The 57,552-nt window shown below is 47.7% G+C and overlaps 1 protein-coding gene across 1 annotated transcript; it reads right to left on the bottom strand.

The window, feature by feature from the left end:
* Positions 1-18,523: 18,523 nt before the first annotated feature.
* On the bottom strand, positions 18,524-44,561 carry GPA33 (glycoprotein A33). The gene is made up of 6 exons (XM_045795715.2): positions 44,346-44,561; positions 37,875-38,091; positions 30,288-30,440; positions 21,191-21,310; positions 20,400-20,523; positions 18,524-19,946 (listed from the first exon to the last, which is right to left on the bottom strand). The coding sequence occupies exons 1-6, from the start codon at positions 44,559-44,561 to the stop codon at positions 19,814-19,816; spliced, it is 963 nt and encodes a 320-aa protein (XP_045651671.1). The 3' UTR covers positions 18,524-19,813.
* Between the last annotated feature and the right edge of the window lie 12,991 nt (positions 44,562-57,552).

Below are 57,552 nucleotides of genomic sequence, written 5' to 3'. Positions count from 1 at the left end.
ATTTGCCCTATAAATATGGCCCTTATGGGGATGGTCAGTTGGAAGTCTCACCTGAGGGGAGGACACTCTGCCCAGGCCTCTCAATCAGGACTCCAGCTTGGCTGTTCCCACTGGGCTTTCCCGGCTGATGAGGTTGGATGTTGTAAGTACTGGGTCCGATGTAACTTTGCCTTATTCTCATGTATTGCCTGCTCTTACCTTCATCTATGTGTAGATTCCTTTCGTCTTCGGTCTCTATTAGGTTTCTATAATAGTAATAATAAAGTTTTCTTTCTTTTTGAAACCAAAACATGGCTATTGTGAATCTTTTGTGCAGAACATGAATATAGATGCAAAAATCCTCAAGAAAATACTAGCAAACTGAATCCAACAATACATTTAAAAAATTATTTATCATGATCAAGTGGGATTTATTCCTGGGTTGCAAGGGTGGTTCCATATTCACAAATCAATCTACATGATACATCACATCAGTAAGAGAAAGGATAAGAACCATATGATCATTTCAGGAGACATAGAAAAAGCATTTGATGAAGTACAACATCCTTCCGTGACGAGAACTCTCAACAGCCACACACAAAAATAAATTCAAAATGGATTAAAGGCCTAAATGTGAGACCTGAAACCATAAAAATCCTAGAAAAGAACACAAGCAGTAACCTCTTTGACATCAGCCTTAGCAAGTTTTTTCTATTTTTTTTTAAAGATTTTATTTATTTGACAAAGAGAGAGGGAGTGCGGCAGAAGCAAGCTCCCTGCTGAGCAGGGAGCCCGACGCAGGACTCGATCCCAGGACCCTGGGATCATGACCTGAGCTGAAGGCAGATGCTTAACTGACATCCAGGCACCCTGCAACTTTTTTCTAGATATTTCTCCTGAGGCAAGGGAAACAAACACAAAAATAAACTATTGGGACTTCATCAAAATAAAAATCTTCTGCACAGCAAAGAAAACAACCAACAAAACTACAAGGCAGCCTACTGAGTGGGAGAAGATATTTGCAAATGACATATCCAATAAAGGGTTAGTATCCAAAATATATAAAAAACAGTTACAACTCAACACCAAAAAACCCCAAATTATCTGATTAAAATTGGCAGAAGACATGAACAGACATTTCTCCAGAGACGACATCCAGATGGCCAACAGACACAAGAAAAGATGCTCAACGTCACTCATCTTCAGGGAAATGCAAATCAAAACCACAATGAGATATCACCTCACACCTGTCAGAACAGCTAAAATCAACAAACAAGAAACAACAGGTGTTGGCGAGGATGTGGAGAAAAAGGAACACTCATGTACTGTTGGTGGCAATGCAAGCTGGTGCAGTCACTGTGGTAGACAGTATGGAGGTTCCTCAAGTTAAAAATAGAGCTACCCTTCAATCCAGGAGATGCACTACTGGTATGGGATATTTACCCAAAGAATACAAAAACACGAATTCAAAGGGATACATGCCCCCTGATGTTTATAGCAGCATTATCTACAGTAGCCAAGATATGGAAACAGCCAAGTGTCCATCAATTGATGAATGGACAAAGCAGTGGTATATAAGTAAATGGAATATTATTCAGCTGTGAAAAAGAATGAAATCTTGCCATTTGCAATGACGTGAGTAGAGCTAGGGAGTATAATGCTAAGCAAAATAAGTCAGAGAAAGACAATACCATATGATTTCACTCATATGTGAAATTTAAGAAGCAAAACAAATGAGCAAAGGGGAAAAAAGAGAGACAAATCAAGAAGCAGACTCATAGAGAACAAATAGAGGGTTACCGGAGGAGAGGTGTGTAGGGGGATGGGTTACATAGGTGATGGGGATTAAGGAGTGCACTTGTGATGAGCAGTGGTGATGTGTAGAATTGTTAAATCACTATACTGTACACCTGAAACTAATTTTAACACTGTAGTTAACTGGAATTAAAATTAGAACTTAAAAACAAGAAAGAAAACGCATCTTCATGGAGTCAACTTCTTCAAAATAGCTGTTTCCCCACATTCTCTGCTCCCTAGCCCGATTTATAGTTCACCATTGCAGTTAGAAGCATCTGATATACTTTGTTTCACTCACTCATTTTATTGACAATGGCCTTTTCCCATCATTAGAATGTAAGCTCCATGGAGACAGGGAATTTTTCTCTCTCTTCTGTTCGTTGCTGTTTTTACGTTGTCTGGCAAAAGCTGATGATCAATCATTTGTTGAATGAATGAATGAATGAATGAATGAATGAGGTTGCCTGTTATTCCTCTTTTTTTCAGTCAAAATAATGGGGCCATCTTATTAATGGATACAGAGCTTTTGTTTTTTATTATAGAAATGTTCAAACATGTAAAAGTAGAATATATAATGTACCTCTCACCTGGTTGAACAATTATCAATACAAGTACGACCAATTTTGTTTCATCTGTATTTCCACCCATTCCCTGTACCTCCCAACAGATTAGTTTGAAGCAAATCCCAAACATCATATCATTTTAATTTGTAAAGATTCCATTGTGTAACTCTGAAAGATAAGGAGTCCTTTAAAAAGAACACAATTTTATCACACCTAAAATCAGTTAATTTCTTAATATCATCATATAATCAGTGTTCACATTTTCCCAACTGTGTTATAAATGTTTTTCTTTCATTTTCCACTTTTTTAGTTTGAATCAGGCTACAAATAAGGATATTCTAATTTGCTAGATATCTATTAGGATATTCTAATTCACCAGATATCTACTAGGATATTCTGATTCGCCAGGTATCTACTAGGATATTCTGATTCGCTAGGTATCTACTAGGATATTCTGATTCGCTAGGTATCTACTAGGATATTCTGATTTGTTGGTGCATCTTTTACTCTACAGGTTCTTCCTTTATATTCTGCAAATTTGGGGTTGAAAAAACCAGCTCCATAGTACTAATTTCTCACAATTGTATTGCATTTTCCCATAGTCTGGGTTTTGCTGATTGCATGGCTGCGTTCCTGAGTGTCCTTTAACGTGTTCCTTTGTCTCCTGTGTCACCTATAAACTGGTAGATGCTTGGTCACATTTTGGTTCTTCTGTTTTTCTCAAACTTGCTTTACTGAAGGTACTTGTACTTCTAATAGAAGGAACAGTCTCTAGTTTTCTTTCTGTCTTTTTTTTTTTTAGGGGTGACGATCATTGCCCAAATCCAGTAGTTTAGTAGTGTTGGAAAGACAGTGGCATTCTATCATTCCTCGCCCCATCTTTTTAGCTAAATACTTCCACAAAGAGAAGCCCTTCCATATTCACCCCACATCAGCTATCCGGTTTCCCTGATCATTTAGAAAAGAGAGAGCAAACGTTTCATTTACCTGTTTTCAAATTAATGATTTGTGCTGCTCCTAGCATCTTCCAAAAGTGATCAATGAGTTGTTATTTTAATACCATTATGAATAATAGATACACGTATTTTTATGTGTTTTAATATACTATAGTAATTATCTTTATTGTTGCTCAAATCATCCTCTTCGGCCAATGAAAAAATGATCTCTGAATCCTACTGACACAATTCCAATGGTCCTTGATAACTTCCTTACTCTCTGGTATGACAATATGTTCTAGGCTTGCCTTGTACATTATTTCCTGCCCCAGACCTGAATTAAGCTCCAAAGAGCCCTGTTTTCTTTTGTGAGAAGTAGTATTTAAAAACCACAATCTGAATACTAGCAGTGCCTCACTCCTACTAGGTCAGTGTGCCCTAAAGATTAACTCAGCAGGCCTGGATTATCTAAACCCTGCACATTTCAAAGGAAGGTTTGGCCCTTGACCAGCTCCTGGGAGATAACCTCTAAGCCTCTGGGCTATCCCACCTGATAAGAGTGTTTATCTAGGACCCTGGGCCACACCAGGTAGTCTACGCTAACAATATGATTTATGGGGGTGGGGGTCCTTGGGCCACGTAGTGTCAGTTGATCTCAGGAGGGTCATGCCTACACAACTGAAGCCCTAATGTAAATCCTAACAAGACCTGAGTAAGATTCTGTGGTTGCAATATTTGTTCATGCTGGTACACATCATTGCTGGGAAAATCAAGTGCTGTGTGTATGATTTCACCGGGAAGGGACACATGCAAGCTTGCTTCTGGTCTCTCCGGGTCTCTACCCTATGTGCCTTTTTCCGTGGCTGATTTCACTCTATAATCTTTTGTTGAATAAACTGTAACTGTGAATATAACAGCTTTACTGAGTTCTGTAAATTATTTTAGAGAATCAGTGAACCTGGAGTTGGTCTTGGGGACCGCTGAATATAGTCAGAAACTGTGTCTGGGCCTTTTCAGCCGATAACTGGAGAATCTGTATTTTTTTTTTTTAAGATTTTATTTATTCATTTGACAGAGAGAGAGACAGCCAGGGAGAGAGGGAACACAAGCAGGGAGAGTGGGAGAGGAAGAAGCAGACTCCCAGCGGAGGAGCCTGATATGGGGCTCGATCCCAGAACGCCGGGATCACGCCCTGAGCCGAAGGCAGATGCTTAACGACTGAGCCACCCAGGCGCCCCGAGAATCTGTATTTTTAAGATCAAATACATCATGATTTCATTGTATATTCCAAACAAAGTGCAGGTCCCCAGGCTTTTACTTACCTCACTAATCCTGTATCTCTATGGCCTTTCAACCACACCAGAAATACCTGCTTCTTAATGAAAACAAATAATCGCTTTTCTTTACTTTTCCAGTACAACAAACTCAAAATAGCAGCACTAAATCTACCAGCAACACTATAATTATTGAGAGCAGTTTAAGGTTTTGTTTTTTTTTTTTGCTGTTATTTTTGTCCTTTGGGTGATCCCAGTGGGAATATATGGTCAAATCACTATTTTAAAGTCATGCAAAATAGTTCATCTCTGTGCAACTATGCTATTAACTGGATATGCAGATATTATCACTTGTATTTTATTTTTGCTTCTTAGGGGTTTTTATTTAATTTTGTTTCATAATTTTGTGAAATATTAATGCTTCTAAAGACAAATCTTCATACTATTTAAAGAAGTTCCTCCCTCTACCCTTCTATATAACCATGTTTAAATTTAGTACTATTCCTTTAGTGGTTTTTATTGCATGAGCAAATCCCTACATGTGTATAGATGTATGTCCGTATCTGTATCAGCCTACAGATACATGCAAATCTTCCTTTTCTAAAATAAACGGTAGCACACTGTACTGTTCTTCTTCACGATGCCCTTTCCACCTAACGACATACCCTAGAGATCGCTGCATTGTAGGGCGTCCATACTCCTCATTCCTTTTTACACTGTATTATATTTCATCGTGCAGCTGAAGCACTTTTTATTTAACTGTTTTCCTATTGATTCAGGTTGTTAGTCTTATCATTACAGACAGTGCACTAACCGCACCTTGGGCATACATCCTGTCGTATTTCTGTTAGTGTGTCTTCAGGATAGTGTCTTGAACCTAGATCCCTAAAATACCAATTTCCAGTATGATTATGGGGCCACACTATATATATATATGTATATATGTATATCACTATATATATATAATATATATAAAATATATATTTCTTATATAATTATATATAATATATATATAACATATATATTATATATATAATGTTGCTAAATATTGCCAATTTCCCTTGCATCAGGACTGTTGGGCTCTTTTCACGCCCACCAACAATGTATCCAGGTGCAGGTTTCACCACAGACCCACCAACAGAGCGTATGGTCCAAATTTTGGATTCTTGCAGATCTTACAGGTTGGAAATATTTCCGTGAGTTTTAATTTACATTTATCTTACTGTGAGTGATGTTGAACATATTCTTGCACGGTTCAGGGTAATTTTCACTCTTTCTCTGCACTGTCTGTTCATATCTCTGATGATGGCTTCTTCAGGCTTTTCCTTATGTTTCAAATTATTATCTTTCTGCTAACACCGCCTCAAATTTTAGGAAGAATGGGATACACTAAAGAAACCTTAGGTCCTGGTAAAACTGTGGTTGAAGGGTGGTATGTACAAAATTTTAGAATACTGGTTAGGGTTCTGAATTATGAGATTAAAAATCTTGGCTTTCTTGGAAAAATTAATTTCATTTGCTCATTAATTTGGCTGATTTTATTGAGCACATGCTATATTCAAACACTGCTCTAAGCACTGGGAATCCAACAATGAGCTTATTCTCCTATCTGAGGGAGCTAATGAAGAAGGAAATGACATTATTCTTCAGATTCGGGCTGAAAGATTCTCCCTACAAGAATATACTCTTGGTTCATATGATTTTCTCCATGTTTCCATCTGTGATATCCAGAAATTTAGGGTCATCCCTACTCGTGAGTCAAAAGCAGTGGTAAAGTTTTTGCCAAAGAGATGACTATTAGTCCCCGCATTTCGTCTCATTGGCTGCTTTTATCAATGAAGGAGAAACCCCACAGATCTTATTACTGCTAAGTCACACAGCCAAAGCCCCCGGTTTTCAGGTCTTCCTGGGTTATTTCCATACCATCAACATTGTAGAGAAGTTAAGGGAGCAAATATAACACAAATGCAACCATCTGTTTGTCCCCATCTGGTCTAGAGAATAACTCCAATTAATGGGGTCTTGGGCACTTTTTGGTGGTGGCATTGTTTCTGCCTGACTCTTCCCTGGCTCCACCCTATGTGCCAAGCCACAGAGCTCTCCTGAGTCATGGAAGGGGTTCAAAGGGACTGCAAGATGTTTTTAATTTCGTAAGGGAGATAATAAAAACCAATTAGAGAAAAGTGGGAACAGCAAGATAAAAGCAACATGCTGGGAGAGGAGGAAGGCTGTTCTGAACTGGTGAACTATATAGATTGTTCCTGAAGGGAAGGACTAAGGCTCATGGCATGTAGAATGGTACTTAAGCAACTAACATATTGTTCCAGGGTTCTGGATCTCTCTCTGAGAAAAAAAGTTCTATAATAAAGCTCAGGACTTACATAGTTGGACCTCATTTTGGGCCCCAGCTCTGTCACCAACCAGCTGCCTGAATCCTGGACACTCAATTCTTCTGAGCCTCAGTTTCTTCTGAGATAGTGTGGCTATCTGGCTGATAGTGTGACTGTGAGGATCAAAATGGGTCATGTCTTTGAATATGCCTTGTAAAGTTCAATCCTTTAAAAAAATATTTTATTTATTTGACAGAGAGCGTGAGCAGGGGGAGGGGCGGGCAGAGGGAGAGGGAGAAAGACACCTAAGCCAAGTATGGAGCCTCACGTGGGCTGAATCCTATGACCCTGAGGTCACGATCCCAGCCAAAACCAAGAGTCAGGCACTCAACCAACTGTGCCGCCCAGGCACCCCCACTCATGAACATCTGATACACAGTTCCCACGCCAACAACCTCAAGTATGTGTATATATACTGCAAAACATTTAGATAGGAAGACCGACGAGTTGTGATTCACTGGGGCTGATTTCTCTAAGAAGTTGCTCAATTAATGTTTCCGCAGGTTCTTTGAAGTCTCTTCCTGGATGCTGGGGGGGATGAGACACTTTGAATCCACCTCTAAAGCTCCTACTCCAGCTGCGGTCTCTACTCTTTCCAGAGCAATATGAAATCATTGCCCATTGGCACAGTGAGCCATTCTTTTCTCCTGGCAGCACAAAAGAAAGCTCATAAGCATCTTCGGTGCTGATTGCCAAGTGGGTAGGAAATGACAGCAGCCTAAATTATGAGTCCGGGTGTCTCTGCAGAAATCCATTTCTGCCTCTCTGCGATGCTGATGTCACTTTCTACCACCATTGCTTCCTGGGCCCTGCTCTTCTGCTCCCTGGGAGATCCACCTGTGGTCGGCATGCTCTCAGCCTGAAAGTATTGGAAGGCTTCTTAACCTGGCAGTAGACCAGGCTGGCAGGTGTCTGTCAAGGCCACTGGGAACATGGGGAGTGAACTTTAGGTAGAAACAAAAAGGTTTGTCTCTCCATAGCTAGCCTTATGCTGATTAAGAAAAAAACAAATCATAGAAGGGGCACCTGGGTGGCTCAGTCTGTTAAGCATCCAGCTCTTGGTTTGGGCTCAGGTCATGATCTCAGGGTCATGAGATCGAGCCGACCTTGGGCTCCACATTCAGTGGGATTCTTGAGATTCTCTCTCCCTCTCTCTCCTCCTCTGCCCCTCTCCCTGGTTAAGCACACATGCACACACTCTAGCTCTCTCTCCCTCTGTAGTAAATAAATAAAATATTTTTTTTAAAAAAAGAAAAATCATAGAAGATTATCATGCTGGGTAAGCTATGCTCAATTAATATTTTCCACAGTGAAATAAGGGCGCCTGGGTGGCTCAGTCTGCTAAGCATCTGCCTTCAGCTCAGGTCATGATCTCCAGGTCCTGGGATTGAGCCCCGCATTGGGCTCCCTGCTCAGTGGGGAGTCTGCTTCTCCCTCTGCCCTTCCCCCTGCTCATGGTCTCTCTCTGCCCCCCTCTCTCAAATAAATAAATAAAAATCTTAAAAAAAAAACCAGTGAAATACTTCATGTTACTTTTATGAGAAGAAGGTAAAATAGAAATATGATGGGTTTATTTAATATTTTAAAAGAGAAGAACCTATATTTTTCTGCTGTGTGGACCATTGTCTCTTGGGCTTTCCCTCAGCCTTGCTTCAGGCTTCACTTTCCTCTCCTTTGCTGAGTTTTCTTCCTCCATGTGTCATCAGAGATGTCCCCAGGACTCCTTGGCTTCTTTCTCACCACTCAGCCTCGTGCAGGGCTTCTCCTCCACGACCGTGACCATACCCGCTCCTGGATGCTGGTGATCCTTGAAGTGGTGAACCAGCCAAAACTCTCTTCAGAGCTCCAGGCACTTAGACCTCAAACTCCATAGCTGTTTTTATTATTCTTATTGCTAATCAAACCCATCTTATTTTCAAAATAACTTCAGGTGGATTCCAAAAATACATAAAAGATGAAAACCAAATAAATGCAGTAAATAAAAGCAAAGTCAATGTGAAGATAAAAACAAGGGCAAAAAAAAAAAAAGATAAGGTAGTTCACAAATTTATTTAGAAAAGTTCTGTACATTTGCTTGACCTGCATTGAGAGTTTGACTTTGAGCTTTCTACTAACCATTGCAAAGAGGGAAACACGAGTTCACAATTCATACGTTAAGTTAAAACAGTGTGTTGGTAGCGAATTTGTTGTTCACAAGTAACAAGAACCTCTTGAGTGAGCAGAACCAAGAGAAAATTCTCTGGTGGATTGTCATCAATAAGAAGTTTGCAATGTGATGATCAGTGTCCTTAATAGCATCCTAAGGGTAAATACAGAAACGAGAGACCTAATGTTGTCTCTAATAATCATCTACAATAGTGTCCAGGGGAATCACACAGCTACGTAAAAGAGTATGTCTAACGCAGTTAATGTGAAAGAAGAGATGAAGATGACGCAATCCAAGTATGCAGATCTGATGGCTTGGCTTGAGTCAAGGGTAAAAAATATGATATATTCTGTAAAATAGTCTACGTTTCATTTTTTTCAGTAGAGATTTTTTATTTTATTTTTTAAAGATTTTATTTATTTATTTATGTGGCAGAAGGAGAGAGAGCACAAGCAGGGGGAGCAGCAGGCAGAGGGTGAGGGAGAAGCAGGCTCCCTGCAGAGGTGGGAGCCTGATGCAGGACTCAATCCCAGGACCCTCATGAGCCAAAGGCAAACACAACCAACTAAGCCACCCAGGTGCCCCTCAGTAGAGATTTTTAAATTTATTGACTGGTAGTGAGTCCTAGGTTATAATTGCTTGATGTTTCTGGTGTACAAATAGTCTTTCTTGGCAGTTAAGTGCAGACACATTTGCTTTAAAACCAGATATTGAAGGTGGGGATAAAAGTGACATCCTTTTATGAAGGTTGAAATGCCTCATGTAGACACCTACTAGCAGAGGCCACCCCACGTGCTTCTGCATGGAGATGGCCTGAGGGGCTACCAAGGGGAAGAAAACAACCCCAGGTTCACTCCACACTAGGGGTGTGTCCACAAATGAGGTCCGGATCTCTATGCCGTGGAACAAAATAGCCAGGAGAATGGAGAGGAGGACACATGGAGAACTGTTAAAGGGGCGGAACCTTCAGAACTGACCACAGGTTGGTTTGAAGAGAAAGAGTGGTCTAGCAGGACCCTCCGGTGGGGGAAAGACTTTCATTTTGTGCTGTCTTCTCTTCACCTCATTGCCCTGGGCACATCACTGCCGATGAGAAGAAGAGAGGCTGTAGGCAACATGACAGGAATCAGTTGCAAGCATCAAGGTGCCACACCGGAGCAAAGAGCAGGAGAGGGACCCTGGCTGGACCCTCTTCTCTCCACACTCTTGCGGCTGAAGAGGGATGATACCTGATGCTGAAGCGTAAAGAGGCTCCCTGGTAAAAATTCTCTTCTACAAATGGTGGTGGGAAAACTGGACAGCCACATGCTAAAGAAGGAAACTGGACCCCTGTCTTGCACCAGACACAAAAATAAACTCAGAATGGATTAAGGACCTAAATGTAAGACCTGAAGCCATAAAAATCCTAGAAGAGAGCACAGGCAGTAATTTCTCTGACATCGGACAGAACAACATCTTTCTAGATATGTCTCCTGAAGCAAGGGAAAGAAAAGCAAAAACAAACTATTGGAACTACATCAAAACAAAAAGCTTCTGCAAAGGAAAGAACCAACAGAACTAAAAGACAACCTACTGAATGGAAGAAGATATTTGCAAATGACATATCTGATAAAGGGTGAGTATCTAAAATATATAAAGAATTGATACAACTCAACATCCCAAAACCAAATAATCCAATTTAAAAATGGTCAGAAGACATCCAGATGGCCCACAGACACATGAAAAGATGCCCAACCTCACTCACCATCAGGGAAACGCAAATCAAAACTACAATGAGATCTCACCCTACTCCTGTCAGAAGGCTAAAATCAAAAGTTCAAGAAACAAGTGTTGAGTTCAGTAATTCATCAGTTGCATATAACAATGATGTGCTATATGGTAGCTAATTGAATTTAAATTAAAAAAAAGAAACAGGCGTTGGCAAGGATGTGGAGAAAAGGAACCTTCATGCACTCTTGGTGGGAATGCAACCTGATGCAGCCAGTCTGGAAAACAGTGTGGAGGCTCCTCAGAATATTAAAAATAGCACTACTGGGTATTACCCCCAAAATACAAAAACACTAATCTGAAGGGATTTTTGCACCCCTATGTTTATTGCAGCATTGTTTACAATATCCAAACTGTGGAGGCAGCCCAAGTGTCCATGGACAGATGAATGGATAAAGAATAACGGAATATTATTCAGCCATGAAAGAGAATGAAATCTTGCCATTTGCAACAACATGGATGGACCTAGAGTGTACAACACTAAGTGAAATGAGTCAGAGAAAGACAAATACCATATGATTTTACTCTTACGTGGAATTTAAGAAACAAAACAGTGAACAAAGGGGAAAAAACAGAAACAAACCAAAAACAGACCCTTTTTTTTTAAAGATTTTATTTATTTATTCAACAGAGAGAGAGACAGCCAGTGAGAGAGGGAACACATGCAGGGGGAGTGGGAGAGGAAGAAGCAGGCTCCCAGCAGATCAGGGAGCCCAACGTAGGGCTCGATCCCAGGACCCTGGGATCACGCCCTGAGTGGAAGGCAGATGCTAATGACTAAGTCACCCAGGCGCCCCCAAAAACAGACTCTTAACTATAGAGAACAAACTGATGGTTACCAGAGGAAAGGTGGGTGGGGGGATGGGTGAAATAGATGGAAGGGATTAGAAGTATTATCTTGATGGACACTGAGTAATATATGGAAGTTTTGAATCACTCTATTGTACACTTGAAGCTAATATAACACTTTACATTAACTACACTAGAATTCAAGGAAAAAAGAGAAGATGTGACATATACGCACTATGGATATTATTCAGCCATAGAAAAGGATGAAATCTTGTCGTTTGCAATGAAATGGATGGAGCTAGAGAGTATCATGCTAAATGAAATCAGTCAGTCACAGAGAGACAAATACCATAGGATTTCACTCATATATGGAATGTAAGAAACAAAATAAACAAACAAGTGGGGGGGGGGGGCGGGAAAGAGCCAAACCAAGACAAGAGCAACAACACCAGCAAAAAAACCCAGACTCTTAACTATGGAGAACAAACTGAAGGTTACTAGAGAGGAGGAGGGGGAGATAGGTGAACTAGGGGAAGGGGACTCAGGGTACCCTTGTCGTGACGTGCACTGAATAGTTTATGGAATTGCTGAATCATTATATTGTACACCTAAAACGAATATAACATTGTATGTTAACTACACTGCAATTAAAATAAAAAAAAAGTTTCCCTGTGGTCAGGGTCTCCTTGAGGAGAAGCAACCTTGTAGACTCGCCGACCTGGGGTTGGGCAAACACTTGCGGTCCCTCACCTCATCCTCTTGGTCACCTGAGTTCAGTGCTGCTGTGATGGACAGGTCTGTGCCTGAAGCTTCTACACCCACTTGAAGGCATGCTACAACTGCTTTCCTTTTTTTCATCAGGAGGACATCACACCCTATGCAGGAGCAGCTAGGAAGTATGGGAAAGCTGACACCCCAGAAGCAATCGCTTAACAAGCAGAATTGGTAGGGGATGGAAGCTAGTAGAGAAATGCCCCAGCTAGTCATCCCTTCAGTGGGAAAATTCTGAGGCATGTTCCACACGGTTTCTCAGACGGTCTCCAGGGTGATTGAGCCGCAGTTGCCCACAGTAGGAACCAGCTCAATTAACCCAGATTACACTGACCTTTTCCCTATCCCATTCTACTTACTGCACCACTTCACCTTCCTGGTATCACTTCATAAGACAAGCACCTTGATCTCAGGCTCTGCTTTTGGGGAAGCTGTAGGAAGCCAGCCCCAATCCCAAATTAGAGCTAGAAGACTGGATTAAAGAACATTTGCAGAAGGCATCAGGGAAAAATGAACGATGGAAAATCTAAAAAGCGTTAGGAGATCTGGATGCTGGAAGTGGATGTGTCGTTATTCAAATAATAGAAGTTCCAGGGGGAGACAAGCAGGTTATTGCAGGAGCTCAAATTAGTTGGTCTCTGTGACTTTATTGAGTAGATCTCTATCACCTTCTTACAACCCATTATCTTTAATTTCATCTCACAACATTTTATCTTCAATTTCTCTGACTTCAACAAAGGAATTAGAGAGGAAACAAGCTCAGTGGGTCAGGCATTTTGCCCTTGGGTCATTTCTCTTAGCATCTGGTGATCAAAGCCACGCAGACCTCAGTAACAGTTGGTGACCTCTCTGTGCTACAGCTAAGACACCATTGCTGCTGGCTTTCAGTTACCTCAACACGTCAGCCTCTTTGCCAAGACATTTGTGTAATGCCTGTACTTGTGCCTCACTCTACAGCAGCTTCCGGTCATAATGGGGAGTGCCTTCCGGAGACAATAAGGGTGGCAATCTGGATGGGTACTAACTTCGTGAAGGGAAGAGGAACAGACGTGGAGCTGTTTGCCCTGCTGTAAATTCCCTAGCAAGCTCAGAGAGGACAGTGTTTCTGTCTAGGATTAGAAGGAGCTCCGGGCCCTGCCATACTGCTCAGAGTCAGAATTACCAAAAGATGTCTAGAAATTAAGCATTCACTTTGTTGGCTCCTTAGACTAGCCCAATATCCACACCACTTTCCGTCCCCTCCCTTTTTCTTCTTCTCACGGATCTTATTGTTCCTTTGAAGCTCTGGGTGAATTCTCCATACCATAAAAGTGGCAAGTCACTTCAGAACTACTGCTGAAGGCCAAGTGGAGTGTTTTCTCACAATTTTCCTTTTCATTACTTTTTTTTTTTTTTTTTTTTGAGGCGGGGAGATTAGCTGATAGAGGAGATCAGGGACTAATTTACTATGGGAAATTGTCTCCAAGCTTCTCTCATATATGAAAGGAGAAAGATTCCTGACCCCATGGGTTCCCACTGTTGGAGGAGAAAACTACAAATATGGGAGGGGAGAAAACTCAAACCCTGTGGCATGTTGGATTGGAATTAAAGGTATTGGTGTGAACTAATGATCTTCAATATGTCGAGATTATTAGTATAGAAATAAATAAAGAGGATAATGTGTATGTAGAAAAAATTATATAACAATTATATATATTAAAGTTTATTAAATTTATATGATTATATAAGTTTTTGTATATGATATATACATAGTTCATTCACTAAATCTTTACACTGCTGAGAGGGCCTTGCAAACAGTAATGATGACCACACCTAATTCTCAGATCTTCATTTCTGAACACCATTTTTCACTAAAACAGACAAGGGCTCCTTGGGGAAACAACTCATTTCAGGGCTGAGAAGGAGAAAGTACAAAATGAACCTGAAATGCCTTATGCCAGAAAGTGAAGAAGTGTAAGAAGAATTATAGGATTGTCAAAGATCAAAGAGGTCAGCTAGGAAGGGGCTCCCAAGGCCAAAATCTGGGACTATTTGAGCATCAAAATAAGTAATGACAGCAACAGATTCCAACTCAGGAGATAAAATAGAAACACAAGAGCCCATGAAGATTTAATCCATTGATGAGGAGTAAGTTAAAACTCTGATGGGAAATGGGATGTTTACACAGTCTCTAAGCACCTCTCGAAAAAAGAAGTTAATTAGTGCAACAGGAAAACAAGTAACTTTAGAGTGGAGAAAACTTGCAGACTTTAGTCCAGTGATCAAAGCTAACATTATCAATAATAGGAAAATTAAAATCCTGTGCCAGCCCATGAGATGCAATGGGAAGAACACGGCTTCATTTCTGTGGTGCTCTTCTCAAAGACACATGAGTTTCATGATGAAGAAACATCAGACAAACCCAAATTGAGAGACTTCCTACAAAATACAGACAGACAGAGATATTACATATGACTAGATGCAATGAGTAATTCTGAACTAGATTCTCTTGCCCTAATGGAGATTACTGGAAAAAATTGGGAAAACTTAATGGGGTCTGAGGATACTGATGCTGATTTCCTGTATCGATGGCTGTATTGCAGATACATAGGACAGATATGCACATTAATATTATACATATATAACACATATTTAGGGTGATGGGGCGTTGTGTTGGCATTCTCGAATGGTTCAGGAAAAAAAAGTCTTTTGTGTTGTACTTAAACATTTTTTGTAGGTTTGAGATTATTTCAAGAAAAACAGTGTAAGGAGAAAAACTCCAGTGCAGGGGGACCATAGAATCCCACCACCTTCCTGCGCATGCTTGACGTCTCCATATGCGCCACGCCTACAGCCTCTCCCTGGCAACTATGACGCTGGCACTGGACCAGCCATCTGAAGAATCAATGTCATGATCTCAGGGTCCTGGGATCCAGCCCTGTGTCCAGCTCCACGCTTGGCAGGACGTCTGCTTGAGGATTCTCTCCCTCTCCCTCCTGCCCCACCCCCTGCGCTCTCTCTCTGTCTCTCAAGTAAATAAATAAACCTTAAAAAAAAAAAAGGAAAGATTGTTTTTTTCAAAACATGAGCTCATGGTAACCCCAGTCCGCGGTGTGTGCTGGCCCTTCCCACAACCGGCTAAGGCAGGATACATCCACACACGAACAAGAGAACCCAAGTACAAAGATGAGCACACAGCTGAAAATCAGTGCACTTGATAAAAGCCAAAATTTTTAAAGGGAGACCCCCCCCCCAACTCTATAGCCGGATGAATTTCCTGGGTCATTTTTTAATTTGGGTAAGTCAGTCGCTATAGAAATGAAAGCGGACGTGCCTGGAGAGGCAAAGGTGGATGACTATGAAGTCTGCTGTTAAAGCAGATGTCACGCGGCTGTATTTTTACTAGGGTTATTGTTTTAAAAGTGATCCAGTTACAAAGTTGCCCTGGTTTGCTGTGGTCTGCCTCTTATCCTCATTTTCTTGTAAGTCCTCTTATTTTTAGCATGTGACTTTGTAGAAGGCAGAGGTTTTGGGAAATGCACATATAATATTATATCCGAAATGCCTGTGTTTTAATAGGGTAACAATTCCCACATACAAATTTGAAACAAACAAAAGCCCTGTCACTCTTTCTCCGGCCCTGCCTTTTCCCCATTCAGTCGTCCTCTCCGTATGCGCGGGTCAGGAGGACAGGTGCTCAGGTGGAAAGAGCGTGGTCTTCAGAACCAGACGGAACTGAGTCTAACCCTTATTCTGATACCTACTAGCTACTAGCTGCCTCTGATGATGCCATCCCCCTGAGCCGCAGCTTCCTTGTCTGTCACGGAGAGGGTCGAAAGGCCTTTCTGGAAGTCGGCCAGAAGACAGCCGATCTCTGTGACCTAACTCAAGAGCCGATAGCAAGTGTCCGCGAGGAGGTCCTTCCCACAGGACAGCACTTTCCAGTAGGGACTAAGCCTCACCCCTACAGATGCTCAAGGCCATGAACCAGAACTTCCAGGGGTGGGGCAAGGTGGTGACTCTTTCACAGTCCCCCCGGATGACATGATACCTGGTGAGACACGCTGCCGGTAGACAGTCTGGTCTGCTTCACAGCTGCAAATAGCAGTGATATCCCGCGTTTATTCAACTTGCTAAAACTCACTGTGCCTCAGCTTCCTCAACTGTAAAATGGAAGTGATAATAGCACTTAACTCGCAGAGTTGCTGTGAGGATTTTATGAGAGCTATATGGAAAGTGTTTGGAACAGTGGCTGGCCCAGAGCAAGTGCTAGCTGAGTGTTCACTCAGTATTATACATCAGGCTCTGTGAGGTTGGTTACATGTCACTCTGCCTTTGAAAGCCAGTGCTGTGTGGGCATGCACAAAAGCAACTTCAGAACGAGCCCCTGAAGAGTGGCTGATTGACCAAGTTCATATTACTTGGAAGGGACCTCTCTGGGCAGCTAGGGCCCTTCCTTAGGTGATAATATACATGCCTCTTCTTGCCATGTGCCTTAATATTTGAAACCGTAAGTAAGGATTGTATGAAAAACTGTTTCAAATGCCTAACAAGTGTCTAGCACACAATCTTCCCTCAAACAATGGTGGCCTTTGTCTCTCTTCCCAAGCACCTTAAGTCTTTGAAGTGTCAGCTGGAAACCACGCATTGGGAAGGGAATGCCCGACATTGGAAGGGAAAGACCGCGAGAGCTAAATTTGACTATAAGCGAGCCTGCAACCATCTAATTCCCACTGTTTTTGGATTGAAATAAATTCAGCCGGAGACTGTAGCCTTACTGGCTGATAACGTGATTTGAGACTCACATAGGAGTACCCCACCTTGGAGTCCGGACCTGTCAGCACCACCCCTTTCCCGCTTGTAAACCCACTTGTATTCCTTCACAATGCAGCCCAAACATCACCTCCTCTTTGGAGCTTTCTTGAACTCCCGCAGGGTCCCCACTGTGTCCATCTCACGTAATGATGTTCCTGTCTGTCACCCCCATTAGTCTTTAGCTCCTGAGTAACAGTGTCTTGGTGACCTTTATACACCCGGCAGCCAGCACAAGGCTTGGTACATAGTAGGTGCTCACAAGAGACTTGTCATTAAATTAATGCAGTAGGTCCTGATTTAAGGTTATTGAATTAATGCAATGAGTCCTGATTTACCCTTATTTTCTTACATGAGCCTGGAGCTAAGGCATGTAATCCTTCAGGGCCTTTCCAGAACAGAGACAAGCCAGCCCCAGCTGGGGGAGGTGGCCACCTCCCCTTCCACAGCTTTGTCAAGAACGTGCTTGTAGAGCCTTGCACCGTGAGGCCTGGAAGGCACCTCGAAGTATGTAAAGGACCAGGAGATGACCTTGGGCAAGAAACGTGATGCCAAACAGTATTTATTCAACGGACATTCATTCAGTGCCCCCCCATGAATGAGATTCAGTTCCGGCCCTCCCAAATCTTGCAAGCCTCGGCAGAAACAGACCTTGGGAACGATGGCACTGTGTGACCGGTGCTGGGACAGGAGGGAGCACGAGGCCATGGGAAGGGACAGGGAGGAGAGGACTTGGAACCTGTGGCAGGAGAGACAATGTCAGAGGTGAGAACCCACTGTGGATCACGCTGCTTCGAGGAGGGAAAGCCACCTGTTCTGTCTGACAGCTGGAACAGGAGGAGTGCCTCCTCCTCTCTCAGGAGGGGCCCCATTTTGGGGTATAACTGCCAAGAGCGTCCCCACTGTCTTCCCTGAAGCCTGTCGACTGACCGCCAGGCCCACTATGGTCTTTCTGACACTTCGCCTGGAATATCCATGGGCTACCAGGAAAGGTTCTGTCCTGTCCGTAGCAACCACTAGAGACAGTGCTTGACCCTACTGTGGCCACAGGCAAGGGGACCCCCAAGATCTGACCTACTTCCCTCTCGCCCCCTCACCTTGCCTCGCCTCTCCTGGGAAGCAGAAGAGGTGTGTGGTAAGTAGACACCAACCCACGAGACACGCGCTTTACCCCGGTGTGAACAAACCCCACATTCAAAAAAGAAATAAGAATTTCCACTAACGAATTTATTATTCCTGATAGCTTTTTGAATGAAGCGAAGAATTTAACAAAATATACAAAATATATATACATATTTTTAAATCACAAGTGGATGATAGATTTACAGCATTGGTTTCCTGATTATCCAGAAAAGACAATGATGTCTATTTCATAGGACACCGCACGTGGGGGAGCCCAGCCGCAGGGTGAGCCCGAGGCTGGGACACTGGCTGTGCTCTGACAGCGGGCGACACGCCCAGCCAGCGGGGTAGCCGCGGCAGGGCCGCAGAGCAGCGCCGGCAGCAGGCGGGACCGCGCTGGCGAGGCCAGGGTCAGGTGTCAGGAAGCAGGGGTGGTCGTGCCCCTTATTCTCCGGAGGAGTCATCGTGAAGCGAGAACGTGGGACCGGCTGGAACAAGCTCCCTTGTGTGCACACATGTGCGTTCACAAATATCAGCGCACACTTCCTTCACTAAATTAGCAAAGGGGTTTGGGTGGGAGTCGGAGTCTACAAACCTATCAGAGAGACCAGGGAGGGGAAGCCTCAACCTGTCAAAACAGGTACCCGGATTCAGGGGGAGTGAGCACCTGCTGGGAGGGCTCCTGGGCTGGGGGGCGGGGAGGGGCGGTGAAGCCCACGCTCTGGCCCAAGGAGCTCAGACATTAGCCTAGGGATAGGCTAATGCTCCGATAACTGCCGTGTGGCCCCTGAGGAGTGTGGGACAAGGTGACAAGATTGTCCCCACGTGTGGGGGAGATCAGGGTCCAGTTATAGGCACCACTAGGACTTGAGATGGGCCTGTTGGGACAGGTAGAGGCGGAAACTGCATCCCAGCCAGAGAGAGAAAGTGAAGAGCCCCTGAGGAGGTGTGCGGGGGAGCGGATGGTGGCCCTTGCAGAGCGTTTCTGGAGGGTACAGGAGAGAGGTGGGAGGAGCTGGAAAGGGGGCTTGAGGCCCAAGTGGGTCCTGAAGCAGGAATTTTCACTTAGGTTGGATAAATAATAGGGAGTCCTTTGCGGACTCATTCATTCAGCAAATATGTCCTGTCTGCCAGCACCCCCAGGCGCTCCCCGCGGTGCTGTGCCCCTGCTCTCCTGCGGCTGGTGTGGCCTCCGCACAGCCCAGACCGCTCACAACCAGGAGCGCCCCCGCCAGCTACAGAGGGAGGGGAGGCCAGCCTGGGAGCTAGGCATGGCAGTAGGAAGGGGTCACTTTGCGGGTGAGGGCACTTGGCAGGGTCGGTCACCAGTAAGATGCCCTTAGCTGAGCCCTCCAGCAGATGACATAGGGAAGAAGCATTCCATCGATGCCAGGAATGGAGGGCCAGAAAAATGGGGCAAGGAGAGCGGAGGCAGGAGGCCGAGGAATGAACACCAATCTTCCCCACCTCAGCCTGCAGCACGCGCCGGTCACGGGTCAGCGGGGCCGGGGGACTCCCGCCCCGTGCTCCTCTGGTCTTCTTGCCTGTAGTCGTCCTCCTCTTCCTGCTCCGTGTGAGGCTCTCTCACCTGCTCTGGAGGCTTCTGGTAGATCATCCGATTCCTGAGAGCAGTGAGGACAAGAGGGGAAGGGTTTGCGCTCACTCAGGCTGGGGGAGCTGGGCCTCGTGCTCCTTATGGCAAAAGCAGCCATTGGCCCTGCCCCCCCTACCCGTCCGGACGCGAAGGGACTCTGGGCTGAAGGGCTGGCTCAGAGTGCACAGGTAGGTGGCACAGACTTGCTGTGCTCACGAGATCAGAAAGTTCTAGGAACAGGATGGCCCCGCTGGACCACGAGGGCCCAGCCCGTGCAGGACGCTCCGCCCCACCCTTGTCCCCTGCACAGGCCACAGGGAGCCTGGGGAGCTGAGGGCCTTACGGTCAAGCACCAGGACGGCAGTGACACCTGGGGGCAGCTATCCCCAGGGCTGGTGTGGGTGGAAAGGCCACGAGGAGCTGCGACACTTCCTCCCACTCCGCTCAGATAGCGGCCCACGGGCCGCCCGCAGACACTCACGGCTTTGTGTCCTCGGCCTCGTCCTTCCCGCGACAGCAGCAGCAGTAGACGATGACACCGATGAGGATGAGGGCTACAGCCAGGCCCCCCGCGATGCCCGCGTACAAGGCCACGTTCATGGAGGCTGCGAGAGGCAGAGCAGAGAGCTGCACCGCCCGACTGCGGCCCTGAGCCCGGGCCTCGGGGGACGACGAGCCACGGGGAGGGACGCCGCTAGGCGGGCGCAGCCTTCCTCCCGGCCCCGGGAGTGCGGCCGGCTTCTAGGGACACTCCGCAGAGGGCATGGCCTTGTAGACAGGGGACCAGGCAGGTCTAGAGACTACTGGCCAGGCCAACGGATGTGTGGCCACCACTCCCTGGGCTGCCCAGGCTCCTCAGAGGTCCTCAGCTGTCCGCCGTGCCGGCTGTGACTCCGGCGTGTCCTTGAGCTGGTGGAGGTGACCCTCCCCAAAAGATAAGGTCCAGACTCTGTGGCAGCTGCCTCTGGACACTTCCCTCCTGTGCACTGAGTGGCCCTCAAGGCAGGTAGGACTGAGCAGGTTTCCAGAAGTCCATCTGAGGCTCTACTTCCAAAGAACCGAGGAAACTGGACTGACCTCTGGGCGAGGGAGCATCTGACTGAGGGCACCCAGCCACCCTGCCAGCGGGTAACCCTAAAGGGGCTCCCCAGTTCACCCCCACAAGGTCTGTCTCAGCTGCCCCTTTGGACCCCAAGCCAGTGATCTTCGGGCCTTGGTCCACTCCCCTCCCCCTCCCCCTCTCCCTCCGTCCACCCCCCAACCCGCTCTTACGAGGTCTGACAGCCACGGTGATGTTACAGGACTCGGTCCCCACCTCGTTGCTGGAGGTGCAGATGTAAAAACCGGACATGTCTGTGGAGATGTTCTTCAGAGACAAGGTCTGGCCCGTGACTGGGAAGGAAGGACGGTCAGGGTGAGGAGCGCAGACACCACGGTTCAGGGGAAACACCTAGGAGTGGGGGGGCCTGGATTCCTGGGTGGGTACAAGTGCTGCCTTTGAACTTGTCCGAGCCTCCTCTGTCCTGCGGGGAGAGCATCCACCTCGAGGCCTCCCGGGACGATTGCGGGCGGGATGCACCATTCCTGAGGGCTGAGAACTCAGTCAGGGCCCCTGGCTCTGCCACGGATTGATTTTGTGACCTTGGCCCAGGAACGTAGCTCCGCTGACCCTTAGCTTCTTTATGTATAGATAACAATGGTCCGTGTGAGGCACTGTAATAGCATAAAACGGGGTACTGCTAATTCAAGCCCACATCAGGCACCTGATTGTAGGAAGCGCCCCAGGAAACATAAAATGCGTATGTGTTACGTGAAAACGCTTTATAATTAGAAGATACGCTTCTAAGCACTTTTATGATCTTCAGAAACCGAATCCTTTAGCGTGGACTCGTGGAAGAAGTCTCTGAGCAATCAGGAATGGTCCAATAGTCCTCGTGAGACACCTTTCCTGCTCAGTCTGTGAGCCTGTGAATTTCTTCCCCTTGAAAGGGAGAGCTTTACGCTTAGACATCTTTACAGGCCCTGTCCTCAGAGATGCTTTGTCATAACTGCTATTCTGAGTGGAGAGTTAGAGACCTTTTCCTCCCAGCAGCCGCGGAGTTAGCCTCGTGAGGGCCTGCTGCCACCAGGTGGCGACATTTCATCCGGAGATGTTGGACCCGGCAAGTGGGACCCAGTCACTGCACGGCTCAGACGTTTCAGAGGTGGCTCCTAGCTTCAGTAACAAGTCTAGGCCTTCTCTGACTCACTTATTTTGCTTAGTGTTATACCCTCCAGCTCCACGCTGTTGCAAATGGCAAGATTTCATTCTTTTCTATGGCTGAATAATATTAGATTGCATATACATAACTCTTCTTCTTTATCCATTCATTGGTGGAGAGACACTGGGCTGCTTCCATATCTTGACTATTGTCAATAAAGCTGCAATAAACATGGGGTCCATGTATCCCTTTGAATTCGTGTTTTTGTATTCTTTGAGGAAATTCCCAGGAGTATGATTACTGATCGTAGTGTAGTTCTAGTTTTAACTTTTTGAGGAAACTTCATACTCTTTTCCACATATGTGGAATTTAAGAAACAAAACAAATGAGCAAAGGGGGAAAAAATAAGAGAGACCAATCAATCAAGAAAAAAGATGCTTAGGGGCGCCTGGGTGGCACAGCGGTTAAGCGTCTGCCTTCGGCTCAGGGCGTGATCCCAGCGTTATGGGATGGAGCCCCACATCAGGCTCCTCTGCTATGAGCCTGCTTCTTCCTCTCCCACTCCCCCTGCTTGTGTTTCCTCTCTCGCTGGCTGTCTCTATCTCTGTCAAATAAATAAATAAAATCTTTAAAAAAAAATGCTTAACTATAAAGACCAAACTGATGGTTACTGTGGGGGGAGTGGGGGATGGGTGAAACAGGTGATGGGGATTAAGGCATGCACTTGAGATGAGCACCAGGGACTGTATGGAAGTGTTGAATCACTATATCGTACCCCTGAAACTAATATTACAGCGTGTGTTAACTAACTGCAATTAAAATTAAAATGTAAAAAAAAAATTAACAAGTCCAAGCTTCTTAATGTTATCACAGGGTTAGAGGTCTGGTCCTGCAATCACCTTAGCTTTATCGCTCAGCCTCCCCCGCCCCACCCCCAATCTCTCGCAAGATTGTATCTGGTGTGGATTTCCCTTGTCTGACGTGCTACTCCGTATACTTCCTCAAATGTGAGGGCCTATGACTTTGTCAGCAATCTTGTATGGTAAGTGGAACAAATATTCAATGTCCAATGTCACAGAGGTAACTAGAGGCTTAGACAACTTAACGGACTTGATGAATGTCACAAAATTAAGAAATGATAAAGCATCACAAAAATCCTGTTTAAGGTTCTAGAACTATCGCAATGGCCCTAAAGCAGATGAAGACAGTCTGTGTCCTGCCATGAGGGCCGACAGACATGAAACCAGGGTGATCACAGGGGGGTTAGAGTTAGAACTGGAAATGCTGTTTGAGTTGATAGCAAGGGAGTTTAATCTCATCTGAAGGGTCCTGGAATGCCAGTATAAAGAACAGAGAATAAAATAAAATCATCGTAATTTCACCAGCTAGAAATAACAGCCAATGGTTTGGGTTATTTTCTTCCAACCTTTTCCAATGTACTTTCTTCAGATGCTTCCCTTGAAACCCACAGCTGTATTTTCTGGATACTCATTCTCTATAAAATGCTACTGCTCCTATCCTAGAATTTCATGCCTCAGGATGTTTTCTGGAATATTGCTTACATGTGACGTTAACATGCGGTACTAAAAAAGCAGTCCGTGACCAAAGCAAATTTCGAGATCATTGAGAGAGGGTCAAATACATTTTTTTAACAACAGAACTCTTAGAGCTTCTAATTTGCTAATGAGCCCTGGGTGTCCCTAAATGGAGGTTATAGTAATAGTGGACTTATTTTCTTTTAAATGTTTTTAAAATTAAAGCTAGTTAACATACACTGTATTATTAGTTTCAGGGGTATAATTTAGTGATTTATCAGTTGCATATAACACCCGGTGCTCATTACATGAAGTGCCCTCTTCAATGCCCATCACCCAGTTACCCCAACTCCCCACCCCTCTCCCCTCCAGCAACCCTCACTTTATTCCCTACAGTTAAGAGTCTCTTATGGTTTGTCTCCCTCTCTCTTTTTATTGTTTTTTTAAAGATCTTGTTTGTTTGTTTGTTTATTTATTTATTTGACAGAGAGCGTGCAAAAGGAGGGGGACCGGGAGAGGGAGAAGCAGACTCCCCGGTGAGCAGGGAGCCCAATGTGGGGCTCAATCTTAGGACTCCGGGACCATGACTTGAGCCAAAGGCAGACGCTTAACCGGCTAAGCCACCCAGGTGCTCCTTCTCTCTGTTTTTATCTTATTTTATTTTATCCATTCTGATACCCTGTGTCTTTTGATTGGAGCACTTGGTCCATTTACCTTCAGAGTAATTATTGAAAGATAGGAATTTAGTGCCATTGTATTACCTGTAAAGTAACTGTTCTTATAGATTGTCTCTGTTCCTTTCTGGTCTTTGTTACTTTTGGTCTCTCTGTTCACAGGGTCCCCTTTAATATTTCTTGCAGGGCTGGTTTAGTGTTCACAAATTCCTTTACTTTTTGTTTGTCCTGGAAACCCTTGATCTCTCCTTCTATTCTGAATGAGAGCCTTGCTGAATAAAGTATTCTTGGCTGCATATTTTTCCCATGTAGCACATTGAATATATCATTCCAGTCCTTTCTGACCTGCCAGGTCTCTGTGGACAGGTCTGTACCAGCCTTTTGTGCCTACCCTTGTAGGTTAAAGACCTCTTGTCCTGAGCCACTTTCAGGATTTTCTCCTTATCTTTCTAATTTACACGTTTCACTATAATTTGTTGTGCTGTTAACCTATTTTTGCTGATTTTGAGGGGAGTTCTCTGTGCCTCTTGGACTTGAACGTTTGTTTCCTTCCCCAGATTAGGGAAGTTCTCAACTATAACTTGTTCAAAAAAACCTTCTTCCCTTCTTTCCCGGCTCTTCTTCTTCTGGGACTTCTATACAATGAATATTATTTCAGTTTATGGAATTGTTGAGTTCCCTAACTCTACCTTTGTGATCTAATAGTTTTCTTTCCTTCTTCTTTTCAGCTTCCTTGTTTCCCATAATTTTATCAATATCACTGATTCGCTCTCCAGCTTTGTTCCTCATTTCTATGGCCTCCACTTGGGACTGCATCTCGGTCGTAGCATTTTTAATTTCAGCCTGACTAGATTTTAGTTCTTTTGTCTCTACAGTAAGGGAGTCTCTAGTGTCTTCTGTGCTTTTTTCAAGCCCAGCTAGTATTCTTATAATTGTTGTTTAAAATTCTAGTTCAGGCATCTTAGTTATATCCGTATTGATTAAATCCCTGGCTGTGAGTACTACCTCCTGTTTTTTCTTTTGGGGTGAATTTCTCTGTCTCATCATTTTGTCCATAAGGGAAAAGAAGAAAGAAAAAAAACCCAGCAGTAACAGCAGCGACGACAAAGAAAAAAACCAACACTAGATCCTGGGTGTGTTTTGTTCTGCTTGTTAATAGAAAACAAGAAGGAAAGAAAAAATATATAAATATATTACATATATTTATATATATGAATATATTAAAAAATATATAATATATATAAGTGAAATAAAATAAAATGAAACAAAATTTTAAAATATGGATGCTCAATACTATTTTCGCCTGAAAGAGCTGAAGCCTTGCAGCCCTCTGTGATCAGTAAACTTGGTGAGAGCTGGTTGTTTGTGCTGGTCTTCTGGGGGAGGGGCCTGTCAGGTGAGCTTCCCCTGGGGGAAATGTGCCTCCAGGGCACAGGGAAGCAGAGCTTGGTGTAAGTGGCTCCGGACTCCACTAGGTGGCAGCTGGTTTGCTCCCTGAAGGCTTCAGACCTGATGGCGGGCTGATAAGGCAGGCCCCCCTCTCTAGCCCCAGAGCTGAGAATTTGTGCCCCCCACTCTTCAGTGGTCCCTCACAGAACAGCAATCAATCACTCTTGTCTCCCCAGTTGCCGTCAGAACTCTGTTCACCCTGCTTGTGTCTGAGCTTTTTTATCTCAGTCAAGTGACTGAGTTTCAAAACTCCAAATTCTAGGGACTCCCCAGTGCAGACCCACACTGTTCCTCCTGGGGAGGGTCTCCCCACGCTTCTGCCTTTTGCTGGACCCAACCCAGGAGAGCACTCACACGACCATGCAGCATTTCACAGTTCATGGCAACACAGCAGAAAGCCAGCACCTAGACTCACTGTTCTCCGCCGGCTTCCACGTCCCTAAGCCTGGGAAGAGATCAGCACTTAGGTGCAACCCCTTCGTTTTACAACCCAGGGGATCCTCAGACCGTGGTGTCACACCTGGGATCCCGCCCTGCTTTACTCCTGAGAACCTTTAAACCAGGCACGTCCCCACTGCGGCAGACTTCTAGAAGCTCTGATTTTGCACTGTCCCTCCCCAGCGCCGTATACTCAGCTCTGCCACACTGGGTTCAAGTCTCTGCGCCTCCTACCTTCCAAAAGGCGGTTGCTGTCCTACGTGTAGACTTGCAGTATTTGTTTTCTCAGAACCTCCAATCGATTTCTCGGGTGTTCCAAATGATTTGATAACTATCTAGTTGCATTTGAGGGAGGAGACAAACTTAGGGCCCCCTACCCCTCTGCGTCTTAACTCCTTCTCCCTAATGGTCTTATTCTCTAAACTAATTGGATTTTTTTTTATTTTTAAGAGGCATCTTGGGGCACCGGGGTCGCTCAGTCAGTTGAGCGTCCAACTCTTGATTTCGGCTCAGGTCATGTTCTCAAGGTTTGTGAGACTGAGCCCCGCATCAGGCTCCACACTCAGCTCGGAGTCGGCTTGGGATTCTCTCTCTCCCTCTGCCTCTGACCCTCCCCTGCTCTCCCTCTCTCAAATAAATAAATAAATAAATACATAAATAAATAAAATCTTAAAAAAAAAAATAGAGGCATCTTGAAGGAACACACTTTGGGAAATGTTCTATGACCCTGGGAATACTTATGGGGACGATAACCCTTATCAGATTCCTACTACCTTAGAGTGTGAGATTCAGTCTATCAGGACAGAAGACTTCAGACTGCCTCCAGGACCTTTCCAGTTATCAAAGCCCAGCTTTGGACTCTGGGCCTTGTTCCCCAAAGGAAACGGTGGACCATTAGAAGCTGGTCTGGAATTAACCAGCGCATATCCAGTGCCTCCAGATCTGCTCTGATTCTGAGTTGGGGCTCCCAAGCCCCTTTTCCTCTTGGAAAGGACCTAATACTGCTCCTGAAATCCAGCTAAAGCTCATGTTTTCGCTGCAGTGGCGACACCTTGTGGTCAAGAGGAGGAACGCAGGGACAGTCCGCCGCCCACTTCCCTGGGCTCCAACGGGGAGAGATTTCCCCAGAGAGGCCCCGGTTGCCCAGAGGCACTGATTTCAAATCGGCAAGATTGAACTTTCCTGTCCCGGCCACTCTCCACCCCACAACCTAGTGAACAAGCTCGGGCTGCCACCTCTCAGGATCCTCAAGGTCTTCGCTGGTGGCCCGGGTCCATGCCCAGCCTTTAACCCTTCAAGAACCATCTCCTTTGAGGTGCTCTGGCCCCCAAATTACCCCCCTCCTTCTTCGATACCCAAATTCCTACTCTCTCTCTGTGCACGAAGTTCTTACAAAGGATGTTCAGAACTATCCACAGGGGATCGCCTCTTTCCTCTCCACAACCTTCAGGGAAGGGGGTATAATGACCATTCTTGGTTTTCAGAGGGCGATCCTAAGGGTCAGAGAGGCCGTGAGGACTTACAGCTACAAGTGGAGACGTCAGGACTGAAATTCTTATTTACTTGTTCCAGAGTCCCTGTTCTTTCCACCGCTGGCTTGCTCCCACCGATCACTAAGTGAAAGGAAGCGATCTCTACGTCTTCAGAGGGAGAGGAACCCTACTCTCCCATTGTCCACTGTGGACTGAAATGTTTTAAAAATCAGAACTGGGTTGGGTCTGACTCTGGTGCGCTGTGAGGCAGGTGGAGTCCAAAGGCTCTGAGAAGGACCCCCTGCTCCATCCCAACAGCAGGCGTAAGCTTGTGTTGTTTCTACCATGAACCACACTCCCGGCCAGCACTCCCAGATCCGGACTCTTGACTCCGGCCAAATCTTAACCCGCAGCAGCGTGAAGCTTTTCCCAAGTAAGTGAGAGAGTCTCCCCTTGACCTTCTTTCATGCCTTCAGGTTTCTCCTCTTTTGAATCACGGAAAGACAAAGTTTTGGCTTCTGATACCTGGAAGTCTTTCCTGATGGAGGCAGGAGACCGTGAGTGGGGGCAGTCATCCGTGATGGTCCTTGGACAGTGCCTGTGGCCTCTGGGGCAAAGGCCAGCCTCCCAGGCCCAAGGCACGGGCTCTTCGTGATCCCCCGTTACTGCTTTTCTTACAGTGATACCTCCCTCCTCCCTGCCCTCGGCTCTGCAGAATACTCACAATTCCCGGGACACGTGCCATGCCCCCCTGTTCATCCTGGTGGATCTAGCCCACAGAACACATAGCTAATAACACCTCGCATGAGGACTTCTAACTACCTACCGGGCATGGTCTCCATGCTTTACATGCACTTTCATTGAATCTTCATAGGAACTCTGTGAAGGACTAGATTTATGTCCATTTTACAGATGTAGAAACTAAGGCACAGAGAGGCTAAGGCTATTGCCACGGTCGCGTAGCTAACACGTGGTGGAGCCAGATTCAAGGCCACGCCACGCTCTTAGCCACCGGGCTATACGGCGACTCAAGTGCCCCCTCCTTGGAGAAACCTGTCCCCTTATGCATCCTCGGGTTTACAGGGCCACTGGCTGTGAGACTCTGACAGCATTTACCGCGTAACCTTCAGCCTTGGGTCTCCCTATACACACTTTGCTGGCAGGAAGGGCAGACCCACCACTGGCCACGGCAGACCTCGGTGATCGTTGCTGGAGTCCCCAGGTCATGCGGAGGCCAGACATGCAGGCCCATAGACCCAGATGAGAGCTGCCAGGTGGTTTCCAGAAATTCCAGACACACTCAATAACAACTTGCCAGCTGGAAATTTGTAAACAAAATTGGAAACTTGTTGAAATCCACAATATACTTTCTAATTTACACTGGATTGGGTGGGTTCTTTTTTTTCTTTTTTTTTACTTTTAAGAAGTCCTCATCTTGCTCCCAGGTGAGTGAAGGACAGACAGACAAAGTTCATCCTGGTTTGACCGAAGGCCCAGTCAGTACATTTACCGGGTGGGACTGACCCGGCCCCGGCGCACTTCTCACACGTCTCCAACCGCGGCCTCACTGGTCGCTGGCTACTTCGTCTCCACGGACACTGAGCGGAGAGACCGCCCGGACGTTAAGCCAGCCGGCACCTTTCAGACCTTGTCTGTTGTGATCTCCAGGAGCACTGGCGGTGCCAGGGGGTCCTGGGGCCCAAAGATGCCACCGAGGTATTCCCACACCAGTTGGCAACAAGGTAATGACAGTAAGATATTTATATAGGGTTTTTTTTTTCCAGTTTGTTTCCTGACCAAAGGTCAGATACCAGCTGCCCAGTACGAAGGTCTCCAGGCAACCACAGCCGAGCCTAACGCCTCCTTCCCTGAGAAGGAGGGACGCTCACAGCAGCCCGGGTCACCAGCCGGGTGTGGCCACAAACGGAGGGCGTGTTTGGGAAGGTGGGGTTCAGTGGAGCCCCGAGATGGACTAGCCTGGACGGGGAATGGGGATGGGAATTCCCGCCCCTGACTGGAGCCACAGAGCTGGACTCGAGGCCTCAAATGTATACGTTAGGGGCACCTGGGTGGCTCAGTTGGTGAAGGGTCTGCCTTCGGCTCAGGTCAGGATCCCCGGGGTCCTGGGATCGAGTCCCGCATTGGGCTCCCTGCTCAGCGGGGAGTCTTCTTCTCCCTCTGCCTCTGCCTGCTGCTCCCCCTGCTTGTGCTCTCTCTCTCTGACAAATTATACATTTTTTTTTTTAAATGTATACTTTAGGACATGATCGCAGTCAAAATTAAAATCCCACCCAGTGCTTTTATCCACATGTGCCCATTCAAGGGAACTGAGTTACGGGGAGCAAAGAGAACAGGCGAACATATGTGACGTGCTCCCACTGAGAACTTACGTGACTCACTTTGGTTTCCCACAACAACCTACGAGGTGGGGGTCATCGTGAGAAGACTTAGAGATGCTGCGGGGGGAGGGGGGAGGGAAAGGGCAGCCCTTCAGGGAGACCTGACTGCTCTGGCCAGGATCCCCCCCCCCCCCGCCCCCCGGCAGCCCTAGTCAATCACCCGCGTGGCGGGGGAGCTGCGTTCCCCGGTGACCCCGTTACCTGCTGGGGCCGGCCGCTCCTGGTTCAGGACGTTGTAGCTCTTCCAGCTGTACTGAGGGGCTGGAGAGCCCTCCTTCGACTGGCAGGTCAGCTGGATGTTGTTCCCAATCACGGTCTCGCCCTCGATGCCACAGTCCGGCTTGGAGGGCGGCACTGTATGGGCGAAGGACCAGAGTGAAGGCACGAATCAGGTGGGGCTCGGCGACAGCCCCCTCCCGCCCCAGACGCCCGCGCGTACTCCTTGGTTTGCTCTCAGGCAAAGTCATGGCCCACTGGCGAGCCACGGTGCTGTGAGATCCGTCCTCCCCGGACTGTCTCCTCGGTGGCCTGTCACCATCATAGAGAGGCAGCGTGCACGGACGTCAGGACGCATCCTGAGTGCGAGATGAGAGTCACCACCCTTATAAACGTGGGGATACTGAGGCCCAGAGAGGAGACTCGGCAAGAGCTGGGTGGGGCTAGAACCCAGGTCTTCTGACTCCACATCCAGTGCTCTCTCCAGCAGCCCATGTAAGCTCCTTCTGATGTTGGCCCATCCGTGCATTTTAGGTAAACCTCGCAGTGCCCAGTGCCCCCATGTGTAAGATGAGGGGACAACAGGCCCAGACTGGATTTGGCCACATTTGCCTGCCCCTGGGTTAGGGGAAAGCCCCTGTCTCGGAAGCCCCCCAACTCAGACTTCTTAGGGAGTTTCCCTCGTGTTAAGCGCTGCCCTCGTCCTGGGTTTTGCTGATGAAATGCAGCTGCTTGGAGTAACTGGGTGATTGGAGAGACCCTGGGTGGCAGCAGAGTGGTGTGCTGGGTGGAGAATGAGGCCTGAAGGGGTGGGGGTGGGAGTGCAGAACGGCAGAGACAAGGAAAGGGAAGCCTACAGAAAGGAGGTTACAACAGGCCAACAGGCCCCTCAACTCACAAGCCTAACCTGATCGCCCACAATTCCTGAAGATCTCAAGCTGGTCCGTTCACTGGGCACGGCCGTACCCCCGTGTAGAATGGCTCATTCCACAAACCTTACCGGGCGCTTACAGAATGTCTGATACCGCTAGGCACTGGGATGACATAGTGAGTGAGTTCCTGTGTTCAAGGAGTCCAGTGGGGGCAAAAGACAAGTGACTGGACAGTGACCGGGCAGGAGGCAAGGCTGCAGGGGGCAGGGAAGGCACAAGCAAGGGACACTGAGTCCCACAGCCTGGCTGTGACCTGGAGGAAGAGTGAGAGTAAGCAAGGCCAATAATGGAGGTGGTGGTGGTCAGAGAGAGGGGAGGGCCCTCTGTACAGAGGGAATGGCATGTGCAAAGTCTCCAGGGCAGGAAGGAGCATCAAGTATGCTTGAGGCTTCAGGTGGTGTCCTTGGGGCTGGGAAGGGGAGAACACGCAGTGCAGAGGGCTATTACTGAATCCCTCCACCTCTTTCTTCAGACCCTTGGATGGTCTGCTTGCCCCAGTAAATAGCACTGCCCATCGTACAATCCAAACTGCAGGGATGCACGGTCGGTGAGCGCGGAGAGTGGCGCAGCCCCCCACCCCCCACCCCAGAGTGGCCGGGGGAGGCTACCCAGGATTCACAAGCCGCCCGTTCTGGTTTTTCTCTGAGACAGGCAAGGGGTTCTTGGGTGTGTGTGCCCCACAGTTCCTGCTGCTCTCGTGAGGGCCACCAGGTGTGGGACAAGCATGGGGTACTCGCCCTACACCAGCCCCGGTTGCACAGTCCCTACACCTAAGAGGCCCAACCTTGGTTCAAGAACCATCTTTCTAGGGGTGCCTGGGTGGCTCAGTAGTTAAGCGTCTGCCTTCGGCTCAGGGCGTGATCCCAGGGTCCTGGGATCGAGCCTCACGTTGGGTTCCTCCGCTGGGAGCCTGCTTCTCCCTCTCCCACTCCCCCTGCTTGTGTTCCCTCTCTTGCTGGCTGTCTCTCTGTGTCTGTCAAATAAATAAATAAAATCTTCAAAAGAAAAAAAGAGAAGAACCATCTTTCCATATCCTGGCGCAGGCCCCAGGGACTGAAGCAGCCGGGGCAGGGAGAGACTGCTGCCTTCAGACCACCGTGCCAAGCAGCCCTCCGCCCCGCTGGCCCAGCAAGCAGGTGCAAGAGAAGGTGAACGCTGCTTCCCCGGAGACTGGCTCTAGGTCAGGGTTGGTGACCTAGAGGTCTCAGAATATCCCTCCCCACGCATGGAAAGCACTCAGCCTGTTTCCCAGGTGGGCCGTGACCAGGGGGCTACAACCTTCAGAGGTGGACAGGCTGCCTGGAGTATAAGAGCCCCGAGAAGTGTCACATCGGGCCAGCGTCACCCTTGGTGTGCATGACTGTAGTCAAGCCTTTGCTCCACCAGCCTTCTCTGGGATCCAAGACAAAAAGGGGAGAGAACAGACCAAGGCAAAGGAGCACATAGAGAAGAGAAGCACAAAGAAGCAAGCTGGGCGTGTCCAAGGCCAGCTTTGCCAGCAGGAATTATTAAGGCAAATCCTTCATTCACTCTGGAGACAGCAGTAGCGATAACAAGAGACCAACCACCCCCTAGGAGACCAGCCTTATGAAGGAGTGTGGCCGGTTTTTGTCTGTCCCCCTGCCCCATACACCCAGGGCCCTTACCCTCAGCCCCCAGGCTGTCCTCCCACCCCAGCTCACCCTAGGCACCCCCCTCACTGTCCTGATCCTTCTCTAAGGGTTCCCTCCCCAGCCCCCCATCATCAAAACCAGCTGGGACCTCAAATCAGCTCTAGTTCAAATAGCCCCTCCTGCGGGGCTGTGAGGTCTGCGGGGCTCCCGGAGATCTTGGGTTCTGGGTGGGCTCTTCCTACCTCCCAGACTCAAGGCAGCTGCTACCCGGAGATTCCTGGATGGGGCACCGCGCCGCTCCAAAGCCCGCGCCTCCCGCTTCAGACGCCAGGGGGCGCCAGAGGCCGAGGAGACGACCAGTCCCGGCCCCGGAGCGCCTCGGGCCGGCCCCAGGGCCAGGTGGCTTCTCCCTGGGGACCAGCTCTGTGAGCTCCGCCCCGGTCCCCCGGTCCGGAAGCTCTCTGCTCCCTCAGTTTACGGTGAGGTCACCGAGCCCGTGTGGGCGGCCCCGCATAATTAAAGCCCTTCCACCTAAAAATAGCCCAGTAGCAAAGCCATTCGGAAACAAAACTTTCTTTTAAAGATTTTTAGTGGATTTCTTAACAGATAGCACAAAATGATTTCTCTGTCTCTTTCTTTTCCTCTCTCTCTTTCTCTCTCTCTTGTTTCAAAGCAAAACACTGAGTTCCACAATCTCAGATTAAACTTGTATCTTTGCCCCCCTGGTTAGCTAGTTCCCTGGTTAGGGGGCCGTGCGAGGGGAGGGCGGAAGGGGACACGCACAGGTGAGTGGGGTCTTGCTGCCTTTCCCTCAACCAGCTTGTTGCTAGATGAAAGGGGGAGCTATTTAAGGGAAGCCAGAAGGAGACAGAATCAGCCAGAAAAGGACCAGGTCCAGAGAAGTGAGGGAATCAGCTAGGGGCCAGCCAGGGCAGTGGGAGAGGAGGAAGTACAGAATAGAACCGAGATACAAATGTGCATTTTTTGGCTTATAAAAGCTCTCCAAGGAGCTAACGCAAATAAAAATGAAGAGCCATGCACACAAAGCAATTTGTCACAACATTCTAATGGCTTTAATTGGAACTGGCTGGGTGTTCAGTCAGGGACAGGGGACTCCATCCACTCCCCGAGTGGCAGGAGCTGAAAGGACCGTAAGTGCTAAGACAGCGGCAAGTGCTACCTGGTGAGGAATGAAAAGAGCAAAGTACCAGCCCATTCGGCTACAAATTCACTTATGGACACAAATAAGCATGTGGACACGAGCTGGAAGTCAACATGGACAAGTATAAAACCGGGCGGTACAGGCGGATGTTTTTCTTTTTTAGTTTCTCTCTCTCTCTCTCTCTTTTTTTCCCCCTAATTAGTATTTTTAAGAGGCAAGGCAGCATCACCAAACAGTTATTTGTTTGTTTGTGTTTGGCCCAAGGTTGCTATCGAGGCAGGACGACCAGAGAGCAGGGCTCCATTTCAGCAGCTAACAGCCTTCTGTGTGCTACACACCTCGACCTGAGCGGCCCCCCAGAGAGCAGCCCCTAGACAAATGTCACAGCACCCCAGCTAGGTCGGGAGCACCTACAACACAGCTCTAAAAATGCTAGAAGATGATACTGTGTGATGGCGACAGCTCCGTCCAAGAGATGAGAGGGGGTGTGAATGTTCCTGAAGGTCCAAGACCATCAAGAGGCCCCCCGTGAAAACCCAGAAACAACGAGGCACACACTCACAGGGCGGTGGGGCTTCCCAGACCCCAAGCAAAGACCTCCCACGAGGAAGAGCAGGTTCAGAACCCCATTATCGATGAGTGATGTGTCCAAGCTGCAGGTGTTCTGTGGACAGATGAGGGCGAATGACACATCGAGCGAGGGCTGGCTCAGCTCTGCCCCACCAACCCTCCTCCGTCAGCAAGGATCCAGGAAGGGCAGAACACAAGCTACTGCCGTGGCCAGCTAAAACATCACTGGCAAGCTCACGTCTGCTGTCACCTGACAGAGAGGGTGCTTTGACAAGGTAAGTAAACCTAGAAGAATTTGGGAGTTGTCTTGTACTTCAGGATCAATTACCGGCCAGGAGTGGCAGGCTTGCACAGCGGCGGAGTGCAGGGCTTTGTATCTGGGCCGTCGTGTTCTGAAGGAAGCTTGCACACTTTCTACAGGTGTCTTGAGCCTCCGTGTTCTCTTCTAGTAAATGTGAGTGTTAATACCCACTTTCACAGATGGGTTGCAAAGATTACAAGAGACCATATTCATAAGACTCTTTGATGCCTAGCCCATACCTGGTCCTCTGTAAATGGGAGCTATTGTGACCATGAACTTGGGGCAACTTTCACACAGACCAAGGTCATTGCAAGTGGATGGTCGTTTTCTCTCTAAGATAAATCCCCTCTGTTTTCAGAGCAGGAGAACACAGAGAAACGGGAAATTTGGCTACAGTGTTGAGTGCGGGGTTGTGAAAGAGGTCCTGTGCTTCCCTTCTGCAGACAAAAAAAAAAAAAAAAAAAGGCTCTGCATCTGTCCACAGGAGGCCTGGAATTCTATTAGAGATCCCTTGTTACTGAAGGTCACTAAATCTGAAATCCGTCTTCCTAGACAAGAGGACTTGACAGTTTTAACATGTCATTCCTTTGCAAGTTAATATGTAAGTTGACCATAATTCCAATCAACTTCTATTTTTAACTAAGCCAAGTGGTTTAAGAAATTAACATGGGAGAATAAATGTGCAAAAATAGACAAAACTTTTTTGGAAAAGTTTAGTAAGAGAAGGTATTACACAGTGCCGGGTATTAAAAGCCAACTATTCAAACACTGATAGCTCCAACTAAAAAACAAAACAAAAGAAAACAAAAACAAAAACAAAAAACCCCTATATAGAGGGATAGATGTGTGTGTGTGTGTGTGTGTGCGTGTGTGTGTGTGTGTGTATATATATATCTCAACGCTGAGTATAAACATGCTGTAATCAAAACCATGTAATAGCATAGATGAATAATTAAAGAAAATGAACCCAAAAAGGAGGAAAACAGCAGCCATGTCTGTGTAGGTCTTACTGCAGGACAAAGCGGGCGTCCCCGTGCAAAGATCAGGGTTTCTTTGCTACAGTAAATGATGTAATTGGCTATCTGCTTGCGGGGCCACAGGGGCCCAGAGTGGACAGGCAGAGAGCAGGAGTGAGTGCCAGAAGCAGGGGCTGGGTAGAAAAGGATGGGGGGCACACATGCTACCTGCGTCAGGTATACCTGTCAGTGCACCCCCTAAAAAAAAAGCTGTGGAGGGGATTACGTGAGAGCCGAGAGAGAGAGACACGTGGCCTAGCCAGGCGAGCAGGCCTTTGCCTTTCTCCCTTTTACCCTCCCGCCCCTGCCCCTGACAGTGACCTCAGAGGAGCCACACCATCCCCTCCCAGGGGTGGGAAGAGTCAGATGAAAGAAGGAGGGTGAAGAGACAGACCCAAGCCCTCACTCCCCACCGCTGGTCCCCAAGCTCTGGGTGGGGCCCAAATGGGGGGTGGAAGTGAAGCTTTATAGTGGCCAGATTAACAGTTTGATTTGGACTGCACTGAATTCTTTTTTCACCTAACCAATTAACAAAATTGACAAAAATTAAAAAGACTGATAACATTCAGTACTGGCAAGGAGGTGGGAAACCAGGCATGCTCATAAAATGCTACAGAAATGTAAGTTGCTTTGAGGAAAGTAGCTTATATTTAATGAAGGCATTGTGTTTGACCTAGAAATCCTACTCTTTAAGAATCTATCCAATAGAAATAAAAGCGCCAGAGTGGAAGAATATCTGTATATCTGTACATATCAGTACTGTTCACACACAAACTTGGAAACAGCCTGAGAATATCCATCAGTACGAGCACTTGAATAAATCATAGGACAACCACGTGACGGAGTGTAGGCTGCTCGTAGGTGGGTCTGTAGGGATTGATCTGGAGAAAGATGCATCAAACATTACCCATAAAACATTGCCGAGTGATCTTTATCATATGATCTCTTTTTCTTTTTCAAACGAAAGGAAAGAAAGAAAAAGTGTGCGTGTGTGTGTGCGTGCGTGTGTGTGTGCGCACACACGTGCATGTTTGGAAAGGACGTGGAGAAAAGTATGGAGAAATATTACCATTGGCTCCCATGTTGGTGGTAAGGCGGAAGGAGACCATTAATTATTCTGTCTTCAGGGCTACATTGTTTGACTGATACAATGCGTCCAAAAGCCAGGCAGCCGCTCCCCACAATTAAAAAAAAAAATCCCACTAAGAGTATAAATGGAAAAAATAAAGGAAAAATGATCCATCGTTTTGGTTTAAAGCGTGGCTACCTCTCAGGATGGAGGCCATTCCTTGTGTCGGACCCAGAGGGGCCGTTCACTAAAATGTGCCCGGTAACTGACTCTGAGTCACGTGCCTCCTTTCTCGGGGCCGCATCTACAATCTAAAGATACTGAAGTAGATGGCTGCTCAGATTCTTCCAAAACTATAAGCTCCAATAACAAGGGATCTGTATGAAAAGAATGTCATCTGGGGACGTATTTCAAAGGCCACAGACCCTGATCAGCGGGGTGTGGTTGGGGCCCCGCGGTGGAGAGATGCTGGTATGAAGGGGTTCTACTGCTCAGCTGAATTCGGGACGGGAAAGTCAAGATCAGGCTCTCAGCACCCAAGGAAGGCACAGTGAGAGTCCTTATTTAGGATCTATGATTTCCCCTTTCCTTCTCCCTAATACGTGTGCCGTGAAAAGGAAGAGCACTGGACAGAGACGGGCAGATTTTTCCAGGCTGACCCGGGGGGCCGCTCCAACAGGCCTTCTCCACTGGCCTGGGAACTGTGCCACGGGTGGGCAGCTCAGAATAGTCCTCCCTTAAAAAGGGAGAAGCAGCCCCCTGCCCAGGCAGCGGGATGAGGGGAGGAGTCTGACCTCCTGGTGGGGCACGACTCCCCCTGGCTTTCCCTCACCACGGGGGCTCCACCTCTCCCCGCACCCCTCCCTGCCCTGCCTCCCTCTGCCCCAGGGAGGAGACAGAGACACTCACCGAGGACCAAGAGCCGGACGCGTGACTTAGAGGTTCCCTCCAGGTCCGCCATCAGGGAGACCGAGCACTCATACGTGCCGTTGTCATCCATGGTCAGCTGGTTTATGGTGATGGAGGCATCTGACTGCTCAGCGTTACTCGATATGTTGGCACGGTTCTTATAAAGGTCCCCGTAGATGTAGCTTTTCGTCAAAAATTGCCAGATGAGAACCCTTTCCTGGGAGGAAGAAGAAACACCGCTTCGTCTTACCCCAAGTCTTGGCATGGTGCTCGCAGCCTGTGCTAAGTACCCCCATCCACCACTTCTCTTGGCACACACGGCTTTAATACGCAGTGCCCATTGGGGATTCCTCTTATAACGTATATGTACTTTGAATAAAAATATTGGAAGACCAGGGCAGGGAGGCCGTTCATGTCACGGGAGCACATATGGATAAAGGGGCTTCCTCGGATCCCCACGCTATCACCTCTGGTCACCTCTGGCCTCTCTCTTACCCATTCGATTTCAGTCCATTGTCTGTCCTCACTCGTTCAGACGAACAATATTTATTGAGCACCTATTACATGCCACACATCGTGCTAGGCAGCCCTTGGCTTCCAAGCCCCACTTTATCTACTTGACCCTTGCCGTTGGAAGTTATTTATTCATTGATCTACTCGTTGTTTACCAAAAAGAACACGAGACTGGCTAAGATCACTACTTTCTAGCCAAACTGCCTCCGTACAAGTCCCAATTCTGCCCCTTACTAGTTATACGACCTTGAGCAAAATGTGACTCCGTTTCCTTTTCTGCAAAATAGAGATAAAAACAGTGACACCGATTTTATACAATTTTTGTGAGGATTAAAGTATATACGCAAACCTGTTAGGGCCTTGCCTGACATGGTAGTTTTGCTGGAAGTACCTACATTCTGCCAGACATCACCACTGAGCATCTACTAGGAACGTGACGTTCAAAGATGAACAACTCGTGATTTCTGCCCTCAAAGAATAAATATTACGACATCCTGTGATTAGCAATGGGACCTCAGAAGAGAGGCATTGCATCTAGAAAGGGAAGTCTGGGAAGGCTTCCTGGAGGAGCTCCCAGAAGACAATGCCTTGGATCCTGAAGGACAAAGGACAACCAGCCAGGCAAAGGGCTAGCAGGTTGGGGCAGAGCACGTTGGAGGAGGACAGATGTATTTGGCATTTTAAGCAAAGGGAGAACATCGAAGAAAGACCTAGGAGTGGGAAGCTATGGGTCAACCCCAAGTGGTTCAGTATAAACGGAGTGAGTATGTGGGGGAAGGGTGGGTGGAAGGTAAGCATGGACAGGTAGCAATAAAGATCATAGCTGCTATTTATTGAGTGTATGCTACATACTGGGTCTATTCTTTGTATGTATTATCTCATTTAATCCTCACAACACCCCCGTGATGGAGGTATTATGATTATACCCATTTTACATGTGAGGAAACCAAGGCAGCAAGGCGTTAAGTACTTCTCCCGAGCTTCCGTGGTTAACCAAATGGCAGGGCAGGGATTTGAACCAGACGTTCTGCCTTCGGAGCCTGGACCCTGGCGCGTCGTCATTGCCAGATCGCAGGCACCGTGTATCGGGGACTGAATAGGCTGATTTTGTCTTGAAAGCACTGGAGAGCCATGTATTTTAGGAAGTTAGCTCTCAACCCAGGGTGGGAAATGACTTAGCAGGAGAAGGAAAGGCAGTTAAGAAATCAGCTTAGCAATACAGATGAAAAATGCTGGGTCTTCAGATCGGGCTGTGGCAATGCAGATGGGAGGATGAAGTGAATTTGGGGAGTGTGAACAGGGTCAGCCAGTGGCACTGGGGGTCAGGGAGTGGCAGACTTCAAGGGTGAGGGTCTTTGGCCTGAATATTCGGGTGCATGGTGACGTCACTTCCAAGAGAAGAAGGAGAACATTTTAAGAAAAAAATGATGCATTCTGTTTTATAGGTGATGTGCTGAAGTGTCAATGGGACACCCAGGTGGGTGCATGGTGCCTGAATATTCGGGTGCATGGTGACGTCACTTCCAAGAGAAGAAGGAGAACATTTTAAGAAAAAAATGATGCATTCTGTTTTATAGGTGATGTGCTGAAGTGTCGATAGGACACCCAGGTGGGGCTCAGCAGGAGCTGGACAGGGCAGCTGAGAGCGCCTGGAGATGAAGGTTTGGGAGTCAGTGACTTAGACGTTAACTGAGCCGTGGGCTAAAGGAAGCCGCCCCAGGTGAATGAGTACGGTATGCCAGGTACCCGAAAGGTCGGGGAGAGATCAGATAGATCAGAAGAAAACCCGAGATGAGACTGCTGAAAAGCCAAGGGAGGAAGAAGATTCCGAGATGGGAATCTTTCCCAGCAGATCTTTCCCAGCTCAGCTCTTTCCTGAAGGGCTGGCTCTGCCCGGGACTCTTCATGCTCCAACTGCTCTCCTGATCCCAGCTGCCCCAAGGCTTCCTCCCTGGACACCCCCTCCCCCTTGCCTGGACCTGTTACAAAAATTTCCTGGAGGTCACAGATTTAATCCCTTCCTCTGCGCCCTTGCTTACTCTCAAGGGGATTGCCTCAAATCCTTTTGGAAGTGAGGGATCCATCAGCCAACAGAAGAACTTCAGTGTTTCTCTAAGCGCTTAGAGAAGTGCCTGGTGAGACCCTGCATCTGGTTGGCTGAACACATGTGATGGGGAAAGAGATGTCTTTCAGTTTCTTCAAGCTCAAGACAGCAGCTTCCCTCTCTAGGTTTTACCCTGAGATTCTGGACATAGATAGGACCTGTGCCCATGGCCCATCAGGGTTCCCAGGGCAACAGACAACAGGGTGTATCAGGCAGGCTTTACTCTCCTCTCCCCTTGGGTGTCCTGGGTCACCCCTTCTTTCTTGTCAGGGAAGAAGCTAAATGCTTCCACTCTGGGTATTCCTGGGGGCCCGATGCTTACCTCTGGCAGGCAGGTTTGCACTTTTTTTACTTTTATTTTTAATTAAGTAGCTCCACACCCAGCATGGAGCCCAACATGGGGCCTGAACTCAGGTCCCTGAGATCAAGACCAGAGTCAAGATCAAGAGTCCAGTGCTTAACTGACTGAGCCACCCAGGTGCCCCCATGTTTGCCTTTTAAAAGTAGAGCTTACTGGAACTTACTGAACCACAATGGAAAAGACAACTGGTAGCCTAATGGCGGAGAGGGGTACTAGAGACTTCCCTGCCAACTGTATGTAGGCACATGAACAAGATCTGGGATCTGTTTAGGGACCTGTTTTGTGTGACCCACCAACCCTACATCCATGCTTTCTTTTTCTGAATGTACTTAAAAAAAAAAAAAACAACCCGAGGTTGTAGAATTACATAATTCCTTCAACCCTGGGAACTTAAGTCAGATGCCCTCAACTGATTTGAGTCCTTAGGGAGCCAATGTGTTGCCACTTATTTAAATACGGTTCATCTGGAGCCCCAAGAGTGCCAGTGTACCCCTTCTGCTTTCCAGGTGCCTCCTTCCTGAATCACCAGGAGGGGTGGCCACCTGCGCGGGGAGCCTCGGGTGACTTAATTTAGTTCACCTGTAGTCAGTGGACGAGCTGGGGTTTATTCTTGAAGAGACTCACGGACAGGCATGCTTCCTATAGGTTCACATACTAATTTTTTGGTAAAGATTTATTTATATATTTGAGAGAGAGGGAGAGAGGGGCAGAGGGAGGGGAGAGAGAGAATCTCAAGCATGCTCCCCCCCAACTCCAATCCTGCCCCCGCCCCCCATGAGTGTGGAGCCCAACTAGTGGCTCGTTCGACCTCATGACCCTGAGATCATGACCTGAGCCAAAACCAAGAGTTGGGCACTGAACACACTGAGCCACCCAGGCGCCCCTAGGTTCACATACTAATTTGTACAAAAATGCCTTGGTGCAGCTGATGCCGAGTAATTATGAAGATCGCTCCTGAGTATTGTGTGACGGTTACGAAGTTGGAACAGGCAAGTCATGGGTGTGAAAGCTCTAATTGATCGACCTCATTGAATTTTTAGTTGTGCAGCCAAAGTCTTTATTTTCCTATTTGACGACTGCCGAAGTGTTCTGACACCCTATGTGAAACCTGAATTGATGTATGGTGGGGACGTTCGAGATATTTTTGTGATTTTAACTTCCCCTTTTTGTACATGTAATATTAAGCAAATGATGAAACATTGCTCTAATGGTTTAGCAAAGGAAGGAGAACGAAAGACCCTAATTTCTGGGTGGAGACGTCAGTCTCCTTCTACGTGGAGAAGTGGATCAAGACTGTTACCAAAAGTTTGTCTGTGTTATCGTACCTGACTTTAAGATCCAGACTTTTTTTTGGCCAAGTTGTGCCTTTCCTCCTAGAATTGTGAGTGGAGCACAATAGCAGCCCTCGTTTTTACACTGTGAAGTGGATATTGTTACGGGGATCACACCGGGGCCTTTCTCGCTGGTAAGCAAATCATGCCTCGTGAATATATGATCTATGGAGAAACGCCTACAGTTTTACCTGCTGCTATGGGCTGTCTGTTGGAGAATAAATTTTGAATGTGTTCCTCCTCCCACCCCCAAAAATAAAATAAATAAAATAAAAGTAGACGTCACTCAAAGTTATGAATAGATGCACCATTTCTTATCATCAGAGAAATGGGAATGTGATTTAAAAAATGAGATACTTTTTTCACTTACCAAAATGGCAAATATCACACAGTTTGAGAACACTGCGTGTCGGGAAAGTGGGTGTCCTCCTATTGTGCAGAACGTGGAGACTGGCATGACATCTAATGAGAGCTCTTTGATCTTACTTATCAAAATTTTAAATTCACATACCCTGTGACTCAGAGGTTCTCTTTTTAATGACTTATCCCACACGTATGTACTTTATATGCAGTGGATGCTATCTATGTGTGCTGTATACGCCCACAGACCATTCCTGTAGAGACGTCTGTCGCAGCAGTATTTGTAGCAGCAAATACAGGAAATAAATATCCATCACTGGCTCATAACATGGAACATGTTTAAAAAACGAGACAGATCGCTTCCAGGCCTTTCGGCTAAGATCAGGGTAAAAAACGAGATCGATATAAAGGTACTGACACATGGAAGGAGCTCCGTGACGTATTACGAGAAGAAGCCAAGCGCAGAACAGCGTGCGTGTGCCGTCTATGTAAACGTGCATAGTCATGTATGAGCGGGTACATATGTATGGATGTTTGTGTACGTGCCACCCCAAAACTCGGAAGAGTGGTTCCATTTGATGAGGAGCAGGAGACTGGGAGTTCAGAGCTTGGTGTAAGTCTTACTGCTTAATCTTCAGTCACATGCCTGTGTTGTTCAGACACGCATGCACCCAAGTGAGCACTCAGGCTCTGCCGAGGGGAGCACCTAATGCTTCCCTGTGGAGGCCATTGGGTAGCCTCTGTGAAATCATAAAAGCACGTAGCCTTTCTGGGAGCGTATTCTAGAGGCATACCGGTCCACACGCAAAATGACATATGTCAATGGTTATTCTTGGTAATTGGAAGATCGGGAATAAGCAAGTGCCCATCGTTATGGGGCTGGTTAAATATTAACAGTGTATCCTTGCGATGGACTCCCATGAAGCCCTTCCAGAAGGAGGGAGCCTCTATCAGCTGATACAGAAAGCTCTTCCAAAACTATATTAAACGAAAAACTCAAGGGGCAGAACAGTGCCTAAAATGCGCTATCTTTTGTGTAAAAAGAGGGGGAAGTAGGAATGCGCACACACATACACACAAAACATATTAACATTTTCTTGAATTTGCATAAAGAATCAATGGGAGGATACACAAGAAACTACGTTGGTTCTCTTAGCCTAGAGTAATATTCAAATAGGTAATAACTGCAGCAGAGATACAACCCATCAGACAGACGCTGGGCCCAAACAACCCGTCCCAGTGAAAATCGGCCTTGCCTGCAGGTGGGGAGTGTAGGGGGTGGGGGGGCAGAGGTGGAGAGGAACAGGGGGACCAGCGTGGACAGGAGGGGCAAGGACGGGAAAGAGACTTCACGGTGTTCGCTTTTGATGATGTTTCACTTTTGGAACCATGGGACTGTATTACCCATTTCAAAATAAAAATAAAAAATAAAATAAAATGTCTTCTATATTCCCCAAAGGAACCTAAACAGGAAAAAAACCCCAAAACACTATAAAATAAGATCTGGCCTCAAGGAGAGCTCTGTGCTAATCAAAAGAAATGACTGTTTCAAATGATACAGTTTAGGTGATTTGAGACTGACCGGCAGAAGGATATTTTAGGGAAGGTCACTTTTTCTAAAGTAAGGTGGCATAACGTGCCCCTTGCTGGGTCACTCACTACTCTCGCCCCACCCAGTCCAGCTTGGGTGCTAATGTTTATTCTAACATTTACTGAAAGACTTGCAGTGCTTGTCCTCTAAGAGGTCATGGTCAGGCCGGATTCATTCCCATGATACCCTCAACTTTTTTAAGGATCCTTACCGTGTGAGTCCTTAGAAGCTTGTCCCATTGGATAAATCCATTTCGGTCGGAGGCAGAAGTGTGGTAGGTGCATGGAAGGGTAACGCTCTTTCCCCGGGCAGCCCGAAGAACGTCCTGCGGGGTTTCCACAGAGATGGCATTGACAGTCACCCAGACTGGAACGGAAGTGGGAGGTGGGAAGAAGTCAATGCCATAGCATAGCCACTCGTTGCCCATAGGACCTGTGAGGGAATGCCCAGGGACCTTCTCCTGCAACCACAGCTGGACACACTACAACTGTGATCTCGGCCATGGCACACCCGCTGTTCTCCAAGACCAAGGCGAAGACAGTCGTGTGCCCTGGTCCACCCTATACCCACCCCGCAGCATCACAAGAAGTTAAATGCATCGTCTGGTAGCTAACAGCCCAGCTTTGAGCCCCAGCCCCACCTCTTACCAGCTGCGTGAACCTCTCTCATCCATAAAATAGGAACACGAATACTTCCCAGAGTTGCTGGGAGAACTTCATGGGATAATATGTCTAAATACTTTTTTAGTCCCTGTCACATAGAAAGCTCTCGATAAATATTCCTCCCATCTTTTTTTGTCATGATGATGACGTAGTCAATCATTTAACAAATTTTCACAGAGCACTTCAATGTGGTAAGGCGTTTTATAAATAAGATGAAAGCAAGCTAAAGAGATAGAGGGTATTCCCAGGTGAGTTTATTCCACATAAGTCTGTCATGAGAACTTTCTAAGCAGGAGTAAGTGTGGTCCATGTGAGGAACAGCAAGGAAGCCGTGCGGTAGGAGGGGAGGGAGGAGGCGAGATGAGGCAGGGAGGTGGAGAAGTCTCAGGTCACATTGGGCCTTGTAGCCCATATGTAGGACTTCATATTTTTCTTTGGAGGAGGCGGGAAGCCCTTGGAGGGATTTAAGCCAAGATAATAGAGTTGACATATGTTTTTAAAGGCTCATCGTGGCTGAAGTGGAGTGAAAGGAAAGAGGAGATTGGGGAACAGAATGGAAGCAGGGCAACGAATCAAGAGTCTATTCCAATTATACCGGTGAGTGCTAACTGGCTTGGGCACAGGTCCGGGCAGTGGAGGAAGAGAGAAGTGATCCAAATTGGAATGTGTGTAGAAAGTAGAGCCAATGGGATTTGACTGCAGATTAGATCTGACATATTAGAGGAAAAGAGGGGGCAAGGATAGATACGGGATTTGGCCAAAACAACTGGAAGGATGGAATGGTCATTTATGGAGTTGATGAAGACTGGGGGGTTCAGGTTTCAGGGGAAAGATCTGGAATTTGTTTGTGGACATGTGAAGTTCGAGATGCGTATTAGACACCCGATAGAGGTGTTGAGGGGACAGTGGCCTGGGGAGGTCACTGAAGGCCAGAGGATGTGGTGGAAGACAGAGAAGCACACAAAGATGGGGAAGGTAAGTGGGATGGAGCCCTGGGGCACTCTAGTGCTTCGTGGTGGAAAAATGAGGAGAAACCAGCAAAGAGGAAGGAAAACTGGTCAGGGGGTTAGGAAGAGAGTCCCGAAACTTGTTCCCCAAAGTCCCAGCAGTTAAAGTATTTCCTGAAAGCAGAGGGGATCAGCTACTCCAGTGCTGCTGGTCTGCTGGGCCACGGAGCTGGGACCTGAGAGGAGACGACTGGATGTGGTGGATGACGCGGAGGGGTGAGGGGACCTTGGCATGAGCAGAGTCCACGGAGTGGCAAGGACAGAGCTCAGGAAGAGGGGTTCAAGAGCAGGTGGGATGAGAAGAAGAGGGCAGCTTTTGCCAAAAAGGAGAGAGAGAAAAAGGGACATGGGGGGTTACAAAGGAGTCTGTGGGGTCAAGAGAGGTTTGTGCCTTTAAAAAATATATATATATGTTTGATGATTTAAAAAATATTTTGGACACCGTGGCCCTTGTTTACTCTCTTATAGGATCTTTGCCTCTCTACTCAGTGGGGTGTGACAAAAGTACCAGATGGGACATCTCATCTGTGATTAGAAAAGTAGGAAGTAGAGAAGTTCATTTCTAGAACCTTCCAACGACCTCCTTTTCCACTTCCTCATGTGGGTCTACACTGGGGATCTCCTTTCTAATGGTTCAGAACCCACCCTGTCCGGAGCAGTCACAGCTCTCCCTGAAAGCTGTGTGCCTCGGGCTCCAGAAGGATTCCTCATCCTCATTCTCCTGCTCTCCTTCTCAAGGCTGAGCCCTTCTATTCATGAAGAGCATTTATCGGATGCTCAGCTAATTCCCCAGGAGGGGTTACAAAGGAATCGTTCAGGGTGGTGTTAACCTCCCTAAGGATAGAGGAAGGGGGAGAGTGAGTGCTTTTCACCTCCAGGAAGAAATCAAAATCTCCCGGCACCATAGTAGTTCGCTGAGGAAGAAGTTTCGAGCGCATTCCCTGTCCTAGAGGAAATGTCCAGACTCTTCCCAGCAGAATCAGTACCTACTACTCACAAATGCCTGCCCCCTAGGACCTGTGTCTCCTGCAGCTTCGTTACACAATACACCAGAGTGGCCAAGGACACGAATGCAGGAGCCAAACTGCCCAGGCCGGAAGCCTCTTCCTTAACTTTTTCTGTGGGACCTTGGCCAACTTAATTAACTTTTCTGTGCCCCAGTTTTCTCAACTATAAAATGAGGGTAACATGATTACCTAGCAATAGTGTCGTGAGGGTTGAACGACTTACCATATTTAGAGGGCATGCATGTCTCTAGCCTGGCACGCAAGCACGAGCCAGACCAACGTTCTCTATTGTCACATCTTTCTCTGCTACTCTGTTTTCTCCATCTCCGTGTCCCCCAGGACTCACCGAAGTGCCTGACGTCAGAGGTGCTCAAGTTAAGTGCTCTTTGACCGCAAATAAACGAGTTACAGAGCATTTAAGCCTAAAAGACGGGTGGGATTCACAGAGAAACTTGTTGGAGAACCTATCTTACAGATTGCTAGAAAATGCCCCCCAAAATCAAATAAAGGCTCAAAAGAGCCCCTAGAGGGGGCAAGGCGAGTCTGCAAGATGCCCCAGAAGGAAATGAGAGAGGTCATTGAAATTCCCTTGAAGGGTGTGGCGTGGAGACCCAGCCTGAAGCCTTGACGACTGCTTGTAAATAATTAAGGTTTGTTAAGAAGATAATAAACCGTCTCTGGAGAGCTAACCAGAGAGTAATACATCCAAGGAGGATAATGAAATGCTTGATGGAAGCGGCTGCTCGAGGCCTACGCAGCACATTATGGGAACCCTCGGGAACCTGGCCGTCAGGCCCCCACTTAGGCAAATGCATTTGCTCAGAGAAACCGCATTCCTAGCGAGGAAGTGCCGGAGGCCAGAGGTGTCCCAGCCTGCCCGAGGCCCTGGCCGGGGAGGGGCAGTTCCCACAGGGCGAGTGGGATCGTCCTGCCTCCGCCCGGAGCGGTGCAGGCCTGGGTGGTTAGAACTCAGTGTTTGCCGAACTGCTCAACACGCATGTTTCGGAATCTGTAAATTCCGATCAATTCAATGGATTTTTCCTAAGGTCCTAGTCCTGGGTCCCCCTCGCAAGGCACTGGGAAAATGAGCAGAGGCGGGTTCACGGGCCCCCTCCTCTGGAAACCGCCGGGACCATCCGGGCCCAGCCAGGCCCAGCTCGCAGGCTTCTCGGAACTTCTTGGAGCTTCTATGGTGCAAGCTAGGCCTCCTCTCCTCTCGGCACACGGTATGCCCCTTCTCACAGGGTCTGTGTCTCACGTTTTGCTTGTGTCTACTCTTTGCCAGTTCCCACCTCAAGGTTTCTGCAGAGCTGGGTGCTAATAAGACCTTGTGGGTTCAGTGGCCTGGGGCACAGTCCCTGCCCAGGAAGCAGTTAAAGGTCACGGCCAGTCAGCAGCCTCATGGAGCCTAATTAAGTGTGAAATGCAAGGGTTAAGGAAGGGGAGTGGAGGAGGAGAGAGGGGAGGGGCTGTGTCACCACCCAGAAGGAGGAGGGTGAGAGAAAGGCTTATTGAGGAGGTAAGGACTTGAAATTGTCCCCAAGGGAGTCAGTTTGTTCAGGACGTTGAACTTGTGTAAGAAAATAAAGCAAGATGCAAAACTGTATATACAACAGTATCCCATTTCCACATAATCACAGAAAGAGAGCAAATTCTAGAAGGAAATACACCAAAATACAGTATTAATAACAGTTATCTCTAGATTCTGGGATCATGGGTAAATTCCGGATTTCTTGTCTGTATATTTTTATTTTCCAAATGTTCTGTAGTAAACATGCATTACTCTTGTAATCACAAAGCCATGTTACAGCTTTATAAATCAAGCTGGGATGGAGGAAGTAGGACAAATAGCCAGGCTATTTTGCCAAGGAGCTCACCTAAACCCAGGGAAATGAAAAAGCTGAAGTGAGAGGGCCTTGAGAAAGTTTCTTTACCTTCCTCTGGGTTGGAAGATGGGGAGACTTATGCAGGCTTGTAGGTTATAGGAAAGGAGCTCCGAGAAAGGAAGACACTGAAAATAGAAGAGAAACCAGTTGGAGGAAGACTCCAGCCTGGGAGAGAAGGGGAGTGGGGGGAGGGCTCGGGTCCTAGGGGAGGATAGACCGGTTTTGCTCGCAGCAAGTGTAACCTGTTGCCACGTGTGCGGAGAGGCAAGTCCCTAAGTGGGAGCATCTGTCCGTCACTGTGTTCTGCCCACGCAGAACAGGTGCTTATGGCAGCCCTGACTCACCAGGGCAGAAAACGAGGAAGCAGCCCAGAGGTCACTGGGTAGCAGAGGGGAGGAAGGGACCTCAGGAAGGAGGCGGGTTCCAAGTGTGACAGCCGCTGCTCGCTGCTCAGGGCAGAGGGCTGCTCCAGGGACAGGATGATCTGGGAACAGACAAGCCGAGCCTCCTCTCGAGGCAGAGAGGAGACAGGGTAAAACCTGAGCCCTGCCAGCATGGAGTAGTTAGCGGGACAGCTCTCTTTACTAACCCCCAAGTCAAATATGTCTTCCACCAACTTTCTCAGTAATGAAGTTCCCATTGAAGCTGCTGCTCAAATGAAAATCTGGGAGGGGGGAGGGGAGGAAGGGAGGGAAGACACACTGAGTGACTCCCTTTCCCTTGCAGGACTAACCCATTTCCCTAATTAGTCCCTCTTATCCATCAAACCCTCCAAAGGGACTCAGAATGGGTAACTTTTGATAGAAGCCTATGAGATTAGAAAGTTGAGGCTTGGAGAGAAGCTGGAACTGCCTAGAGAAAGAGGGAAAGGGAGAAAGGCAGGAGAGGAGACACTAAAAGCAAACCAGCTTCCTGCCTAGTGAGGTTCTGAAGGGTAGGTTCTCGTTCATTCGCACGCATAAAGCCCATGGCTGCTGGGCACCCGTGTTGCAGGCACTGTGCTGGACTCGGGGGAGAAAGTGACAAGCAGAGACGGACACCGTGCCTGTTGTCATAGCACTCGGTTGTCTGGGTGAGTCAAACTGTAATGAATAATCCCACAGAAAAATGTAAGACCACCATGGAAACAAGTGTTACGCGTTCGATGACAGGATAAAGCAAGATTTGGGGCTGAGAAGGGGTTGTCCTAAGGAAGGGACTGTTGAGCTGACATTGGAAGATGAGCAGGAGTGAACCATGTGAAATTTGGAAAAGAGGTGGGTGGAGGGAGAAGAGCACTGTGCAGAGGTCCGGGCATGGAGAAGGTGGGGCACGTTCCAGAAAGTCGAAGAAGCCAGTCTGTAGCGAGAGCACCAAGGAGATGGCGCTGCATGGAGCAAAGACGAACTGTCCCTGCCAAGCCCCATGCAAATTGTAGATCTGTGAGCAAAATAAATTATTTGATCATTTTTTTCAGGGTAGTTTATCACATCGCACTAGAACCACTGTAACAGATGACTGCTGGTTTCTGGCTTTCATTCTCGGGTGGATGGGGCTCGTTCACGATGCAGAGAGCACGAAAAAGCCCAGGTGGGGGGAAAAGATGATGAGGTTGCTTTTCAGCTTGTGAATTTGCAGTGCTTCTGGGCCATTTAAGTTTAGAGGTCACGGGATGCCTGGGTGGCTCAGTCAGTTAAGCCTTCGGCTCAGGTCATGATCTCAGGGTCCTAGGATCGAGCCCCGCATCAGGATCCTTGCTCAGTGGGGAGCCTGCTTCTCCCTCTGCTTGTGCTCTCTCTCTCTCTGACAAATAAATAAAATCTTTTTTTTTTTTTTAAGTTGAGAGGTCACGTGGGCTGGGCTGTTGGATCTGTGGGTGTGTAGCTCAGGACGGAGGTTGGGTTTGAAGACGGATGTTGTGAGTCCATTGGAAATGGGTGTCACCTAAAGATGTGAATGTGGACCTAGTGAAAATAGAAGTGGGTTTGGTGTGAGGACCTCTGACATTTCCTAGCGGGCAGAGGAGAATGAAGCTGCAAAGAAGGCTTGAAAGGAAGAGGAGAACCAGGAGAGGGTGTGTCACCAGACAGGACAGAATAGTTTCAGGAAGGAGGGAGGGAGGGGTTAGCGGGGTCAAGCGCTCCCAGGAATACAAGCCCAGGCTGAGCCAGGCACACTTTCCCCCAGGCCTCCCAGGGACCAGCATCACAGCAAGCAGTATGGCTGGGTCACCCAGAAGCCTGGGGATGGGACTGGGGGACAAAGGCAGGATGAGGGTCACACCTGCGCCCACAAACCAGTTCCTCCCTGGAGCCTTGTTTCTTAAACAGTGGTCCCTAAGTCAGCGTCATCACTTGGAGCTTGTTAGAAATGCAGACTCTCGGGCCCTGCCCTACTGAATCCGTCTGCATCTTACCAAGGTCCCCGGGTGACTTCCCTACACACAGACGTGTGAGAATGCATGCACTTGGCGCCCTCAGTTGTCCCCCAATCCGGCGCTGGACAGTAACTCGGGGAAGCCACTAGATGGCGCAAAACTGAGGGGAACAGAGGTGACTGTTGATTGCACCTGCTTTCCTTCGAGTTTCAGCATCTAACTCTAAAGGTGCACGTCAGAATCACCTGGGTAACTTTGTCAAAATCGGAGAGAAACCCAGATGCTGCCCCCCATTATTCTGATTCAGAAGGTCGGGGGGTGGGGGGCTGGGCATCTGTTTTTTTTACTACCCAGGTGATTCTGATGGGCAGCCAGGGAGCCCCTGCCCTAAACCATCACTCCTCCCCATTTGCACACATACTTCTCTTAGGCTGACCATTCACGAGGCTGTGGCTGGGACTGGGGCATTTTCATCCTGATTGCATCTCCCGAAAGCAGATGGTAATTCCCCAGGCACGTGAGCCCTCCCTGGGAGCACTGGCTTCTGACTTTTGCTCAGACACCAGCAGCAGGTGGTGCCCGGGCCCCAGGGGGAAGCCAGGCGCTGGGGACTGGAGTGGCAACGGGGCTCATACTCAGGGAACGGATGAAAGGCTGGACACCCTTGCAGCCTCACACCACGCTGGCTCTGGCCTGAATACCACTGTCTCAGAGTCAAGGTTAACTGGGCACAAGGCCACTCTCTCATCTAATTCTCATCAGATGCACATGTCTGAGGCTGAGCCCTGTAAACCTCAGAGCCTGGGCCGGGTCACTGCACGGGGAATGGATGTGCAGGTCACGCTGAGCTCAAATATGCCACATGTTGGCAGGGGGGACCACAGGGAGCTCCCCAAGCCCGTGTGACCAACAGGAACATGGCACTTCAGAGCTGACAAGTATTAAGTCTTTTCAGGAAAATTATCCTGCTGGGACTGTGGCTCTAGCCAAGACCCTGGGAAGGAGTCTACAGTGACCTGTCAGCCTCAGTTCCGGAAGCTGGACGCCTAGATCCCAGGAAAGACCCTCCCGCCCCTCCAATGGATCAAGCATCCACGGATTTATTGAAATATCTTTAGATGGGGGAGAACAAATGTATTTTCTCATCTAGTATATTTTGGGATTATAGATTCCTTTATTTCTCCGTGTAAAGCATGCCTTCCTCTGTTTTTCTAATTTAACCTTCAAAAAGGTCTCCTCTAGTTCTGGGAAAGTGGGACTTTTTTTGTTTGTGTCTTTTATCAAGTCTTCAAAGATTTTTTTAGTGACTCCAGGCAGAGCTGCTTACGGACTGTTTTTCCTCCGGTGGGTTCCTCTTTGTGCCACTACTGCCATCACATCGAGTCTCATGGAATCTAGTGGCTGGAAAACTTCCCGGGAGGGAAGAGCCTCAGTTCTGTGCACAAGTTGGGGTGTTTTCTCTAGCAGCCTTTGGGGGGGGCTGATAACTCAGGGCTCCCCCACAGTGACTCGACCACATCCCAGCACTCGGGCGACTGATCACCAAAGTCTACTAATTCTCTGTAACTTACACTTGCCCACACGAATAATATCAATATCAATAATAATAATAATAATAATAATAATAATAATGGGTATTTATGGAAAGCTTATTATGTGCCAGGCACTCTTCCAAGCTCTTTACATTTACAAACCCATTTACCATCCCTAACAACCCTGCGGGAGGCACACTGCATTTTTACACGTTATAGATGATCGTCCCCATGTCACAGAGTGGGCAACTGAGGTTTATGAAGCTGAACTAATTTGCCCCAGGCTAAAGTCAGTACAGGAAGAAGGCTGCCGCTCTCAATGCCTGTGATAGGAGAGGGTGGGAACGTCTGCTCCTGGAGGGTGAAGTGTTCGTCACTGACAGTGTTTAGAATCGTCAGGCTGATTTTCAGTTGGTTTTAGTATTGTTTTTAGATTTTCGAATGTGCTGCCTCCTATTTGGGTCCCTTCCATATGTGACATCTTCTGCTTGCCCGAAGTCTGTCGGCTGGGTGCTGGTCCGCCCAGCCCAAACTCTAGGTCATGGCTATGCAGGTTCAGATGGAGAAAGGAAGAAGGGCAAAGGCCAATAGGTCCTCTGGAACCCAGCTCAAGCTCCACCTCCTTCAGGAAGCCCTCCCTCATTTCTCTACTCCTCCCTACGCTGTGCTTTCTGGAGACAAGGTGAGGAGGGCCGCCCAGTTGCTCTTAGGTTTGACCTTGAACACCTTCACTGCTCACTTGCACAGGGCAATGGCTGTTTTGTCTCCAGATATTTCCATTTGGCAAATTGTCCATGTGCCCCCGAGCTGGCCACTGACCCGGCCACCAACCCAGGCTTCCCCTGCCCCATGGCTCCAGCCCCTGCGCCTTAGTGTAAGATATGGAGGCAGAGGTGGTGCGCTGGTGAATCAGGACTGGGCAGTCTGGGAGGGTGGGGGGAAGGGGATGGGGGCAGAAAATGCAGTTGAGTCTGAACACAGGCCCCAGAACTGGTTCCACTGGAGTTCACCCCCGGGGTCATGTGACTTCTCAAAGGAAAAGGGAAAAGGTACTGCTCCGGGCAATTCAAGAGTTAAGGCCCCTTTTTTTCATTCTAAGCTGGGAGAGCGTTTTGTTCTAGAGTTTTTTTCCCAGGCCAAAAATGCACTGGTTGCAGCCAGACTGCAAATGCAAGGATGTGTCCTGGGGGTGGGCGGGGGGAGCGGTGGAGGCCTCCTGGGCAAGACTTCCAGCTCCGAAGGAAAGGGTAAGAGTGTCCCGGGCCTTGTCCGGGGAGGATGGTCGTTTCCTCGCAGCCTCCCTCCCTCGGGACCTGAAGTATCCTTACTGTCTGGATCTGATGGCTGAGACAGGTGCCCCCGGGGCTGCAGTCATTCCACAGTCCTCACTCCTGGGACACCTGCTGTACAAACTATGTGCTCAGAAAGAGGTTTGGAGGAGGGAATGAACCAACCAGGCCCTCTAGCCTGACCCTGAGGGCATCTCTGCCCCCAGTCACTTGGGTCTCGTGGTGGGGCTGAGCCAGGCTGAGCTGATGGACCTTTCCAGGTCTGCCTCTAAGCCTGGACCCAGCCCTTCCCCAGCACCTCCGCCTAAAGGCTCAAAGGTCAGGTTTTGAGCGAGGGGAGCAGTGGGGCCGGCTGGGCAGGCAGGCCCGCTGGTCCTGGCACTTGCTGTAGGCGCTGAAAATCGAGCTCTAAATCAGAGCCTCCTTGACCCCACTTCCCAGGCCTTGGGGCTCCTAAGTTTCCTGGTAAAACTCTTTACCTCCTCCCCATTCTTATCACATCCCTGAAGCTTGCAACAGTTTCTAAATTACAGGCTGATGGGATTTCTTAGCATAGCCAAATAACTGAGTTAAAGATACTCCTCAAATTCCCCAACCCCAGTGTCTCAGCTTCCATTCTCCATTCTACGTCTTCTCTGTGCCCGGTACCCTTAATGCCAACGCCTCCGTCCTAACCCGGAGACACTCCATGGGCCCCACGCAACGACTTTGGCTAATTAATAGCACTTGACTTGGATTTAACTATTAAATCAACAAATGTCTGACTTCTGTTTTGTGGGGCTTCCCCATCTTCCCAGTTGTCAATGACCAGAGTATCAGAAGGGCTGAAGAGCTTTGACCTTTGGAAAGGAACTTTCTAGTTTGGTTTTTGAAGGGTTTGTGTCTTCTCTTGCTTTGGGAATGCTATTAAGTTGCGTTGTCTCTCTGCCTTGTTTTCCTGATATGTGATAGAGAAGGTATCACTTTTACCATGGCCTTTTTCTCTAGTTTTAAGGCAGTGGTTAAGATCCCAGGTAGTGAACGTATCCAGAGCCACACACATCCTGAATTTCCCGGGACAACCTTGATTTCAAATACTTAGTCTCTCTTGTCAGATCTTATGTCAGATCTTGTGATCTGATTTGGGATCCGAATTTATGGTCTTGAGAATTTATGAGTTATTCATTCCAGAAATGGGCTGGAATTTTTTTTATTAATATGCATATACAAACCATTCTGCTCCCGGGGGCTGGCCTGGAAGCCGCTGCCCTCACAGCAGAACGTGTAATTCCGCCCAGTAGGAATGCAGCCGATCACTGGCCCTCATCCCTGGGGGGGTGCTGGGAGATGGTCAGCCCTCAGTCCCCTTGTCTCACGCACCCCTGGGTGCTGGACAGGGGAGGGGTCTACTCACCCGCCCAGAGCGTCCACAGCACAGGCCCCGTCTTCCCCACCATGGTCTTGCTTCCTCTGTGCCCCAAGCCCAGCCTGGCAGGGATGGCCCCGGCAGGTCTGGGCGGACTCGTAAAAGTTGCAGCAGCCTCTGGCCGGGCCCAGCCCTCTGTCCCTGTGGTTTCCCTTTTCCTCTATACCTTTGCCCAGCCTGGCCCCCCACCGAGCTGCTCAGCTGGACTGGCAGGTGAGCTCACCTATGGGACTGGACCCGTGCCCCGCCTACTCTACCAGCGGGCCCAAGAGGAGCCTTCCCCATCTTCACCTGCCGCCCCCACCTTTTCTCCACTTAGCAGGTGTACAAAGTCCTGGGCTTCTCACCAAGGTGTGGGCTTCTGTAACAGAAAGGAAATTACCATCTTGTCATAAAAAGGGAATGATCTCAGAGGCAGGTTTTCGAAGCCAATTAAAAAAGGGTGTTGCCCACAACCGCTGAAACACTCCCAAGAGCGATACGATCTGGTCTCCTACTTCCCTCCCTTTTCTACCACCCCCACCCCACCCATGCGACGGACGTAGGCACAAGAAGACCGGAAGTCTCTGCGCTCAGGGAGTTGGTAATTTGGTTGGGGAGATAGAATATACAAGTAAATAAAGAAGACAATCCTAGAAAAAACCTGACCAGCTTGTCTCAGGTTGCTTGCAACCATCCTTTTTTTTTTCCCCAAAAAAAGACTGAGGTACAGTTGAACTAGACACCATGTGACGTTAATTTCAGGTGTACAACAAGGTGATTCAACACGTTTATACTCTGTGCTCTGCTCGCCGCAAGTGTAGCCAGCACCTGTCACCCTACAATGTTATTATAATACCATTAACTGTAATTCTCTGTGTTGTACCTTGTAGTCCTATGACTTAGTCCTTCCCCAACGTAAGCCTGTATCTCCTGCTCCCCTTCTCCCATTTCCCCCCCTCCCTCTGGCAACCATCAGTTGTTCTCTGTATTTATGGGCCTCTTTCTGCTTTTTGCTGGTTCGTTTATTCCTTTGGTTTAGATTCCACACATAAGTGAAATCAGATGGCATTTGTCTTTCTCTGTCTGACTTATTTCACTCATGCTCTCTAGGTCCATCCACACTGTTGCAAATGGCAGGATCTCATTCTTTTTTATGGCTGTGTAATATTCTCCATCCACTCATCTGTCGGGGGACACTCGGATTGCTTCCGTATTGTGGCTACTAGAAGTAATGCTGCAGTAAACAGACGGGTGCATAGATCTTTTCCAATTAGTGTTTGCATTTTCTTTGGGTGTATATTCAGTAGTGGAATTATGGAATCATATGGTATTCCTAGTTTTAATTTTTTCAGGGGCCTCCATACTGTTTTCCACAGTGGCTGTACCAGCAATGCTCAAGGGTTCCTTTTTTTCCACATCCTTGTCAACACTTGTAATTGTCTTTTTTTAAATTTTAGCCAAGCTGGCACGTGTAAGAGGATATCTCATTGTGGTTTTGATTTGTATTTTCCTGATAATGAGTGATGTTGAGCATCTTGTCATGTCTGTGGGCCATCTGCATGTCTTCTTTGGGAAAATGATATTCCAGTCCTCTGTGCATTTTTTAATCAGGTCATTTTTTTTTTCTGGTGTTAAGTTATATAAGTTCTTTATATATTTTGGATATTAACCCCTTATAGGATATATCCTTTGCAAACACCTTCTCTCAATCAGTAAGTTCCCTTTTCATTTTGCTGCTGGTTTTTTCCCGCTGTGCAAAAGCTTTTTATTTTGGTGTAGTCCCAATGGTTTATTTTTGTTTTTGCTTCCCTTGCCTTAGGAGACATATCTAGAAAAATGTTGCTGTGGCTGATGTTAAAGATATTACTGCCTATGTTTTCTTCTAGGAGTCTTATGGTTTCATGTCTCACACTTAGGTCCTTAATCCATTTTGAGTTTATTTTTGTGTCTGGTGTAAGAAAGGGGTTCAATTTCACACTTTTGCATGTAATTGTCCAGTTTTCCCAGCACCATTTATTAAAGGGACTATCTTTTCCCCCATGAAACTGTTCTGGTTTTAAAACAGAAAGTTCCTTTCCCTGGAATCTCTTGGTCCCAAGCCAAGTGGGAATGGTGGGTCACCCTACTTAAAGGGTAATGGTGCTATGGGGAACATAGCCTGGAACATGGTACAGAGAATGAGATTAGAGCAGGGGAAGGGGTCCCACTTTAGATTGGGTAGTCAGAACAAAATGGGGAGATGAGTGTTAGGGATCTCCATTTGACAAACAGGGATCTGAGTCTCAGAGAAGT

This window comes from Ursus americanus, chromosome 2, assembly GCF_024610735.1.
Source record: "Ursus americanus isolate L20-20 chromosome 2, mUrsAme1.1.p, whole genome shotgun sequence".
NCBI lineage: Eukaryota > Metazoa > Chordata > Mammalia > Carnivora > Ursidae > Ursus > Ursus americanus.
Note: the sequence above shows the minus strand (reverse complement) of the source record. Positions and strands in the feature narration are given on the sequence as shown.

Excerpts from the sequence above, each read along its gene's own strand:
- GPA33 (XM_045795715.2), bottom strand. The coding sequence starts at position 44,561 with ATGGGCAACGAGTGGCTATGCTATGGCATTGACTTCTTCCCACCTCCC. Across the intron at positions 38,092-44,345 it reads AGCTTCTAAGGACTCACACG|GAAAGGGTTCTCATCTGGCA; the intron begins GTAAGGATCCTT and ends TCTTCCTCCCAG. Across the intron at positions 20,524-21,190 it reads CACCGTGGCTGTCAGACCTC|CCTCCATGAACGTGGCCTTG; the intron begins GTAAGAGCGGGT and ends TGCCTCTCGCAG.